The 72089-nt window shown below is 41.9% G+C and overlaps 2 protein-coding genes and 1 long non-coding RNA gene across 3 annotated transcripts in view; 2 read left to right on the forward strand and 1 right to left on the reverse strand.

Moving 5' to 3' along the window:
- Positions 1-1570: 1570 nt before the first annotated feature.
- Positions 1571-29148, forward strand: LOC116562381 (guanylate cyclase soluble subunit beta-2). The gene is made up of 12 exons (XM_032294573.1): positions 1571-1981; positions 6590-6689; positions 7562-7758; positions 9798-9909; positions 11175-11278; positions 12296-12512; positions 15881-16201; positions 18835-18983; positions 19538-19684; positions 25243-25397; positions 28309-28460; positions 28541-29148. The coding sequence occupies exons 1-12, from the start codon at positions 1748-1750 to the stop codon at positions 28636-28638; spliced, it is 1986 nt and encodes a 661-aa protein (XP_032150464.1). The 5' UTR covers positions 1571-1747; the 3' UTR covers positions 28639-29148.
- A 4752-nt stretch (positions 29149-33900) lies between these two features.
- Positions 33901-38561, forward strand: LOC116562382. The gene is made up of 2 exons (XR_004273905.1): positions 33901-35396; positions 38313-38561. It is a non-coding gene; the product is annotated as an uncharacterized LOC116562382 (long non-coding RNA).
- Positions 38562-60085: 21524 nt separating this feature from the next.
- The window catches only part of RNASEH2B (ribonuclease H2 subunit B), a 63638-nt gene continuing 51634 nt past the window's right edge, over positions 60086-72089 (reverse strand). Inside the window, exon 10 of the mRNA XM_032294577.1 lies at positions 60086-61041. Within this exon, the coding sequence (XP_032150468.1) occupies positions 61009-61041 (33 nt within the window). The 3' untranslated portion in view covers positions 60086-61008. The remainder of the gene's footprint in view (positions 61042-72089) is intronic.

A 72089-nucleotide genomic window follows, 5' to 3' on the forward strand; every position in this document is an offset into this window, starting at 1 on the left:
CTGCCCCATGGTCTGGCTGTGGACTATGAACTGTAGGGAATCTGCTCTTCAGACCATCCTAGGAAGCAAGCAGGGGCTGGAGAGTGCCCAGACTTCCTTGGTCTGTCCTCTGCAGGATTTAGCCCTTGGTAGCTCAGGAGACCTGGAATGTCCCTTGCTGTGAATTCCAGATCCAGCCAGAGCATCATAGAGGTTTTCAAGGATGCAACCACAGATACTGGAGATTGTGACTTCTTCAGGCCCTCCATAAACCTGGGCATTACGGACATTTGCCCCAGCCCCCAGGACTTTCATGTGTCACAGCCCCAATGTAAATAAGGAGGTTTTTCACAGGGGCTCCAGGCCAGCAGCATGGATGGATGCCCTGTCTCCTGTGTCAACGATGCCAACGCATAAGCAGCCCTTGCTTTGGGGAGATGCCTTGCTTCTTTCATTGCTGCTTCAGAGGCTGGGGGATGTGGTACACAAAGCGCTGAACTTAGAGCTGGAGCCTCTTCAACAAACTGGCCTCGGCAACTCTGTGACTGGAGTCAGTTCACAAAGATGACTCAGCCCCCATAGGCTCAGCTGTAAAAAGGACATGATAATAAGGTTAGCTACCTTATAAGAGCTTGGCAATCATTGAGTAAAAGAACCTTAATTAATGTGTGTTTTCAGAACTATAAAATATTCTTTAAAAATGTTTGCTGGCAGGCTGGCCGTGATGGCTCACACTTGTAATCCCAGTACTTTGGGAGTCTGAGGCAGGTGGATTACCTGAGGTCAGGAGTTCAAGACCAGCCTGACCAACATGGTGAAACCCCATTTCTACTAAAAATACAAAATTAGCCGGGTGTGGTGGCACATGCCTGTAATCCCACCTACTTGGGAGGTTGAGGCAGGAGACTAGCTTAAGCCCAGGAGGTGGAGCCAAGGTCATGCCATTGTACTCCAGCCTGGGCAACAAGAGTGAAATTCCGTTTCAAAAAAGAAGAAAAAAATTGTTTATAGTCTCTCCAATAAAGCGAACAATTGCTCACTGTCTATTCCAACAGCGCAGACCGGGGAGGATGGGAAGTGGGCAGCAGCCCCCGTAACACTGCAAATCTACCCCCAGGTGTTCATCAGGCACCTACTCTGTAATTAGCACAGAAAACATGTAGGACCAGGTTGCTTCTCTCCAGAATTACCATAAGTTAGGAAGAAACAAAATGCAACACTTAGGAAGAGAGAATTCAGTGTGACCTGGGCTATTGAGAGAAATCTTTATGGAGAATGGAATGTGAATGCCGGGCCTCACAGGGAGGCCAGGATCTGATGAGGTCAAGACAGAAAGGGAAAGTCACTGTAAGTATTTGGTATCATCTTTTTGGTAAATCAGGATCCTATAGCCTTGAAGGAATAGTTTTTTCATTGCGTATTAGTTATTTCGCAGAGGCAGCCTTGCATTCTTGTTAGAGACTGTTTGTATTTAAAGATGTGGGAGACGTTGGGAGTGATCCCCACCCAGAGTGAAGCTTGTTCTGGCCCTGGCTTCAGCAGCTAAGCAGGCACAGCATCTCCGCATCCCCTTCTTGACTTTGAGGAAATATTTGTCATGGAGACTCAGGTATCACAAGCACCTACCCAGTGCCGGGCTGCACTGAGCTCCTCACAAAGGCCCCATGACATCGAGGTGATTATTTGCATTTTATTGATGAAGAAACTGATGGCTTAGAGCGTAGCTCAATAGGTTCGCACAGCCAGGATGCGAAACCCCTGGAAGTAAATGAAGACCACACAAAGGACAGCACACACCTCCCAGGGGATTTTATTTAGTGAGTATGCTTTGGATGCTACAGGAGTCTCCATGGAAGCCATCCTGAAACTCTTTGGAGAATACTTCTTTCAATTCTGTAAGATGTCTGGCTATGACAGGATGCTTCGGACACTCGGAGGAAATCTCATGGAGTTTATGGAAAACCTGGATGCCCTCCACAGTTACCTGGCACTCTCCTATCAGGTAAGGCCACTTGAGTCTGGTCTTGGCTGCCCAAGAGGAAACAAATGCTGTGGCAGTCCCGCTAGGCCAGCTCCCCGCCTCCCCCAATAGATGCGCAGTTGCAGGAGAACCCTCCCATCTGCAGAATCCTTGGTCCCTAGTGTTGGTGGGCCCAGGAGTTCTTTTTGGAAGAGAATGAAAAAGAAACACCTGTTGGCCACTTTTACAAACTGGCCCACAAAAACTGAAGGGATGGCCTTTTCAGATAGGGGTCGGTATGGATTTGGAATTAAATCCTGGAGACTGATTGCAATTGGAACAAAGTCTGGAAAACAGTCAGGTTTCAGTGTATTTGCAAAAGCTCTCCTAAGGTTTCCTGGCTGGGATGGAGCTGATAAATTGCATATGCAGCCAGATTCATATTATTCATGTATCAGAAAGGAAGACTTGACAGGGCTCAGAGCCAGAATCGGAAACCATCCAACTCTGATTAACCCGTGGGTGACCGACTGAGGTGTTAAGAAACTAATTTCCCTACTGGGATATGTCCGTTGGAGTGCTTTCCATGGGTTTCTTGTTTGTAGAGATCATTGGAAATTCAAATGCCTAGACTCTCTTTTATTTTTTAGTCAAGAAAAGTTTAAGGAGCATTTATATATATAATAACCGTTTATTACTTTATAGAAAATAGTTTAATTTTAGGGCCTTTTATATTTCACCAAGATCTTTCTTCACCATTTCTTTTTTTTTTTTTTTGAGACGGAGTTTCGCTCTTGTTACCCAGGCTGGAGTGCAATGGCGCGATCTCGGCTCACCGCAACCTCCGTCTCCTGGGTTCAGGCAATTCTCCTGCCTCAGCCTCCTGAGTAGCTGGGATTACAGGCACGCGCCACCATGCCCAGCTAATGTTTTGTAGTTTTAGTAGAGATGGGGTTTCACCATGTTGACCAGGATGGTCTCGATCTCTTGACCTTGTGATCCACCCGCCTCGGCCTCCCAAAGTGCTGGGATTACAAGCGTGAGCCACCGTGCCCGGCCCACCATTTCTATATTGGTGTTCATATCCACCCTTTCAGGGTTGTCATGGGGACAAAACGGGGTTGCAGATGCTATAAAGTCTCAGCAACCATTATTCCCTTTTATAGACGATAAATGGGCAAAGTATTATTTTCTCCATTTTTCATATAAGGAATCAGAGGCTTGGAAACTTTAATTGACTTCTATTATGAGTCATGAATAGTTGGGCCTGTCCTATTGTTACCATGTGAACTACTCGAGGGTAGAGGGAATGGAAAGAGCCCTGCGTGTGGGGTCACGCGGGCCCACGCGGCTGTCCCACTGGCTCTACAACTTACCAGCTGTGTGATCCTGGGCAAATTGGTTGCCATCTCTGAATCTCAATTTATTTTATTTAATAAATACTTATTGAGTGACTAGTGTTTACTGAATGATACTATGTCTCAAGCACTTTTTAAGGCATTAGACACAAGCAGCTGTTAGGTATCATTAAAGAACAGAATAGAAAAGAAATAAGGAAGAAAATAACCTACCTCATAGCAATGTGTGGATTACAAGAGATAAGATGTAAATGTCTCTAACATTGTAATTAGCCCAGAAAATCAGCTTTCCATAAATAAATAATAACTCTATTCCTTCCCCTTTGTTTTCTCTCTGTTCAATATGGCCAGTTTAAGAATTACGATAATTTGCGGGACAACTTCCTTTCAATTTCTTAGCTAAAGCACAACAATTAGGATATAAAGAAATACAGTTAGGGCCCTTTAATATTTTTTGTAATACATATATTTCTTCTGTCATCTTTTTTTCTTTGCTTTTTTATAATTTCAGTTTATTTGTAAAGATTCAGAGGGTACATAAGCAGGTTTTTTACATGGGTATATTGCATGATGCTGAGGTTTGGGGTATGATTGAGCCTGACACCCAGGTAGTGAGCATAGCACCCAATTGTTTTTCAATCCTTGACCCCCATCCCCTTCTCCCTCCTCCAGTAGTCCCCGGTGTCTGTATTTGCCATCTTTATGTCCACGTGTATTCAATGTTTAGCTCCCACTTATCAGTGATGCTATAGAGAAGCGATAGAACAGAACTTCTCTGGTGGTATTTGAGGACATTTTGCATATAATAAGGTAAATAAAACATTTAAATCTTATAATATACAAGTTGGAAGAAAATACATGCAAGGATACCTAATGCTGTACAGTGCTTTATTCTGGCCAAAGTATTACAAGTTGTCTCTTTAGGCAAAAATAACAAAATAAGATAATGTTCACTTTTTTGTGTCTATCTAGTAATTTGGCAGTGCCTTTAAGACATTTATGGTTATAACTGAAAACCTTTAATCTTGTTATGCTTTAGCTAACTTTTATTGAGTGCTAATGAGGCAGGTGTTGGGCTAAGTAATGCGTCCACATTGACTTATTCTCTTAATGCCGTGAGAGTGGGCAGTCTTATTTTTCCTGCTATACAGAAGAGAAAACTGAGGTCTAGAAAGGTTAAGTAATTGTCTCCAAATCACCCAGGTGTGGTGGCTGAGCTGGACCCAAACTCACATATGTCTCCAAAGACCCTGGTCTGCGCTGGTCTCATTATTCTTTGGAATAATGAGAACTTTGTCAAAGATCACACGGCTTTAGGTGTATGGCTTTATTTCTGGGCTTTCTATTCTGTTCTGTAATGATACCTAACAGCTTTATAGTGCTTTCTTCTGGGCAAAGTATTATAAATTGTCTCTTTAGGCAAAAATATTTTTTAATTCTTTTATCCTTTGCCCTAATTCTCCACTTTAAAAAAACCCTATTTTAATCAAGAAATAAAAGTATAACTATATTGTTTAGAGACTTAGTGACGTTGACCAGAAGAACTAAAAGCAAAAACTTTTGGAAGTGTCTCTGGGCTGGGAGTAAGGAGTGAAGGGGTAAGATCCTGAAGCAGGATCTCGTGGATTTTCTTCCAGGCCTTCTGTGATCTCTTACTTTATTTTCACTATGTAGGATTTGGATATAATTTTTAAATTAACTTAATTTCCTGTTTTATCAATGCTTTTTATATGTGCTGCCTTGACTACTCTTTACATTTAGTCAAGATGTAAACACACATACATACAAATAAATATATGTACTTTCTCTAGGTACATACTTTTGGAATTATAAACAAAAAGGATTTGAGGTCTGGGTGGGGTGGCTCATGCCTGTAATCTCAGCGCTTTCAGAAGCCGAGGTGGGCAAGATCATTTGAGCCCAGGAGTTTGAGACCAGCCTGGGCAACACAACAAAGGCCCAACTCCACACACAAAAAAAAAATACAAAAAAACATTAGCTGGTCATGGTGGTGGCATGCCTGTAGTCTCAGCCACTTGAAAGCTTGAGGTGGGAGGATCACTTGAGCCTAGGAGGCAGAGGCTGCAGTGAGCTGTGATCGCGCCACTGCAATCCAGCCTGGGTAACAGAGCATGACCCTGTCTCAAAAGAAAAAAAAAGATAACAAAAGTGTTTGGGGAAAAAAAGAAACCCATTTTAACTATTAGCCTTTCACCATGGAAGATCTTGGAAGGAACCCATCTCCTTTACCTATTCCCTCACTTGGACCAAAACTGTGTGTCCAGGGTGCTGAGTTGCCTACTAACTAGATAGAGACCCCTCCAGGCAAAGTCTCTATCCTTCTTTCCTAGTATTCACCTCATTCACTGTGACATAATACGTACGTGAACGTCAACATTTGTTTCTGGAGAAAGGGGATCTCTTCTGATGTATCCTTGAAGCTTCTACTTTCTAAATGTCTAAATTGACATCACAGATGACATTATCCTTCTAGAACAAAAAATTAATTCTACTTGCAAATTCCTCTGATTCCTGATGTATTGGAGAGTGAAGATGCCCATGGTCACTTGGTCACAGATCAAGCATGGCAGAGACTCACTAAGGCTTCCTGTTACCAGCAGCCAGCTGCTCTTGGAATATGGGTCGAAACAGCATAGCATGGTGCAAAGGCTCATTTGGGGATCAAATGTCGTTCTACCATTGATCTAGGGTTACCTTCCCTGAGTCTTAGTTTCTTTCTCTCCTTTTTTTTTTTTTTTTTTGAGACAGAGTCTCGCTCTGTAGCCAGGCGCCAGGCTGGAGTACAGTGGTGCAATCTCGGCTCACTGCATCCTCCGCTTCCCAGGTTCAAGCAATTCTTCTGCCTCAGCCTCCCGAGTTCCTGGAACTACAGGCACGCACCACCATGCCCAGCTAATTTTTGTATTATTATTTTTTTTTTTTAGTAGAGACGGGTTTCACCATGTTGGCCAGGTTGGTCTCGATCTCTTGACCTTGTGATCTGCCCGCCTCGGCCTCCCAAAGTGCTGGGATTACAGGCATGAGCCATCGCACCCGGCCAGTTTCTTTCTCTTAAAATGGAACTAGTATTTGCCGTTTTAAGTGCAGGAGGTATAGTGTAAAATTCCTGACATACAGGAGCAGGAACCATGGGAGTTTTTATGTGATTGGAGAGAGGTTTGGGATATAGTTCTGTATGATGGAATGAATAAATACTATTGTTTCACAAAGCCTCAAAAGCATAATTTATACAATTTGTGTCCATTGGGAAAAATGTGTGTCTTTTAATTAGGAGATGAATGCACCATCGTTTCGTGTGGAGAGAGGAACAGACGGGAAAACGTTTCTCCATTACTACTCGGATAGAAGTGGTCTGTGCCACATTGTCCCAGGTATGGAAATGGCTTAGCTGGCCCCAGAGCTATGGGGCCTCTGAAATGAGGAAAATTTCCCCACAGATTGTCCAGGATAGCTAATAGCTGGCTATGGGTAAGAAGTTAAAACTCTCTTAGAATGCGTGACTTTATATCATCTTGACCACTGCTCCCAAAGTCCTTGAGCTTTTAAAGTAAGTTTCCAAAATTCCACAAAAAGGGATAATTTGTATTTTTCTTTCAACATTTTAAACTATACAGTTTTTAGATAGTTGTGATAATTCTGCATATATTGTGTCAGCTCTTTATTTGCATTTAGCATTGTAGAAAAAGCATGTTTCCACATTTTCACATAGTCTTTAAAACCACGTATTAAATGGCCGAATGATATTCCATATTGTCATTATGTTAACTAATCTCCTATTATTAAACTTTCCATTGATACTAATCTTTTGCTATTGTAAACAATGCTATCATGAACATCTTCAGCCACACTTTTCCTATATTTTGTATATAACCCTGGGATAGATTCCCAGAGGAACACTTTTTAAAACTTGATCCTTAATGCTTTTACAACTGAATTTTGCTTACATTACCTCTAGAGTTTGTTTGTTTAATCAGTTAAATGCCTACCTGAAATAACAAACAAATGAGTAGACGCAAACTAGAAACTAAAGTGGCATGATATATTTGGTATCCAAACATGTACAACTTCAGTCTCTGCATATATTTATTTAGTTGGCTGTCACTGATGCCTGACTTAAAGCAGGGCCTGGGCTTGGCAAATATCAGAATATTCATCAGAGGTTTTACAACTTGATTATTTTATGATTTTTGCTGATACAATTGCCTTTGACCATCCCTCGACAATAGGTGTCCTTCTGCTGCAGGTATCATTGAGGCTGTGGCCAAAGACTTCTTTGACACTGATGTAACCATGGACATTCTTGACATGAATGAAGAAGTGGAGAGGACAGGGAAGAAGGAGCATGTTGTGTTTCTGATTGTACAAAGGGCTCGTGGAAAGATGAGAAAGACAAAGACAGACAGGTTACAGGACAATCAGGTCATCGAGAGAGACCAAGAGGTACTGGGTTTGCTATGCCTTTAGAAAGCACAGTTGCCCTTAAGTTGAGCTACCAGTCTTGGAACAATCTTTGCAAATGACAGAATCAACTGGACTTTCTGTTTTTGGTTGTTTTTTTTTTTTTTTTTTTTGAGACGGAGTTTCGCTCTTGTTACCCAGGCTGGAGTGCAATGGCGCAATCTCCGCTCACCACAACCTCCTCCTCCTGGGTTCAGGCAATTCTCCTGCCTCAGCCTCCTGAGTAGCTGGGATTATAGGCACGTGCTACCATGCCCAGCTAATTTTTTGTATTTTTAGTAGAGATAGGGTTTCACCATGTTAACCAGGATGGTCTCGATCTCTTGACCTCGTGATCCACCCGCCTCGGCCTCCGAAAGTGCTGGGATTACAGGCGTGAGCCACCATGCCTGGCTTGTTTTTGTTTTTTAAATTTTACCTTAAGTTCTGGGATACATGTGTTGAACATGCAGGTTTTTGTTACATAGATATATATGTGCCATGTGGTTGGCTGTACCTATCAACCCATCATCTAGGTTTTAAGCCCTGCATGCATTAGGTATTTATCCTAATGCTCTCCCTCCCCTACCCTGCCACCCCCTGACAGGCCCTGGTGTGTGATGCTCTCCTCCCTGTGTCCATGTGTTCTCACTGTTCAACTCCCACTTATGAGTGTCTATGGCCATACCACTCTGAATGTGCCTGGTTTTGGAAGTTGAGCAGGGTTGATCCTGGTTAGTACCTGGATGGGAGACCAACTGGACTTTCTAATAATGCAATCAAGGCAGAGTTTTTCAATTTTGGCACTATGGACATTTTGAACCAGATAATTCTTTGTTGTTGATGGGCTGTCTTTTACATTATAGTATGTTTAGCAGCATTCCTGGTCTTTTCCTACTAGATGCTAGTAGAACCTCATCCCCTCATTTGTGGCAAAAAAAATACATATATGTATACACACACACACACACACACACACACACACACACATACAGACATATATGTCTCCTGGCATTGCCAAGTGTCTGCATAGTCGGGGTAATGGGTAAAATCATTCCCAGTTGAGAATTGCTGGGTTAAGCTTAGCTGGATATATACTGGGAAGCTTTCTGGGATGTACATGAGCCTGGAAAATTTTCACCTATAAGAATAACCGGCTGGTCGCAGTGGCTCATGCCTATAATCCCAGCACTTTGGGAGGCCAAGGCAGATGTATCATAAGGTCAGGAGTTCGAGACCAGCCTGGCCAACATGGTGAAACCCCATCGCTACTAAAAATACAAAAATTAGCTTGGCATTGTAGCATGTGCCTATAGTCCCAGCTACTCTGGAGGCTGAGGCAGGAGAATCACTTGAACCTAGGGGGCAGAGGTTGTGGTAAGTGGAGATCACACCACTGCACTCCAGCCTGGGCAACAGAGCTAAACTCCATCTCAAAAAAAAAAGGGGGGGATTTGAAATGTAAACTTGATGGCTTTGTTTTTTCAATCCTCCTCAAATAAATTGATCTTTCCCGCCTCCAGTGCCCGCAGCTGAAACCAGTCATAGGTCCAGAGTCAACTCAAGACCTTGTGGTTGGCCACCTCAGTTGCACCTGGTCGGGTGACCATTACCTGCTTATGTACCACGTATGTTAAGTGAACAGCTCTCCATGCACACAGCTTGTGGAAATATCCAGATTAGGATTAGTCTGAGATTCCTTAGAGTATTTTCAAAGCCCATCTCAGAGTCTTTTCACTGCAGAATCTTCCACCACAGGAAGAAATGTTCAAGCGTGATTTCTTGCCAGATACCATCCCAGTTCCCTCTTGAGATTTTCTAAAAAGTTATTGCTTTCTTTGATAGAGAAATAGCAGGAAGACTAATTTGATTAGAAAATATCGGGAACTCTAAAGTCTTGGTAGAATTGATCTTGTAAGCCCTCATGCTGTTCCTCTGGCCATGGATACATTTCCTTATCTGAAGGTGGACCCCATCACAGCAAATGGGGTTTGTGCTTCTCTAGTCATGTGACCAGGTGCTTGTCTCCCTGCCATCTGCAGGCCTTCCAGGCAGCTCTTCTCAGAATGAAGAAGAAATATTTGAATATTTCTGCTTGTCCTGTGAAAAAATCCCACTGGGATGTTGTGAGAAGCATAGTCACGTTTGGAAAAGGTAAGTGAGTGGTTCTCCCACGCTCAGCTCTGATCTCAGAATGATTGCTTGATTCTCAGGAGTACAGGCCAGTGTACACTGATGGGGCCAAACCCTCTGCGATTATGATGGCACTAGTTTTGGCAAAGCTAGGATTTGTCAGCCATGGTTTTTAACTTTAAAATGTCAGGCTCTAATTGTCCTTCCATCGCCCCTTGTTATTTGTGCTGGGTGACATGGAGACACCGTCTCCCCTGTCCTAGGAAAAAGTTTTTGGAGACACAATTGGAATCGGTCCCAGCTAGAGACAGATGGAGAGAAGGAAGCTGAGCACTGATGTACCATCAGGAACGATGAATTTTCCACAGCTCCTGTTCGGCAGTCAGGCCTTCTCCATTGGGGGACATTTCTGGACTGGAGATCTGTGGCTAACAGCCCTAATGCCCAGCAAAGGACACTAGATCAAGAGCCAAGAAAGCAAGTTTCTGGCTCTGTGCCTAAGGAAGTATGTGACCCTGGACAGAGTCTCTATCTTCTCACTTGCAAAATGAGTATTAGCATTAGTCTTGCTAAAGTACCCCTGTGGGCACTGAGCTGGTCTAACGATTAGCACCTGATGCCTGAGTCTGAATAAGGACTCTGATCAGCTGGGAGAAGGGAGTTAGGGTGCCCTGCGTCACGGCTCAGTGGGACAGGTGACACGCATCTGGGAGAAGGTCTGCAGGGCTCAAAGGGTTGCATTTTGCATCCTTCAAGCCATGGCAAGTGAGTCAAACAAGCAATTGACATCCTTTGTCTAGGAGATTTTCATATCAAAAAGGCTCCATTTCGAATCTCTAACCCCTGCCAAATAGGACTGTTGGTTAAATTTTCACGTGCCACCCAAAACTGTCAGTCTAAAAAGCTCCATGGCAAATGTCCCTGATGCTGGGCCTGGAGCACACGCTCTGCTCTGCTAGCTCATTGTCTGGCTGTCACCATTTCAAAGCCGACTCTGTGTTCATGGCGAGACGTACTCAATTGGCCCAGAAACTCTTCAGCAGCGGGCAGAAACTTGGCAGGGGGCAGGAGGGTTTCTCAACCTGGTAGCAAGTTTTCTGTTTGTTTTAATTTGGAAGAAGAATTGCCATGGCCATCTGGAGATGCTGAGGGAGCCTGTGCAAAGGAAGGGGGATTGTACTTCGCCTGTGAAACACTTAAGATACTATCCCTATCCCAAGCTCTGCTCTCTGCAAGGGTCGGGGAGGAAGCTGCTTCTCATCGGGACTTTCTTTTTCTCTCTCCAGGGCATGTCGCAAATGCCTTTGAGCCAGTTTATCCTGAGAAACTCTGGATTGAAGAGAAGACATTCTGCAATGCTTTTCCTTTCCACATCGTATTTGATGAATCAGTAAGAGATTCTTCCCTCTGTAGCTTAGAATTGGGGCTAAGCCAGGAAAGTGAGCATGATTTACAGTATTTTATAAATCTATGAAGATTTTCAAGTCCCTGAGAAATTCCCAGGGCTTCGGAGACTAGGGTTTACCCTGGCAGGACCATTGATTTCCTTGTCATGTTGTGATATCCTCCAGAAACCAGAATGTGGGATCTTTTTGATAGGGTAGAAAGGGAGGTTTGAACGAGTAAATGCATGGGAAAGTTTACCATTAGAAAAAAGGGGAAAAGGAAGTGATGCTAAAATTCACTACATAAAGAGACAGCAGAACACAGTCAGTAGCAACCAAAGGGTGGAATGCTACCCATGATCTCTTCCCATCCTCGTGACCACCATGTGTGTCACCATCCCACTGAGCTTCACATTCTGCACCTTGAACATGGGGGAGAGGTCCATGTCAGCTCATGCCACTGCTCTGTGAGAGTTGTGAGCATAACCATTTAAGTTGGATTGTTAATCCATTCCCATGGATAAAATATATGTCAACTGAATTGATTCAGAACTCATTTAAAAGACACCATTTTACTTCTTCCTTCTGTGTGTTCACTGGAGATAGCGGTGAAAGGCATCTCCCCACCCCTTTGATGGATTTCTTCACCTAGGCCTGGGCGTTACATCCAATGCTGCAGAATTTTCTAGTTTCTTCATTAGTAATTGAGACAGAGTGAGAGACAGAGTTGTCTCAGAGAGCTACAGAGGAACTATTAGTCCAATAGAGAGCTGGAACCTCATTTCTCTTTAGTCAGAAATAAGCCTCTGAGCACTCTTGTACTATTCTTTCCTCTTTCAAACATTAGCACAGATTTGATTGATTCAAAAAATTTATTACTTCCATGTTGTTGATTCCATTACTGACCCCCTTTCCCCATAGTGAGACACAGAACATGGCTAGAATGTTATTTCCAAGGGAAAGTTTATGGGGAGGGAGGGTTGCTTTCTATTTCTCTGTCTTAACCTGTCCTCTGTGGATAGCTACAGGTCAAGCAAGCTGGAGTGAACATTCAGAAGTATGTACCAGGACTCCAAACCCAGAAGATTCAACTGAATGAGTATTTCTCCATCATTCATCCTCAAATTGCCTTCAACATTTTCAGCATCCGCGAATTTATCAACAGTCAATTTGTCCTGAAGACGCGAAGAGAAATGATGCCTGTAGCACGGCAAAGTCAGCCCACGCTCAAACTTCGAGGTAATCACTCACTCCTTTCCTGTTGCTCCATGCCTGCTTGAAAGATTGATCAGAAAGGCAAGAGGCAGTTTTCCAGTTTCCCAAAAAGTGGGGTAGGGACTATGTTGAGAGCACATTTTCTTTTTTCAGACATTTCCACTTGACCTATAAAAAATATATTTTATTTCCTCAACTATCTCTGGTTTAGACATAAACTATATGTGTAATATAGTTGCATGTATATATAACTATAAAATTATATGTTATATAATTATAAAATTCTGATCTGTTACCAACATTTTCAGAATGCATGAGGTACTATTGGTTTTAATTTAATTTAATTAATTTAATTTATATAGCAGCATGATCATCTAACTCATTATTAGTAGCACACACATTTCGTTTTTAATTGTAGTAAAATTTACACAACATAAAACTTACCATTTTAATCGTTTTTAAATGTACAGCTCATTGGTATTAAGCACATTCACAGGCTGTATTACCTTTACTAGCATCCATCTCCAGAACTTTTTCATGTTGTGCAAAACCGAAACTCTGTACCTATTAAACAATCACTCCTTTTTTGTCCTTCCTCTAGTCCCTGGCAACCAGCATTCTGCCTTCCGTTCCCATGAATTTGACTACTCTAGATACCTCATATAAGTGGAATCATACAGTACCTGTCCTTTTGTGACTGGCCTATTTCAATTAGCGTAATGTCTTTAAAGTTCATCCAGACTGTAGCATGTGTCAGAATTTCCTTCCTTTTTAAGGCTGAATAATATTCAATTGTATGAATAGACAATATTTTCTGTATCCATTCACCCATCATTGGACACTGGGTTTCTTCTAACACTTGGCTATTGTGAATAATATTACTATAAATATTTTTGCCTCCCTGAGTCCCTGCCATCATTTCTTTTGATTGTGTATCCAGAAGTGTCATTGCTGGATCATATGGATTTATTAAAATTAGGAACTGCCATACTTATTTTCATAGTGGTTGCTCTATTTTACATTCCCATCAAAAGTGCACAGGTGTTCCAGTTTCTCCACATCCTCATGAACACTTATTATTGTCTGCTTTTAAAAAAAATTGTAGCCATCTTAATGGGTGTGAGGTGCTATCTTATTGTGGTTTTGATTTGTATTTCCCTAATGATGAGTGATATTGAATATCTTTTCATGTGCTTATTGGCCATTTTTACTTACTCTTCAGAAAAATGCCTATTCAAGTCTTCTGTTCATTTTAAATTGGGTTGTTTGCTTTTGTGGTTGAGTTGTAGAATTTCTAATATATTGTATATTAACCTCTTCTCAGATATATAATCTGCAACTATATTCTCCCATTCTTTGTGTTACCTTTTCACTGTTGGTTGTGTCCTTTGATGCACAAAAGACTCTAATTTTTATGAAATCCAATTTATCTATTTTCTCTTTTGTTGCCAGTGATTTTGGTGTCATATCCAGGAAATTGTTGCCAAATCTGATGTCATGAAACTTTTCCGCTGTGTTTTCTTTTAGGAGTTTTATAGTTTTAGGTCTTACATTTAGGTCTTTGATTCATTCTGAGCAAATTTTTGTTTATGGCATGAAAGGGCACACATTTTGAGCTGTCTTTCTATTAGAGGTATGATTAGGTATTCCAGGGATAAGCACAGGCAGAGCTGGGGGGACGTCCAAGAAGGGAATGACATGTTCTGGGAACTCAGGTGAGGTGTAGAGTGGAGTGATGGGAGGGCAGGCTGGCAAGATGAGGACTTGAACTCTGTTGTACAGCTGGAAACATGCTGAAGTGTTTATCATGATCAGATTCGACATTTAGAATGATCACTCTGGAGATGTGCGAAGGATCAATCAGAGTGTAGAGAAAATGGATCCCGGGAGGCCAGATGGAGGCCACTTCTGGAGTACAGGAGAGAAGCTCTAAGCTGCTAAACTCCAGTCACAGCACTGGGGTGGCAATTGGAGGATAGACTCATAAGATAATTAAGGCAGGACTTGGTGACTGCATGTGGGGAATCGTTAGGCTAACTATTAGCTTCCTTGCTTGGGTACCTGGGTGATGAAGGTGCAATTAACTGGAAAAAGGATATGATATAACATCCTTGAGGCAGGGATTTTTATAAGTTTGAGTCACTGCTGTATACTCAATGCTGAAAACAGTGTGTCTGGCTAATTGTAGGGACTAAATACATATGAAATGAAAGAACTAATAGAAAGAGAGATTTGTAGAGAGGGTTGAAGATGAGTTCAGTGCAGATACCCATGAACAGATACCTAATAGGAAGCACAGAAGAAAAAAAACATTGTTCATGGAGGTATTGCCACAATCACCCTAGAGGGGATTTTGGCATATGTATCGAGAGCCTTAAAAATGAGCATATTCTTTGTCTAAGTAACCCTAAGTGCCTAAGAATATATCTTTTAACTAACTAACCGTGACCATACACAAAGATTGCCTCAAGCTTATTCATCACAATGTTGTTCATACAATGATAAACTAGATATAAGATAATCAATACTAGCTTATTATGTATTAACATACAGTATGAGCAAGGCAAAAATTAAGATGCATCTCTATGTTTAATACTACGAAAGAATATGTTATATATTTTAAGTGAAAAATTCAGATTATGAAAAGAAGATGCCATGTAATCCCTCTTTTTTTTTTTGTAAAACAAAGATATACTCCAAAATATTAACAGTAATTATCTGTGAGGTGTGATTGTGGGTGATTTTTACTATTTTCTTTCACTTTTTTTTGTTTTCTGCAATGAATATGTACTGCTTTTACAATAAGATAACAAACATCTATTTTTAAAGAAATACACATCTCGAGTTCAGGAAGCAAGTTTTCTCTGGAAATTCAGATTCATAGTCAGCATGTGTAGGATGCAGTTATGTGATGCTCACCAATAATACCAAGACAGAACCCTCAAGAACACTAATGCTTAAGGAATGAGATTAAAATAATGTAAATAAAAATTCAAAGCATTAGGGGAAATCTCATAGAGAAAGCAGTGTCGGAGAAGTCCTAGGAAGTGAGATTTCAGGAAGGAGGATCTGGTTAACATCATCAAACAGCAGAAGGACTAAGTAAAAAGAAGGCCAAGAAACTTGTGTTGGCATCAGTAGCATGGAGGCCATTGATAGATGGGAGCCACCTCAAAGTAGACAATAGACAGAGCTGCTGGGGAAAGAGGAGAGATGAGCAAGTGGAGACAGAAAATGCACGTAACTCTCAGGGACCCTGAGTAAAAGAGAAGGAGCTTGATTGTGCAGAAGCTAGAAGTACAGTGTGGGAGATGATTGGTGGTCCAGTGAGCTCATCTCAGCCCCTGCTGGTGACATAATCTTATTGTTGCATTTCTCTCCATGATGGCAAGGCCAGATGATCTGGATGGAGTCCATGCAGTGCATGGTATACCTCTGTTCTCCGAAGCTCCACAGCCTGCAAGAGCTGGAAGAATGCAATATGCATCTTTCTGACATCGCCCTCCATGACACCACCAGGGATCTCATCCTCCTGAACCAGCAGCGGCTGGCTGAGATGGAGCTGTCCAACCAGCTGGAGAGGAAGAAGGAGGAGCTGCGGGTCCTCTCCAAGCACTTGGCCATCGAAAAGGAGAAAACAGAGACTTTGCTTTATGCCATGCTGCCCAAACACGTGGCCAACCAGCTGAGGGAGGGCAAAAGGGTGGCTGCAGGTAAGGCGCCATTTCCTGCACAGGGACCTCTGAGCAGAGGGTGGTATGTCTTAGTGGTCAGGGGCACAGGTTTGAAACCAGACAGAAGTGGTTTTGAATTCTGGCTCTGTCACTTGTAAGTGACATGATCTTGGGCTAATTACTCCACCTGCCTATCCTCAGCTTTGTTCTCTCTACATTGATAATAATAAAAATATTACAGGAGTGAAACATGAATTATATAAAAATGGTTGTCAACTACACATACATTATGTTCTCTCAGAATTTAAGGATGTGTCCTGAGATTGGCCTCATTACTCAGTGACAATGAATAGGGTTCTTAATTATAACTAGAAATAATACACTCTCACACTAGTGAAATCATAGGGTTCCTCTGAGGACCGTTCTGGGGCAGTACACTATTTACAGAGGCAGGAATTTTGTGTTTACCCTGAACTCACTTTTCATTTGTCACGGGACTGTGTTCATTCACCAGAGACACCTGGTGAGCTTACTCTGTGTCAGGGTACTCTTCCAGATCTGGGCACACAGAGGAGTTCACAGCCTTGTGATTTTATTACATATATGCAGAATAAGTTAATGGGGGTGGGAATGACCAAAGGAAAAGAAATTCATTTGCATTAAAAAGCAATTATTGTGCTGGGATCCGTGTTAGACATTTAACATGTGCTGTTTCATTAATTTTTCTCAAAATTAATGAGGGAGGTGTTGTCCATATAATATTGCTAAGCAAACTGACGTTCAGCACAGCTGACAAATGAAAGAGCTGGAAACTAACTGCTTTAAGGCCATCTAACTCCAAAATCCACACTCTTTCCATCACATAAGGTGCTATGGTGACATAGGGACAAGGAAAGTAATAAGAAATAGGTGTCAGGAGAGAAAGAGACAGGGGCAGGTTTGAGTGGTGAAGGCGCCTCTCAAAAGTGTGAGCCACTTGAGTTGGGCCTTGAGGCTGAATCTCAGCAAGCAAAGAGGAAAAAAGAATCAGCAGGATTTCCTCACTGACCAGGTGGGGAAGGTAAGACAGAGGAGGCAGGCATGGGTCTGAGGCTTCTTGCACGGAAAAATGGGCTGCTTTATCCTTAAGACAGGGCCAGAAACAAGAGCAGGGTTGGGGGAGAATGACAAGATCCGTTTTAGAACCATTGAGTTTGAGATGTCTGTGCTACATAGCATGATCAGAGGTAGGAATCTTAGCGAGAGCTCACGGGAACATTGCGGCATGGAGCTACACACCTGGGGGTTATTGCAATGTGGGCGGGGTTAATCAGAGACTCTGTGAATAGGGGATAAGATCACCTAGAGGGCAGGGAGTGAGAAGAGCATGGAGTATTACTCCTTAGGGAACATCTACTACTTAAGAAGGTTGAGAAGCCAAGGAAAGATGTAAAACGAGGGGATCAGAAAGGCAGGAGGAATATGAAGAGAGAATGATAGCCAGAAGCCAAGGAGAAGAGAAAGTTCCACGAAGGGGAAATTACCCCCAGAGGCGTAATTGACATAGAAGGCACCCAGTTGCATTCAAGGAGTCATCAATTTATTCATTCAATATTTATTGAATATCTACTGTGTGCCAGGCCTTGCTTTAGGTGCTTGGAATACAGCAGAGATCTAAACTGAGAGTCTCCCATCTCATGGAGCTTTGTATTCCAGTGGGAAGGCCAATGATAACCAAATAAACCATTCCATACAAAATATCATGCCACATGTCTATGGAGTGGGTGCAAGGCAACCAGGCTAAGAGGACAGCCAGTCTAGGGGCTATTTTATATAGGGTGGTGAAGAGAGTTCTCACTGAGTTGGTTACATTTGAAATGTGAGTGACAGGCCCTGTAGATATTTGAGAAAAATGTCAGGCAGAGAAAACACCTCTTTCCTTAGGTGCAGAAGCCCGAAGGCAGGAGGTACTTGGCATGCTGGAGAAACCCCATGAGGCCAGTGTGGCCAGAGTGGAGGGAGCCAGAGGGGCATGGGGTCAGAGACGTGGCAGGGACAGAGGTGGGGGATCCCTTCTGTAGGCCATGGCAAGGACTTGGGATTGCATTCTAAGAATAATGGAAGTCATGCAAGATTTGGGGTTGAAGCGTGGGAGATCTGACTTAAACAGGGCAGCTGGCTGCTGTGTGGAAGGTGGCATGAATGGGAGCCAAGGTGGAATCAGGGGCATGATTTAGGAGCAAGTGTTGAGGACAAGATAGCTTCCCTGCCATACAAAGACAGGGACCCACCGTTTCACAGTGACCAGTCTCTGTCAGCCCTGTCCCCAGGTCTCCTGCAGCTCAGGCTCTGCTTGGCCCACTTGCTAGCGGCCCTTTCTGTCCTTCCACAGCACTGGTCACTTCTTACTAGAAGCATTTGTTCACCCGTGTGTCTCCTTCATTAGACTGGGGGCTCCTTAGGGGCGAGGGCCTGGTCTGCTTGCCCCCTGTGATATGATTCTCCTAGCATGACTAGCTTGCAGTGGGCACTCAGTAAACGTGTGTTGAGTGATGCCGAATTGGGAACGGCATCCAGCTCCTTTTTCTTCAAGGCACAGGCAGGTTTGATTCTCAAAGGGCCTCTGAATCCAGAATTCATGGACTAATTAGTCTGTCTCCTTGATTCTCACTGATGCCTGGTTTCTGTTGTAGGAGAGTTTAAAAGCTGCACAATCCTTTTCAGCGATGTGGTGACATTTACCAACATCTGTGCTGCCTGTGAACCTATACAGATAGTGAACATGCTGAACTCCATGTACTCCAAGTTTGACAGATTAACCAGTGTGCACGCGGTCTATAAAGTAAGAGTCTGTGCAGTGTCGGGTGTTCACAGTGTGCTCACGCAGGGCAAATGCTTGATTCTAAGACTCCCTTTGCCTCTGTCTGGCCCTGGTCTGGGGTTCGGTGTGGATGAGTATAGGGTCAGAAAATAAGAGCTGAAAGGGAATTGGACGTATTTTAGGAATTCTCTTACAATACTCGGTGCTAAGATAGTACTCTGGTGCCCTTGAGGGGCAAGCACTGTTTTCCTAGAGCTTAATGGTTCTCCTACTCCTAAATTCCACAGAAAGTCGAATCCAAAGCATGTGTTATCCCTTATGCAGCATCACATGACTACCCCAGGAGCTTCCTCTTCTCTGGGATTCGTTTCCACCAAAAGCAGACAGGCTGTCTCATGGATGTTTCCTGAGTCCTTTTCCTTCTCACTTCCTCCCTGATGCTCCTCATACCCTTAGCAAAGAATCGCCAACTTTAATATAGTCCCTTTGTCAATATATGGAAAATGGAAAAAAGCACAGCGACATGTTTAGTACATTAAGGAAACCCTCTGAATATCTATTTTTTTACCTGACAGGTAGAAACAATTGGAGATGCTTATATGGTGGTAGGAGGTGTACCAGTGCCTGTTGGAAGCCATGCTCAAAGAGTGGCTAATTTTGCCTTGGGGATGAGGATTTCTGCAAAGGAGGTGATGAATCCTGTTACTGGAGAACCCATCCAGGTAGAGAGCAACTGTGTACTTGGCTTAATGCCACACATCTCACACATAAGAGTAGAATTCTACTTATATGCTTAGGTGATTACTGGGTACGTTGCCGTCATTAAAATGGGTAATTTATCCTGTCCCTTTTCTTCTCTTGCATATGTTCCTAATAGAGATATTCCTAAGGCTTCTATAGTCTAAACTTTTCTCAAATTTCAGAGGAGCTGTGGTGCTCAAGGTTTTCCTATGGTTGACTGCAAGCTTCCTTTGTTGGTGATTTAGGACAGTGCTGAGCAGTCCTTCCTATTTACCTAGGAGGGTTCATTCCATCTTAAAACCCAGCTCATTTATAATTCCTGCTTTTTTGTTCAAGAATTTCAACAAGTGGTTCAGGTTTACTTAGCAGCCAACTTTTCCTGCTTAGGAAACTGTGTCTCCAACATGCCATCTGACAGGTTCAGAACTCAGGCTGAGGTGTGAAGCTGCCTGCAGTCCGCAGGCCAGGCACTGTGCTGCCGTAAGCTATTCAGAATGGCTTTCCTTCCACCACGTGGCCACTAGCGAGACATCTGCTCGCCTTTCTCACAGGAAGGTGCACTTCCAAGTCTGGAAGTTTGTTCACACTCTAAAAGTTGAACAGTTTTGGAGATAAAAAATGAATGTCCTCTTCTGCTAGCTCAGCAGATCCTAATGCTCCCGGGATGGCTGAGAACCACATCTCTCTGCCTTTTATCTCTAGATCCTTTCCCTGCTATTATCAGTCAGAAACTCAAAATAAACTGGTCAACTCGGAATTAAAAAAAGCCAATTATAAGATGGAATATAATTTTTCCACATTATAACATTTTTACAGGAGATTCTGAAAATATGCTCCTTTCACCCTGACCATGGTGAGTTAGAAGCTGAGAAGCAGTGTAGATCATGGCTACAGCGTTCACTGTAGTCTTCTAAGTAAAAGCTGGTCTTAGTCACAAGAACAAGAGAGCTGCCATAATGACTCATTGCAAACACACAGTGTGCATCAGTGAAATAAAAATCCAATATAATAAATAAAAAATCAGGATGGGAGGTAATGAGGGAAGATATAAAGAAGGTTAGATAAGAGATGAATGCTTCAGTTAAGGCACCCTCATGTAAGCCACTGGTGAAAAAATTAAAATATGTGGTTGTGTAAATGGAAAGTGTAGTGTGTGTGTGTGTGTGTGTGTGTGTGTGTGTGTGTGTGAAAGGGGCGTAGCACCAGAGATGAAAATAATGCTATACCAATAAGAATGAAATGAGACAATTAATTCTGGGAAACTCTGAAGGTGGATTTACCATGAAAAAGAAAAGGAAAGGATGTTAGCAATTCCAAAGTAAGACTATGGACATAATTAGAAGCATCATTAAATACTCACTAGAAACAGCATATCACACGGGTTTATTCAAGGATATAGGGAAAAGAACTGGAAACATTTTCTCTTTTACAGAATTATGCTGCCATTTCTACACTTTAAAAATTATTATGCACTGAGATATTCTATTCTTTTATTCATACAGCTTTAATATACATTTACTGAGGTCCATCCATGCATGAGACAGTATTACTAGGTGCTTTGAAGAGTTCAGATAATCCTCTATTCCTAGAGGAATTTATAATTTTTTTCAAGGAGAAGAAAATCTAGCTAGTAAACACAACAAGTAATCTGATTAGGATGTAGAAATCTGCAATAGACTGTTGTTCCCATGCTGGTAGTTTTTTTTTTTCCCCACCAGAAAACAAAGGAATCAAAAACTTAACTCCAGGAAGTGGCAAGTCCTTTCAAAGAGAAGACATCCATAATTGCATTCAATCCTGGCTGGGCAGCAGGAGAAGTAATCCACCAGAGGTGAGGGTAGGGATAAGCCCATTTAAATTTTAGTGAATTTTTAATGGTCACAGGGCTGAAACAACATGTTAGAATCCCAAAGAGCCCCAGCCGCAGAGTCTGTACCCATCTACCACTCTTTCTCATAGGCCAAGTGCAGAGGTTTAGTGAGCCAAAGACTAGGACAGGAGAGGAGAGCTGAGAGAGCGCCCCAGTCCCTGAGGTGTTTGGGGCCTTTCCCAAATGCAAAGCAGTAGCCCATTAAAGGCTAGTGTTGAGTAAGAGAACTGAGAGAAATTCACCTGAAGTACTTTTGGTCTCCACCAAGTACACTACGATGACCTTTTGAAGTCTGCGGGCAAGGACAAATGGCAGGGAAAAATTTCCCAAGGTGCAGAGAGCCAGGGTAGGACTGAAGAGCAAAGAGACTTCTGAAAATCTCACTGTTGGATTATAATGCAGAAGGAGATCTCCCAAAACTCCAAGAGCTGGTGGATTGGCTTTACAGCTTCAGGGTCCTCAGAGCCTTGCTGGTGCTCAGATTCTAAGCTCTGCTGTACTGAAAGTTCTGATTCAGACTTCATAATATTTGAAACCAGTGGTTAATGGAATATACCAATATTTCTGGAAAAGCCCAGATCCAACTCAAATATAGATTAGATTTAATTACTCTCCATTCCAGCAGCCTGATTCTGAAGGGATGTAACATTTTCTGTGGGATAAATGTCATCTACTTCAGTCTCTACTGTATTTTCACACACAACATGGATCATTCAATTAAATAATGAAAAATATGAGATGTAAGAAGAAACAAGAAAACGGTAATATAGTGGATAGCCAATAGAGAAAATAGTCAATAGAAGCAGGCCCAGAGATAGCCTAGATGTTGGAATTATCAAATAGGATCTTTAAAATAAGTCTGATAAATACTTTAAAGGGTCTATAAGAAAAGGGCAAAGCAAGTGTGAAGATATAGGAAATACATGCACACTGCCTGTATTTACATCTATCTCTATATCTATATCCAATAGAAAATGATGATATCAGAAATCAGAAGTGAGAAACTCATTTTATGGGCTTAACAAAGACTAGACACAATAGAGGGAAACAATCAGGGAATTTGAAGACAAAGAAATAGAAATCATCCAAGCTAAAATGCAAAGAAGAAAACAGGGTGAAAAAGGGAAGAAGACACACTAGAGCTAAGGACAATGTCAAATGGACTCTCATATATATAACTGAAATGCTAGAAGGAGAACAGAGTGAGAATGGGTAAGAAGAAGTATTTGAAGAAATAATAGTTGAGAATTTTTAGACATGGATAAAGGATATCAATGCACATATCCAGAGCTCAGCAAATCCAAGCAGAATACATACAAAGATAACCACTTCTAGTTGAAGTATACGAAAAACCATACCCAATGCACTAAGTCAAGAAGAAGAAATATGAGACATTAAGCCTGGAAATGAATGAAGAAATAAAATTATCATTATTCGCAGAACAAATAATGGTGCACTTAGAAAACCTTATACAAACTACAAGAAATACAATAAAACATTATATGAACTGCAAGATCTAATAAATGAGTTTAGCAAGGTCATAGGATAAATACAGGAAAATTAATTAAATTTTTACATACTAAGGACAAAAAATTGAAAAATGAAATAAAAAGGAAATAAAATTACTTAAATTTCTAGGAATAAATCTAACAAAAGATATATATGACTTCTATGCTTAAACCTACAAGGTATTGCTTAGGGAAATTAAAGAAGACCTAATTAAATAGAGAGATATATTGTGTTCATTATCAGAAAACTCAGTATATTTGTTTATTTTTCCCAAATTGATGTATAGATTCAGTAGAATGCCAATCAAAATCCCTGCAGGCTTCTTAGGAAATATTCACAAGTTGATTTTAAAATATATATGGAAATGTAAAGAATCTAGAGTAACCTGAACAATCATAAAAAACAACAAAATTGGAGGATGTACACAACTAATTTTAAGACTTAACTAAGCGACAGTAAAAAAATACAGAGTGAGACTGGGAGGAGAGCAGACAGACCACTGGAGTAGCCCAAAGTGTCCAGACATAGACTTCACATTTAGCCCACTGATTTTTGACCAAGCACCAAACCATTGAGTGGAGAAGGCAGCCTCTTTTTAAAAAATGATTATGTTACCATCAAATACCATATGGAAAGAAAAAATGTACCTCAATTCTACCTTACCTCATATACAAAAAATTATTTGATATATATCACAAACCTAAACATAAAATCTAGAATCATAAAGCTTCTTGATGGAAGTAAAGAATAGTGTCATGACTTTGGGGCAAACAATGATTTTTTTTTTAGATAGGACATAAAAAGAACAGATCATGAAAGGCAAAAAAATTGTAAACTTCACTGTTATGGGCTGAATTGTGTCCTGCCCAAAATTCTTACTTTGAAACTCTTCTTACTCAGTACCTCAGAACATGACTGTCTTTGGAGCTAGAGCCTTTACTGAGTAAAATGAGGCCTTAAGAGTGAGCCCTCATCCAATGTGACTGATGTCCTGATGTGACTGAAACCCACCCTGCCCACAGCTAGATCTTGGCCTTCCAGCCTCCAGAGCTGTGAGAACTGCTTTCCATTGTTTAAGCTGCACAGTCCGTGGTATTTTGCTATGGCAGCCTAAGCAGATGAATACATTCATCAAAATTAAAAAATTCTGCTTATTAAAGAAAATAAATACACAAACCCACAGACTGATAAAAATATTTATAATACATACATATTACATATCCAAATATGTATACAACTCATACACACTAACAATAAATGTCAGACAGCTCAATTTTTAAAACAGGCAAAAAATTGAATAGATTTTTTACGAAAGAAAATATACGAACGGCCAACGTGTGTATGACAGTGTGCTTAACATCATTAGTTATCAATTTAACACAAATTAAAACCACAGTGAGATATCATTTCACATCCACGAGAAGACCAAATGATGGTGAAAATGGTGAGCCACTGGAAATGTCACATTACTGATAGAAATATGAAATAGTAAAACAACTTTGGAGGATTGTTGGGAAGGATTTTTACTTTTTTTTTTTTAAATAAAATTAAATATGCTTCTACCTTGTGACTCAGAAATTCCACTTCTAGGTATTTACTTAAGAGAAAGGAAAATATGTCTACAAAAATATCTGTATAGAAATGTTTATAGCAGCCTTAATTTTAATAGATTCAAACTGAAAAATAAATGTGCGTGAAAAGGAGACTGGATAAATGAATGTGGCGTATTCTTACAATAGAATACTATTCAGTGATAAAAATCATGAACTACTGATATGTAATACAATATAGATGAATCTCAAAAATCTTATGCTGAGTAAATGAAACCAGATATAAAACAGTATATATTATATAATTGTACGTATGAGTTGTTCTAGAATAGGCAAATCATTCTTTGGTAAAAGAAATGAGAATGTAGTTATCTCTGCTGGAGAAGATGGGGAGACAGCTCAACTGGAGGGGGCACAAGATAATTTTGTGAAGTAATGGAACTAGTTTACATTTTATTTCGGTTGGTGGTTACAGGGATATACACATGTGTCAAAACTCATGGAGCTAAACATTTTATCTGTTTTTTATTTTATGTAAATTATACCTTAACTTAGAAATAAAAGCAAGAGTATTAGATGGTCTCTTTTCAGTGATGCTCTCTCTGTACAGATCAGAGTGGGTGTCCATACTGGACCAGTCTTAGCAGGTGTTGTGGGAGACAAGATGCCACGGTACTGCTTGTTTGGTGACACTGTGAACACAGCTTCTAGAATGGAAAGTCATGGGCTTCCCAACAAAGTACACCTCAGCCCCACAACCTACAGGTAAGCTTCCATTTATTCATGCCTTTGTCTCTCCCTCCTCTCAGAACTTACAGAGTGCCTAGCAGCCATGGCATAGGGTAGGGAAGGAAACTAATGCTTTTTCTTCCATGCCTCAATGGCTTACAGAAGATATTGTGGCAGATAACAAATATAGTTGAGCTTCTACTGCAACATAGTTTTTACTCTCAGGGGGGATTGTAGTTTAGTCTAGAGAACAGCAAATTATAACCCCATGGACCAAATCTAGTCTGCTGCTCATTTTTGTAAATAAAGTTTTATTGGAACACAGCCACGCACTTTCATTTACATATTGTCTATGGCTGATGTCTATGGCTGATGTTATGCTACAAAGGCAGAGTTGAATGACTGCGACAGAGACCATATAATACACAAAGTCTAAAATATTTATTCTCTGTTCTTTTATATAAACAGTGTGCTGACTTTCGGTCTAGCAGAAGAAAAAAGAAAAGTTGCAGTTAATTATTTTTAAAATGAGATAAATACAATGATAAATGTGTGTATAAAACAATATTTGTAGTTTCTTGAGCACTTACAATAGGCCACATTCTATTCTAAATTTTCACATGTTAATTCACTTACAGTTGCAACAGCTCTGTAAAGATGCATTATTATTATTTACAGATGAAAGAAAAGGCAGAAAAAGGTTAATCATTTGCCTCAGGAACAGGCAGGCTAGGAAGGAGAATAGCCCAGATGCAGCCCACAGAGTCAGGGTTCACAGTCCCCCCTTTAACTGTGGCACTCTTATCCCCAAGGGAATCACAGGGGGTGTCATGGGAGCCCAGGGCTAGTGAGCTTGACCCAGTAAAAATGGGCTTCATGGAGATTCCTGAGCTAAATCTTCAACAAAGAGTTCCAGAGTAAAATTTAGACAAAATTGGGGTATTGGGGGTAAAAAGCAGGTACAGGTTCACATGTAGGATAGGTGCAGAGAACTATAAACACGTAAGCTTTTTTGTATTGGAAAATATGAGGCAGGAGTGATGAGAGCCACATGTGCCTTACTGAAGGGCAAGGACCCTATGCTGCAGGTTAGGAAAAGCCCCCAAGGAACGTGAGGTTGAAGTCAGTGACAGGGCCAGGTCCTATTTGACACTGAGCACTCTAGAGACCCTAAAAGGACATATTTGAGAATCAGAAAATGAGATAGACAAGACCTGTTAGGAGTTTAGTCTGAATCAGAACATTAGTGGCGGGAATATGGGGGAAGTAAAACCAGCTAAACTAGTTAGAAATGGGAGAGGAGAAGGAGGGAGAAGCCCAGGTCTCCATTCTGGGTGACTAGGGCTTGAATGATGGCCTCGCCACCTGCAATAGGACAAATAAGTATCCCAGCTCATAGGGGCAGGCAATGAGTTTAGGTTGGACACACTGGGTTCAAAGAAACTGTGGAACATTCAGCTAGAGGTCGCACAAAATGCATGCATGAAGTTTGGAGTTCAGTTTTTGAAGATCCAGACTTAGAGTAAGCAACATATAGGTGGTAAAGTCATGAGAGTTGATGAGATCACCCAGGGAAGGATGCAGTGTGCAAAGAACAGTGGGAAAAGAATGGAATCCTACACAGAACCAGCATTTAAGTGGCACGGGAGGAAGAGGAGCCCATGGGAGAGGCAGGAGAAGAAATAGGACCAGGGGCGTTTAGGGTGAGAAGCATTCTCATGGATGACTTAGGAAGGAGGAATTGAACAGCAATGTCAAATGTGGTAATAAGGACTGAAAAATACCCACTAGAGGTTCTGGGGGTTATCAAAAGTGGTTGTAGTAAAATGGTGGGATAGACCTTGGGCTGAAGAATAAAAAGAAGAGAAAACTCGTATGGGGTTAAAGCAGGTGAGAAGCTGTTGGTTTGCTTCTGTTTAGGATGAAAGAGACATAAGCACACTGACAAGCAGAAGGAGAGAGGCAAATGGAGAGGGAGCTGAAGATAAGGGTGGGGTGGCCGATGGAGCAAGGCCCAGAAGTGGTGGGAACAGGGCATGGATGAGGAGCCCCTGAGCAAGAAAGACACCTCATTCTCACAGACTGGGGAGAAGGGTGATGTAGTCAAGGGGTGAGAAGTCACAGGCTCTCATCTGTAATTACTGTAATGTTGTAGATGAATCAGATCAGAAAGTGGGAGGCACAGTCACCAGCCTGTGAGTGAGGGGAGCAGATGCCAAATGGGGGCACAAAAGGAGTGTGGTGAAGGTCTGAACTCTCCACCAACCTGGCCAACGACAAGGGAGGCCTCGATGGAGTGCCGAGGCAGGTGGTCGTGAATTTGAATCCTCACTGGTCAGAGGGTTCTTTGCCTTTTCTCCATCACTTGGTGGACAGTAAATAAATCAACGGGGAAACACCTTGTAATTACCCCATAGCTCTGTCTCTTTTCATGGTCCCTACCCTACAGTCGTCCTCTTCAGTTGGTTGGCAGACAGAAATTATGGTGGAGCAAGTTTGGGTAGTTAGGATGAGCACGGTAGCAGGTGTGGGGTATGTGATGCACTTGGGGAAGATGGAAAGAAGAGTGTTGATACCCAAGAGCCTTACGTGGCAGAACCACGAAGGGTGGTGTCCACAGGGGCACTGACAGCATGGTGTGTAGAAACGTGAGAGATGCCATATGAGGAGTGAGCTGTAGAGAGGGAAATTAGTGGCAATGTTGGCAGGGTTTTGGTGAGTCCCTGTGCTCACTTTTGGCCTTTGGCATCTTGTTGAGAATCTCACCCTGACTTTGTACGTGGCCTATGTTCCTCTTCAGCAGGCTGGTGTCTGGGATCCTCCCTGCTCTGCTGTTGTTTGTCCTGCATCCTGCACGTCTCTTGAGTTGCCTGTGCATCGTAGACAACTCTTGAGTTACAGACCCACAGTCTTTGATATCTCATGCACTTTTTTTTTCTCTGTGCAGAGCCTTGAAAAATCAAGGGTTTCAAATCATTGAGAGGGGTGAAATCGAAGTGAAAGGTAAAGGGAAAATGACCACATACTTTTTGATCCAGAACTTGAATGCCACAGAGGATGAGATCATGGGGAGACCTAAAACCGCACGTGATCACAAGGGTAAGCGAAAAAGAGAAGCCTTGTCATTAGTGTTGAGAAGTTTTTCCACTAATTACTTTAGATATGTTCAGTGTCTGCAGGGTCAACACAGGAAGTGTCCCTGCCCACCACCATGCTCCAAGGCTCAGTTCAACCATCTTGCCCTGAACACGCTTCTCTTGCATCCTGGTTATTATGATGTTCTTTGAGCTGGGCCGATAGATCCAGCTAAAGAGTTCTACATACATTAGTCTTCGAGGTTCTTCTCTGGGCATTTCCCATGCAGCTCTTATTTGTGAGTGCTTTCTCTGCTCCCCAGCTTCAGAGGCTCCAACACAGTCTTCCTCACATGCTGGAAACTTTTGCCTTCCACATTTTGTTCTAGCTTCCAAAACTGGGACGAGGGACAAAATTCGTGACTCACCCAGCTCCAGGACTGACAAGAGGGTGGGAGTTTAGGGTAAAACAACCCAGTGCTAATCTAGACCGATTACCATTTGGCTCATGGTGTCTCCCAAAGAAGCTAGAATCCAACAGTGAGGTCTCCATCACAAGGCTGATCCATCCCACACACTCAGGATCTCTTAGCTGCAGCCTAAGATGGAAGTGCTGACCTGAAGGGGAAACCCAGTAGTAGGAGGCAAGCCTTTCTGAACCTCCAAGAAGGGAATGAATTCCTTCTGACAGGAGCTAATCTTTAGCCACTCCAGAGGCCCACAGGGGAATCTCAAAGTCCAGAGGTTGCTTATTTACACAGCTATTACATGCAGAATGTGTCTTTAGGGCATGTGGATTATAATGACTATTTTAAAAAGTGAGGCTATCCCAAAGAAAAGATAGATGATTTGAAGAACGTTTAAAATCGTTGTAATGATGCTTTCATTCTAATATCAGCTCACCTTAGCATCCCTGTAAGCCATAGTTGGTTTATTGTTTTTTATTTAGATCCACATTTTACTGATGTGGACACTGAGATACAAAGATCTAAATAAAAAACAGGAAATAACTTTGGCAATAAGGACCAGGTGCAGTCCTCATTAGAACTTTTAGCCCCAGAATTTCCAGGCTCTGGGCAGCTCATCCTCTGATATCTCCCCCTCCCTCCTACCCTCATGCCAGCCTCACAGCACAGAGGGTTTCTAGAGAGAAAGCAAACAAACTTTTCCCCCTTTTCTCTTCTTCGATATCAGAAATGGACAGAGTAAAGTGGGAGGGGCATCATGCCACATGGTCATTGGAGAGGAGAAGGCCGGGCTGGAGGCTTTGGCACAGGACAGGGTGGATGGGTCTCAGCTGTGCCTGGCTCTGACCCCATACTGCTCTCTCCCACTTGCCCACTGAGGGTTCCCACACTTCTTAGAGAAACAGTATTCTGGAACAAGGTTGGAACCAGTAGAATCGAACCCACTTTCAGTTCTGAGCTAGGGAAAAGCAACTCGGAGTAGAAAGTGAGGAAGGGTGCCTGACTGGGAGCCCTCAGAATGGAGCCTGAGAAAGGGGAGGGAGGGAGGGCGAGGGATAGCAGCACTCCCCCACCCCGTCCCCCGAGGCCCCAAACAGTGCCTCTGTACAAATTAACAACAAGGACCCCTTTGTGGGCTATGGGGTCGACAACCCCCCAGACATGGCTTCTTCTAGAAGAAAACGACCACCCTCTGTCTGGGCTGACGTCAGTCCTCACCCTGAACCCCTTGGCCAGGTGCCTCCATGTAGAGAAAACTGCACAAACATACATGTGGTCCCAGGAAGGAAGGAAAGATCCAGCCCTTTCTTTTCATGCTTCTGCACATTTCCCAGCCCCCTGTCCCTTTCCCCAGCAGCCCTGGATATCCCGCTGTGAGCCTCAGCCACCAGGCTCTGGGGGAGGGTGAGTCTGTCTCTCCCTGTCCGCCTTCATCTACCCTGGAGCGCAGCATGTGGAGGGGCTCCAGCAGGAAGGCCAGGAACTCTCAGGGGAGACCTCATGCAGATACCACTTCCTAAGGGACTCCATTAAACTTCTGGGGGCCAGGATGTTTTCTCCCAGTGACAATTGACATCTCGACGTGGCAAGATAGAGTCTCTCAAAGCCATTGTGGGGCGGGGCGGGGGACATGGAAACACCATTGTGTCCACTGATGCTCTCTCCACATTGGTCTGTTTCCTTAGATTATCTCCCATGGGACACACATTATTTCTGGGGGATTCTTAGGGAGGGGCAGGAGCGAGGGTCTTCAGTGATTCTTACGTGCAGTCAGCATTCAGAACTATGTCTAAGGCCAAAGCAATGCAGAAGAAAGGGCCCTACAGGGTCTTTCTTGTGCTCCACCCTACCCTGGCACGCAGGGACCCAGAGGTAGCAGGAGCAAGAAAGGATAGCACCCAGGAGAGCACTTCCTCAAATGAGCCTCCACTCCTCCACTCTGCCCTCAGACAGTGCATTTCCTTGTTTTAGGCAATGAGTCCATGAAACACATTAAATGTCCTTCAGCCTCCGTAGCACGACATCCAACAGCTGGAGGTTCCGTCCAGTCCTGCACATGATGGACACCTGTGGGAAACCTCCCAGGACAGCCGATGTTCAGAGGCATCAAAAAAAAAATCTCCTAGTTTGGCTGCCATGAAGCCTGCTCATGCAACCGTCCTCACTTTTCCTTCCTCTCATGGTTTTTTAGCAGAAGCAAGTGCTCAGGGAAATCAAGACAGGAGAACAGTTGCCATCATGAGGTATGCTGACGGTCAGCAGCTGCTCCCCGACAGAGGCGCAGCAGACGCAGACGGTGAGTGCAGCAGGCCCAGTCTAAAATACTTCCAGCCCTGCCTTGCTCATAAAGAGAATTGGACACTTCAGAGGTCACTGCATGGGTGGTGAGAAAGAGCCGGAAAGGGATAGCGTAGGTAGAGTTTGGGGTCCTGGGGCAGGACACTACTGACTTGCTCGCTGTATTTTGAATAAACTTTTGTTTTGAGCTCCCCCATTGCAGGTGCCCCAGGGGCTCTCATGCTGGCAGGCCTTCTATACTCACTTCTAAAAGAATCTGTAATACCAGAAAAACTTGTTGCTTTCTGCGCATCCACAAAACAAAGTTTCTCTGGACAGTGTGGCCCCGAGTAGCTTGCCTCATCTTACTAAGGAAAGCTGAGACTTCCTGTTCCTGCACCATCTGGTGCTTTACGGGGACCTCAGGGCGCTGACATTTCCAATAGCCCAGTTACCCTCTTCTCTACTTTGTCCTGAGGGTCGTAAGGACAGGAGAGTTTGCTTCGTTTGTGCTTATTCTGGGCTGCCTTGGTAGTCACTCGTCTACCTCAGAGCCAGAGCCATTCTCAGGACTGACAAGGCTTGGTTTTGAGTATGGAGTCACGAAGGAATCATGAGGAACCAGGGATGGGTGGACAAAATGAACCCCTGCAGCAGCAGCTCCCCCATCCCTTTCTAGAACCCCCATGCTAGGTGATCCGTGTGGAGTTAAACAAGGCATAGCCACAGTGTATGTTTGTTAGAGAGGATCACAGCTCATGCATTTTCTAAAAACCATCTCTGGTCACTGAGACAATTTCTTAAGACAAATGAAAGATCCATGTGATGAGTTAGAACAGCCTAAAAATCCATATGAAAAGTCCAGCTCTCGTTATCTTTATTAGACAATGTCTCTAAAGTTGAGCGTTGCTTGAGTGCTTGGTGTTGGCACTGCCCTGATGCCCGAAGGCTTCCCTCTAGCTTGATCCTAGAACCTGAGATTGAGGCAATGAATAGCAGCCTCCTGTTGATTTCAGGTGGGAGAAGACAGAGCAAAACTTCTCTCACTCTGATCCTGCGGTCAGATGGACGTTTGGATTCTGGGACATGAGAAGCTCAAAGCAAAGTTTTTGCCTTTGCCTAGAGGCATATCCCTCCTCTCCCCACTCCTCTCCCTCCCGGAGTTGCATATTTCTGGCAAAGCCCAAAACCCTGAATAGTCGTCTAACCTATTGCATCATAGAATTATAACACTCATAGATCCACTTGATAGCGTTCCTTGGAAAAGTGTTGCTGTTGCAGGAATGGGCAAAGCATCCAGTCACTGTCCTGGGATCCGCGATGCTTATTAACTAAACATATGAGGTCCCTGCCTTTGGGCAGCTTGCGGCTTAGTAGAGGGAGACAGACAATTAACAGGTAACTAAACAAATAAGATGGTTGGGGTAGTGATGAATGTTAAGAAGAAAATAAAACTGAGTAGTGGAGAAGAGGGCCAGTGAAGCCTTCTGAGAGGGAGCAGCATTTCAGCCGGGACTTGAATGAAGGAAGAGCCCCCGCGTGGCTACCTGGGTGGGGGCTTCCATGCAGTGCTGTGCCCAAAGCAGGAACAGCCTTGGCAAGTTCACAGGAGACAAGAAGACCAGTGTGCCTGGAAAGGGCTGGAGGAGGAAGGGAGCCACAGGGGGGAAGTCAGACAGGTGGGTGGGGGCCTGGTACAGTCTTGGCCTTGAGACTGCTTATTGATGTGCAAAAAAGCATCAGCATGAAACGAGGGTTAGGTGAGGACTTGCTGGGCTTCCTGGGGACCTTCAGAGGGAGAATGGCTCTGCCATTTGATTCATAAACAGCTCAGAAGGGAAGCTCTAAAAACTCCATATGCTCCAGGAAGATGAACAAATTCATTTTTCAAACTTCTGCTGCATGGGAGATGGGGAGATCCCTCCGCAGGGACCAGCAGGACTGGGCAGGGCTGGGTGTCTTGCTTAGAGGTGAGAGACAGAAATTCCTCAGCACCTCTTCTAACTGTGGCTTTCCAGGACATAAAGCAACACCAAGTAGAGAGAGAAATTCAGGCCACCTCAGTTTTGGGGGGTGAACTGGCATTTTTTGGCAGCTACTTTGTGACAGGCATTTTACCCACAATATCTTATTTACACAACAGTTACATAAGGTCCCACAACTAGTAAATGGAAGAAATAGCATTTGATCTTCATTTCACACTTGTTTGTCTTAGGCAGATCATGTCCCTGTGAGTTCGTTTTGAGCATCAGACCGAGACAATTCCATAGTTTCCCTAAGTGGTGGCCACTGAACTTGAAATTCTTGGATTGACAATGGCACAGCCATGTGTCTCTCAGATTCTCGGGGCCCCATCTGAGCAGATCTCTGTTCGGTGTGATTAGCAGGGGTATTCATGAGGAATCCCTCTCACACTGTGGGTGCATGACAGACTGGTGTGCACCAAGAGTGCCACTGGACCCAAAGCCACCCACACTCAGACGTACGGAACCAGAAACTACCTTTTCACGATGTGCCCCAGTAATTTGGGTTTGGGTTTACCAATGACATGGACTTCTTCCTTATCTCTGACAGTTGGCAGCAGATGTAGAATTTAGCTGTGGCAGACTCATGCCACCTGCTCATGGGACCTGCCTCTTCACTGTGGTTCGGGTCCCAGTTCTCATGGGTTTTCAGGTCCAGCTAGGTCTCCTATATCATGCTTAGCTCTGAAGTCAGTGAAGGCTGCCAGAGGGTCACGGTGGGAGCCCCCGCCTTCGCCACTACCCCTGGGCCATCCTGCCCCGCCCCTATGTGGGCATCACAATGAGGAGGTGTCTCCATCAGTAGCCATGGCCTGTCAGGACTCTTCAGAGACCGCCTGCTTCCCAGGCTCCAGGCAGCTGGGCGGACATTCAAGACTTGCTTCATTCATCATCTCTGCCACCAACCTCGCCAGGTGGTCACCTGGCTGCCAAATGTGATGGCTTTCCAGTTGCACACCCTTCCATCTGACTTAGCTCTCTTGGGTGGGAAACAGGCACTCCTGCCCCTTCTCCCTGGAGAGGACCATGGATCCTGAAACAGTATCTCAGAGCCTTGGCGGCCGGTGCAACTGCAGTGCACCTAGACCTCTCTCTGCAGGCCAGCTGAGGCCTGGGGCTCACCCCTCTCTCTCAACCCTCTTTAAAAAGGGGGGCACATGGAGTCCCTGCAAGGCTTAGCCACCTTATGCCAGGGCAGTAGGGAGTGCTCAGCGGGACCCAGGCCTGCAGGCTCCACGAAGGACCTCATTTGCACTTCAATGAAGCGCTTTTCTTTCACTCAACTATGTATCTTGGTGTTAGATGTGTCAGTGGGGAGACTCCCCAGTGCAATTAAACAGGAGTATTGAGCCGGAGAGAAATCAGTGTGTGTTGACTCAGATATTTAAGCAACCACCTTTCAGTATTGACTCAGAAATTGGCCTTCCAGCTGTCCCTGCTGGCAGACTCTTCTGGCATCTCGTCAAGCCCGTGTTAATGTGTTTTTCAAATTTCAACTTGCTTCAACTTGTCTCCTGACTGATCCTCCTGATGATGATAATTATGGTTTCCAGGCTGACCTGCACACAGCACTTAGGCAAGTAGCCCAGGCCCCTCTCTGGAGGTGACCTCCTCCTTATAAATCACAGTCAGAGGACGTTTGCTTGCTGGGTTCGCGGCAGGTTAAGTCAGCTTGGGGGACTTCTCAAGCAACCTCTAATTGTTCCTCTGGAGAACCTGAGTGGTGTGGGTCTCTCTCCTGATGGGGTTAGACTTCAGTGGTCTGCTGCTGGAGGGGGCCGGGTTGCTGATTCCCTCCAAATTTTACTCACTCTTCCAAACAGGAAGAGCTTTCCCACCATGTGCAGTCCCCCTGATGAGTAATTCTTGGATGGGTTTGTGGTCACTTAATTGCCAGGGAGCTTGCCCCTTGCTTTACAGAGTCGTGACTATACAAGCACCTTTCCCAGCCGTGGCCAATTAGTGGGGCCCCAGCTGGTTTGGAGCCAGGCTTCTAAGGAAGGCTGGGTCCCTGTTAGCCTCTCTGAGGCCTTCCTAAGTGCGGCTGTCAAACTTTGCTGAACTTTCCCCCTTGCGGCTAATGAGTGTCACAGCTATTTTTAACCTCGGGTTTTCTAGAATTTGAGCTGTTAACCCAGCTCCCACAGAAGAAGGATCCTGGGAGGTGGAAATGGACTCTTCACACACAAGGAGGTGACTAATGGAGGAACATAGGATTTTCAGTGTCAGGGCTAGCCTTGAAGTTTTGTGTTGTCACCCTGGATAACATCGACCAAATGTTAAATCAGAGCTGGTGGACACAGGCGGCATAGTGGGGAGGGCAGCCGGACCATCTGTGGAAAAACCTGTTGACAGTAGAGACAGCTGAGCCTCACCTGAGTGGGATTTGGCAGGTCTGCAGTAGGGCTGTGATGCTGGTTCGTTAACCAACTTTATAGGGGATTCTGATGAGCCAGCCGCCTTGGGGATCACCATCGTGATGGAAAGCGCATTAGACTGAAATCAGAATTCCAGGTCCTGGCATTCAGTGACCTGTGTGTCACTTCGGGCAATCCTCTTCACATCATTTTTCTCATCCTGAAGGCAGGATTCACAGGGTTGCTTTGAGAAATAGATGAGATCTGAAAACAGCAGAGTGTTGGGTGTGCGAACACTGAGTCACTTGGTCATTCATTCACTTAACAAATATATGGGTCTTAACACAAAACTGTAAGAGGTACTGAGGTACGGCAGAGGTGCTTTTTTTTCCTTAAAGTATAGTCTGTTGCAAAGAGCTTTAGACAAATGGGGCAGAGGAATCTACATGGGAAGTCAGGCTCCCAGCCTTGTGCAGGCGCTCCAGAGTGACGGTGTGCACAAGTGATGCTGAAACACACACTGGGACTTGGAAAACCTCTTAGACAAGGTGCACATGACAGCAGAAATGAGAATAGGCAAGTATCTGCTCTGGTCTCTTGAAAATGTGGGGACTCCTGGAAGCTGGGAATTTATTTCCTTCATGGCTTGGCCTCTTTTGCCCATGGATGGAAAGAGGCAGGATGATCCTAGAATACCACTCCTCCTTCATCCTGGAAATGCCATTGCATTCTTTGTATCACTAGGGTAGAAGTCTACACTTGCTGGTAGAGTTTCCCCTAAAATTTCATTTTTGGAATTTGTGTCTCTTTTCCGTGTTCACACTTCCCCTGTCCTTTTTCTAGGATGGGGGTGAATGCTGGGAAAACTGACATGGAAGTAAGCGGGAGGGGTACAGGGCTCTGCACAAGTGGAGACCACACAGGACCAGGTTGGGGTGGGGAAAGGGGGATGGTGGCACAAGCCCTGTGCTGCCAAGGACCAGGATGGGTTGAAGCCATGGGTGGGGTGAAGCCATCGGGGTGCAGGGCCTTGGAGACGACTGAGTGTCTGATTTCAGGCTCAGGCCAAACCCACCACCCTAGTCATGGAAAATCAGTGTTGAAACCAAGATGTGGTCTTCCATATCTTATTCTGTTTAGAAGGTTAGAAATAGATGCAGAAATGCCACGAAGGGATTATCTAAATGGCAAATGTAAAAATCCTTCTTGTTACCCCATTTCCTATTGTGTAGGACTCACAGAGCCTGCCTGTGGTAACAGGCGGTGACCTGCACCCCACCTCTATTCCCCAAGGCAACAGCATTTCCTCACATTCCATGTGGCTGTCGCTGCAGCCACTGCCACCCCCAGCTCCCCAGCCTCCAAGTTTGTGTTTGACAATCTCACGTGATAGGTGTTTTCCAAATGGGAAGATGCCTTCTGCAACCATTTTTTTCATTTAATCTGTTCTTGATCTATATTGAGATAGATTTCTGTGCTGATTTTAATACTGGACTATGTGATTTGTCCAATTAAAGACTATTTTTATTTATTTGTATTATAGAAGAAATATTTAATTTTTAAAAAGTACAGATGAACCAAAAGAAGAAAACAAAAGCACCTATAATTACATCACCCAGAGAGACTATTATTAAAATGTGGGTCATATCTTCCCTGACTTGTGTATGGGAGGCTGTGTGTATGTGTAGATACAAAAATGGAATTATCATGCATATAGTTTTGTAATTTGGCAGGTCATGAATTTCTTTCCTTTGAACACTTAAACACATATTAATACAGAGGAGTGAATTTTTTTAAGACAGAGTCTTACTCTGTTGCCCAGGCTGGAGTGCAGTGGCACAATTTCAGCTCACTGCAACCTCCATATCCCAGGTTCAAGTGATTCTTCTGCCTCAGCCTCCTGAGTAGCTGGGACTACAGGTGCATGCCACCATGGCTGGCTAATTTTTTGTATTTTTAGTAGAGGTGTAGTTTCACCATGTTAGCCAGGATGGTCTCGATCTCCTGACCTCATGATCCCCCTACCTCAGCCCTCGGCCCCCCAAAGCGGAAAATTTTAAACAGATATAATGCATTTCACATGGTACCCTTGTTTCCCATGTGACTTGTGCTATTACACACCCTCAAACCAATTTTACATGGTATCAGATGAAAATCCCAGTTATGCTAATACTCTCCACCTCTACAACACATCTTTGGGACCCCTGAGGTCTCATGAGTCCTGAAGTTTCCTCTGAATTTTCCAAGAAAGACTAAACTCGTTCAAGTTAGCTTTGGTGTTTAGAGTATCCTAGGTGTCTAGATGTCAGCAATTCATGGAAGATGTACCTTGTCATTTCTACTAACCAGAAAATGTTATTAACCAGAAGGCTACATTTCCCAACTGTGCACAACAATGAGCATTAACTGTAACAAAATGATGGTACTCTGAGGCAGTCCCTGGGGCTTGTGAGCAATGGTCATGTGGGAGCAAAAGATGATGGATGAGAATTCGTCTCAAGTAAACAAAATTCCTCCAGCATCTGGATTGTGGAACTGAATTGGAGTAGAATGTCAAATATATATGTGTGAAAATTCCAAGACAGCCTTGCAATTCTGTGCTGACCAAGTCTTGTTTGAATTGTCAGAGGCATCAACTCAAATTGATGGAGTCAGGTTTGGCCTGTCCAACTTTCGATGCGCTGTGCGGTTCATTTTCTCAGCACGATCCTAGCTGGTTGTCCTTTCTGTCTGTCATCTGTTCTCTCTTTAGGGAGAGAAAAGGGAAAGAGGAAAATGAATTTAAAGGAAATAGGAGTAGCAATGGAGGAGATGGAAGATCCGGCTAAGACACAAGTGAGAAAAATGAAAAATGGCTAGGCTACAAGAGAGGAAAAATCTGCTATGAGGCAGCAGAGATGAATCGATGCTGAAAAGCTGTATTTTTGAGAGGAGAAATTGCAAGGGGAGGGGGAAATTAAAGAGTGTTGAATAAAGAGGAGACTAAGAGACCTGTAAAATATTATTTCCTAATGTTGAGCTTATTTCCAAAATACCTTATGAGAGGTTAAGCCAGAAAATAGATTATTTATCTTGGTTACAAAGAAATCATGGTGCTCTCAGGAAACGAGAGCAGATCATGAACACAGCCTGACAGCCGCTGGGTACAGGGGATGGTTTCCTTTACCGTATTCCTGCTCATTTTAGCAATTGCAGCCCTTTCCAGCTCAGTTTTCACTTTTACTAGAGTAACCTCCACTTTTCATACAATCACAAAGACAGAAAACAAGTGAGTTCTGGGATCACAACACTGTTTTGTGGAGATTTTTTTCTTTCAAAGATTCTTATGACATTTCTGTGAGTTGAGGGGGAGACAGATGTGTAGTGTTGTTTTACATCTGGAGAAACTGGGGCACAGAGGAGTGTTAGAGGGGAGAGTTCAGCTGCCCTTTGCAGTGCTGATGAGTGGCGATGGATGTGGAGGCAGACAACCAGGTCTTCTCATTCTCTATTTGCTATGATGGCAAAACAAAATGGAACCCAAATTTCACAAACACGCTATCCTTATAATTTAACCTGCAGGTTTCCATTTTTGAAAAATTTCGTTCTAATTGTAATAGTTTTTACATCTCAAAAAACTATAATACTGCAATAACTCTATAATTCAAAATGAAAGAGCTGAGGGTATTGGGAATAATAAAAATAGTAGAGAATCAGCAAAAAGCAAAAACAAAACACTCTATATCTGAATAAGTAACAATTTCCAAAGAGCATAAAATACTGCTGAATATAATTCAGTCGTGTGTGTGTGTATGTCAGAGAGCAAGAGAGAGAATATATAATAGGAATCAGATGAACCGGTAGCTAGCTAATGGCATCTGCACTTAGCTAACTCTGGTGGGCCATACCCTATAAAATGTTGCAATTGTGAGTTTCATGAACCTTGATTCTTTTTCAGATTGGTCCCAATCTATGCGTGAACTAAACCCTTCCTGTACATCCTTGCTGGAAGTTGCCTCAGTGACATGGCCCTACATGTCCCAGGAACCCCCCATTTCTTTGTTCCAGGGCCCTCTCTCCAACTGTCACCTCATCCTGGGCCTGAGACTGAGATGAGACTGGGGAGAGGTCTCATATCTCCAAAGTTTCCACATGTATGTTATCACTTAACGTTCCTCAATGAGCAGCACATTAGTGAATGGAGCCTGTTTCAGTCTAACCGTTTGTGCTCTTAGGATCTTAAAACCGATCACTAACCCAGGTTCAGGAAGAAGTCTGAGGTGCTAACAGCCCATAATAGTGAAAAAAAAAGCCATCCATTATTTTGGGAAGAGAAGGCTGAAGACAGGAGCCTCTCTTAACGTCCCGCTTTCTAGAACACCAGGCATACATGAGCCTCAGACCTAACACATGCACCTCTCTGAACTTGAATGTTTCTGGGACAATGATTCATATTTTTAAAAAAGGAAGTGGGAATGATATATGACTTTAAAATCTCAGACGCTGCCTTTCCAAAGGAAACCGCAGGGAATGCGGTAGGAGATGGATTCAGTGTCCTCTACCTGGCCTCTATCTCATTCCGTCTCTGATTCTATTCTCTCCCTCCCGCCTCGGCTCACAGTCGAGGCGGGAGGGAGAGAATAGACTTCTCCAGGGCCTTCTCCCTGGGCTTCCTCCCATGCTTAGAAATACTAATTGGCATCTTTGGGTTTGTGCTCTGTGGGGCATTGTGTGAATCACTTGGTATAAATCATCTAGTTTAATGATCATAACAACCCTGGGAGGTAGATGTTATTTCTCCATTTGTCAGGTGAGGAAAACTGAGGCCCAGAGAGCTTCAGTAACTCGTCTAGGGTTACAGGCAAGCAGTGGCAATGCTGGCTCTGACCTTCAGCCTCCGTGACACTGCTTCTCAGAATTCACAGACAGTCACGGGCCAGAAGACAAGGAGACTTGGTGTTATTGTGTGAGTTATACAGAGGCAAAGATTTGGATGTGACCAAAAAGATGGCACAGGGCAGTTCAAAGAAGTCACACAGCCACAAGGCAGTGGCCTGTCTGGGCTGTGAAGACCTCCTCATGTCCAGGATCATGCTGAGTAGAAAAGGAGGCCCATAGTGTCTTCACATGTTCCCCGGGGTCTGGCCCAGATGGAACCCCATTGCCTGACAGACAGTCTGAGGCTTGATCACTTGCTCACCCCTCTGTCTTCTTTCAGCTCCTGATGAAAACACACCTGCAGGGAGTGCAGGGGCAGATGGGGACTCCGTGAGGGCAGCCGACCGGCGACAGCCTTCAGTTCCGACAAAGACACATCACATTGCAAATGACACTATGCCGTCTGGTTTTTGTGTTTTGTTATAACAGGTTAAATGAACCCTTGGGCTTAATTTTTCCCTTACTTAGTTATATGGCAGCAGAGAAAAGTGACTTCATTTCTCAGCTCAAAACTGCCTAAGCTGTGTCTCTTCCTCAACATCCCTTTGAGAATAAAAGTCTAGAAATAAAACATAATCCTGACAAGTTTGGAAAATATGCTTTTATATTCTTAGTTCAAAGCCAACCCTAAACTTAGAGATTTTGGGTCAAATTTGTTCTCAGAGACATAAATTCGGCCTTGAGGCCTATTTCTGTCTTCTTCTAACAGGAATGAATGGCTTCATGCTCTCATCACTATGGAGATCTACTGAACCTTTGACTGAACAAGAGTCCCAGTGGCGGACACCCTGACTCTGGAGGCTCACCTTGTTTTAAGAAGGAGAAAGGAAGGAGGAAGAAGAGGAGAAGGAAGAGAGGAGGAAGAGGAGGAGGAGGAGGAGGAGGAGGAGGAGGAAAAAGACCCGGACCCTGCAGTTTATAAATCACCCCAGAACACAGCTGGGCTGTGAAAGGCACTCAGCCAGAAGTTGTGAAAGGAAATAATTTTCATTCCCAGCCCTGGGAATTACGTGAAGCAACAGAACAAAAGCTGCAGTCCCCAGAGATTTTCTGAAAGTAAAATGGAAGGGAAAATGTGAAAATCACCGGAAAGGCAGAGCTAGGAAGGCTACGGAAAGAAGGCAGAGGTCCAAGACACCCAGGACCTTTGGCCCCTTCCTCTCCTGCTTCCAGCTATAGGTGCAGAATGCCTTCTGCGAACAAGAGTGTTGGATATGTTCTCAGAGGTCACCCCAACTGGGGGAAGTGAGGCATGAGGTGGGGCTATGCATTTGCATTTGGTGATGATGAGAAAATAAGTATTTTTTTGACCTCAACAATAAAGAAAATCTTAAGGGCACACATGAGCTCGTGATTCATTTAAGCTAGTACTTTACTTGTTCCAAGAGGCATTAACTGTCTCAGCAATTCCCAGGAGGGCACAGGCAGGGCCTGGCTCCGTCCTCAGCCAAGCCCCGGGCCTGGAAACAAAGGGAAAGTGACAAGAATTGAATTCCTTGCTCCAATCTTTCTAGACAGCAACCGTGTTTGGTGTCTAGAAATGGATAGGTGTGGCCTGCAGTCCCACAGGAAACAGCAAGTCAGATTAGACAGCGCACAAAGTGCAGTCAAGAGATGGGGGTTCTTGCCCAAGCTTCATCACCTGATACACCAGCTATAAAACGGGGTTAGTGACAGCTGCCCCACCTACCTCACAGTTTTATGTGCGTATGCGAGTGTGTGAGAATTCAGTGAAATACAAGAGTGCAAAGATAACAGCAATGCTCACAGTAGTAGTAACCACAGAGGCTCCTCGACTTATGGTGAGGGTTATGTCCAGATAAACCCGCAGCAAGCTGAAAATACCAAGATGCATCAGGTTTATATCCTGATAAAATATTCATATCCTGGTAAACCCATGGTGAAATTGAAATTGTAAATCAAGCTATCTTAACTCAGATGTTCCTTGACACACTACAGGATTACCTCCCAACAAACCCACTGTAGAGTGGAAAAAGCCTGTTAAATCAAACCATCAAGGGATCATTTGTACTTACACTTATGGATCATCAACCATGTGCCGGGCACTGGCCCTGCCTGGGCACATGTTACTCGTTACTTCTGCTCCTGGCAGCAACCCTCTACGACCACTATTCCAGTCCCTACTTGACAGATGAGGAAATGGGAGCTCAGCGAGACTTAGTAGCCCAAGATGGCACCACTGGTGAGAAGCCAAAACAGGAAATCTAAAGCTCACAGTTATTACCTATATTTATCAAAAGAAGCAGGAAAACCTGTGGTATGGACCCGGGGCCAGCTGTGTGATTTTGGCAAAGTTGCTTAACATCTCTGGGACTTGGCATCCTATTTGTAAAATAAGGATAATCGCTATGGTTCCACTGAGCCTTTAGGAACCTTCCCACCACCCTTTAAAACGAGGTGAGCCTCCAGAGTCAGGGTGTCAGCCACCGGGGCTCTTGTTCAGTCAAGGGTTCAGTGGAACCATAGTGATGCCGCATAGGGTTGTCATGAAGGTTACAGGAAATGTACGCAAAACACTTAGAGGCAGGGCCGACAAAGTGGAGGCAAGGAACGATGATGGAGCCCACACTCTTGTTACGTTAGTGATACGATTTCCTTTGAAATCCTTAGCTCTGCTGTGAGTGAGAATCCCACACAGAACGAGGAACCCTGTAAGGCGGTAGCATTGCCTGGGAGCTGAAGAGCAAAGCAGTTGTCTGGTGGCGTGGTGGCTTTCTGTTTCACTTTTAGAAGGAAGAAGAGCCAAAGCCTGTGGTTTTAGCCCCCAGCCGACAGCTTGCTTTACTTCCTCGGCCCCGATAGCATACGCCAGCTTAATGTTCAGTTGTACCGACAACTGCCAGGAATTGTGAAGCAGGTGCCCTCATCCTGGGCTGAAAATGAAGAGAAGTTTGCTCAATATTTATTATGAGTTAAATAATAGTTTCCAGCTGTAAATGAATGACTACATCTCCCTGCCTTTGCATGTCACCCTGGAAACTACTATTTATTCTTTTGAGTAAACACTGCTGGAGACAAACTTCAGGTGCCCAGGCAACCTAGCCAGGCTGACGAAGTGCTCTGTGAGCCCCCAGCACTCACTCCCAGGGGCACCTTCATTCTCTCTTGGATCTGCTTCTCTGGGTTGGAGGCCTCAGGGGCCCTAGGACCAGGCTGGGCGTGTGAACACTCACTCAGAGGAAGATTCGCGTGAAGGAGGCCGGCACCTCTGCACACATCTGCAAGTGTTAGACTCTACCACCAGCATCTGGTGGTGGTCTGTCTGATGTCCACCAGCCCCACGTGTGGCTGTCACTCCAGACAACAGACTTGTTTATGAGCAATGGACGCTTTGCTTAGCAGGGCAGGAAGAATGACCCCAGAACAAGCTCCCCCTAGCCTCAGAATCTTCGAGGACAGGAGCCCTCCCACACCTACAACCTGTCAGTTTCATTTGACTGCCCCTCCACGCCAGCTGCCTCCACCTCTGGCACCTGTTCAGGAGCATGGCAGACCAGGATCCCAGCAGATGGCTGGTCCTGCAGGCTGAGGACTGACAGTCTCAGTGGCCTGTGGCCCACACAGACAGGCAGACATTGTCATTAGGAAGAACTGAAAACACCGCCCACCGCCCCTTTCCAGTGGGGCCCAGAGCATCCCTGCCCTCTACAGCAGCCCGCGCCCTCCTCCCAGCCCCTTTACACACCAAGCCTTCCAGGCAACATTGGATCACGGAGGTGCAGTTCAGGGATGTGGGTGGAGGAGGTAAGAATATGCCTGGTGCCCCCTCCGTCTCCCTGCCTTCTCCTTCGTGGACATCTGGAGGCAGTTCTGGAACGCTCGGGGCTGGCCAGAGCCTGGCGTCTCACAATTCCTCTGGGCTACGAGTACCTGCTTTCTCTTGACACCCACCCATTCTTCCCCGCACCTTCCTTTTCACCCTTTCTGTCTTTTCCAATTTTCCTTCAGCTCGAGTTGTATGTGAGAGAAAGAAGGCGGCTCACGTGCCAGGCTGAGGAATGAGATCATTTCTCTCCCTGTGTAGCGGGCTTGCTGTCTGCTGGTCGGGGTTACTGGGAGAAAGCGGGACAGCTCGCTCTCCACAGAGAGCCATCTGGCTCCAACAGACTCACGCGGATGCTAATCTATTGGTTTCTTTTTCTTGTATTCTTTCATTCTTTCTTTTTGTTTGTTCCCGAGGAACACTTCATCTGCAGCTGTAAATTCAGACCTGGTCCCTGTGAAGGCGAGCGTTCATTCGTGAGCTTATTTATTCCTGCATTATGCCCCCTCACCCCCTCTCCTCTGGTAGGTGTCAGGAAGCCATTGTTATCATTGGTGGGTGTATGTTGTTTTAATGTCAGGGCTGTACTTTCAAATGGAAATCAGGCAATTATGCTCCACATGGAGAAATCTGACAGATGCAGAGGTTTTACACCACTGGCTGTGTGGCAGGGACAAAGACGACCAGGGCTCCCAGGGGATGGTTAAATAAATAGAATATGTTTCAAGAGTGCAGAAAAATTCAAGAATAATTAACTGCATGATGAGAGTTCATAGATCCTGTGGCTGTTTATCTTCAGAATGTGATAATGATATGTCAACGAACTGCTTAATTCATCCTTGTAAAGGCTGCGTTAGAAAACCGATTACAATGTGCATTTACACAGAGGCAGACTGCTCTGTGCATCTGTTTTCCGGTTTCTAAATGCAAAGCTTCACAGTATTTTAACTTGCTCTGTTTCCCCGTCACAGGGGTTCTGGTTGGAGAAAGGGGATGCGGGCATGTTCGAAGCCTGAAGTCTACCCGATGAAGCACTTTCGTGTCTACATTCACTGTTAGCTAATCGCAGTGGTGTCTACAGAAACCAGTGGTGTCTACTATCAGTGTTATCTAATATCAGTGGTATCCACCTGGGAACCCAAGCTGAAAAACGTTGTGACAATATCATCGTGGCTACTGTTGGCTGATGCTCGTTGTACATCAAGCACCCGGCTAAGTACTCTCCATATGTGGCCTCCTATAGTCCTGTGAGTGTGACGTACATAGTATTATTAGCCACGTTTCATGGGGGAAAACTGAGGCATGGGGCTAAGTGGAAGAATTGGCCTTCAGACCCAGCTCTGCCCAACTCTGACCTTAGCTCTCAGCCACTGGGCTCCAGTCCTCTCTTTTGCAACAGGAAGAAAGGTAACTACTCACTCACACATTCTGTATAAAGCACTCTCAGCTCAGACACATATAGTTGGAGTGAACTAAACAGAAGAGACCTCATAAAAGTTAAACTTGATTTTTTTCCCTGGCTTATCAGCTGTTTAAACAGATAGTTCATTGGAGCCTTAAACATGCAGTAAGAGTCATCATTCAATGTGTCCAAAGCTGGGTTAACATTAATTTATTTTGTAAAAAAGTAAAGTGCCGGCCAGGGGCCGTGGCTCATGCCTGTAATCCCAGCACTTTGGGAGGCTGAGGCAGGCAGATCACCTGAGGTCAAGAGCTCGAGACCAGTCTGGCCAACATGACAAACATCGTCTCTAACAAAAATACAAAAAGTTAGCCGGGCATGGTAGAGGGCGCCTGTAGTCCCAGATACTCAGAGGCTGAGGCAGGAGAATTGCTTGAACTTGGGAGGGAGAGGTTGCAGTGAGCCAAGATCGTGCCATTGTACTCCAGCCAGGGCGACAAGAGTGAGACTCTGTCTCAAAAAAAAAAAAAAAGTAAAGTGCCTCCAACTACTGGTCATGGGTCTCTTCTGTCATGGGGGAAAGAGGCAGGGAGCGGAAGAGGGTTTGTTTGAACCTCAGCACCCCCTGTGTTTCCCCACTAAGCAGCTGCCTTGAACTACATGGAAGCTAATGCCAATTAGTACTCACAAAAAAGGGGGAATGTTTTATCTCTCAGGAAAAGTATATTTTAAACTAAACAGATGATAAAATAAATACAGCAGGTTTATGTAAGAATCTCTAATGCTTTATCAGAGGAACAAGTGCTTTCTTGAAAGTCCACATGGTCCTTCTGTAACGAGAAACCATTAATCGAAGCCAGAGGTCTCAGGAGACAAAATGTCTACAAATTTGGTAGGGACTAATAAACATCAGTCACACCCACAACATCCTCCATTATAACTTGTTTTACCTTGTCCAAGGGTAAAGATACATGTAAGGAGACTTACAACCTTTTAGACCATTAGCTTTGTCTTAAGTTAGGAAAAAATAAATAAACTTGTGCTTATGGAGGAATTAGTTTTCTTTTTTTCATATTTACTGAACACGTTGGTTTGAAAACATTAGCATAATAAGCTTGCATTACAAAAACAAAAAGTACTATTAAAGTATCCTTTCCAATAAACACCTTAATTTAAAAAGATTCAAACCCTAGGGAAAAGCAAGAAAGAGACAACGTCATAACTCATTCAAGAATGGATCACTCGAAGGCTCAGAAAACAACAGGAACATGGTGCCCTGGGAGGGCTGGTGCAAGGTGTGGGGTAGCCAGAATGAACAACTCTCATTCCACAGAGACCAAACGCTAAAGGATGAAGGGAATCAAAACAGAGAGAAGAAAATGGGAAAACCAATTCAAAGCCAGCATTAAAAATTTTGAAGAATGAAAATTAAGGTCAACAGCCCTCAAAATATATGTCATAGGTGATGTCATTTAATTGGTTAATGTCCATAATCAATTATTTTCATAGAATAGCTTTCCACAAATAAATTTGGTAAACGTCTTCATGACAAGTTTTTACATATCAAAAAGTATTTTAACTTAAGTATCCAACAAAAAGTAAGGTTAATTTATAGAGGAAACTTGAACACTTCCCTAGGTTCAACAAGTGCCATTTTGAAGTTCAAATGGCTTATGAGAGATGGTTTATTAGCTAAACGGAACCTGAGGTGTCTGCTAATCGGCCTGTGATTAGTGAACATCAGAAACAGACACACAATCATTACTTTAACTTCCCAAGCAGAGAAAATCATTTAGGAAGCTGTTCAAAAGCTTTTGGCCATCCACTTATTTTAGGAAACAAAAATTTAAAGATTTTCTCTGATGAAAACAATCTTGAGATTATGACCTTTTTAAAAATGATTGTGATTGGCAAAATCAAAATTGATTTTGACCCAGCTCTTCCAAAAAGAAAACATGTATATGTATGTGCATGTGTGTGTGTTTATGTGTGTGTGTATTTTAATACTGACCCACCTCTCAGGTGACATGTGCACTGTGACAATATAGGTGACTGTGTATACCTATCACCATAATAGCTAAGCATCTTAAAAGTGGATGGCCAGAGAAGGTACAGGTAATCAGTAGGGTTGCAGCAGTACGGGAAGGCTTCCCATTAGTAATAAACACAAATTGAACTCTTCACACCTGATCATGGAGAATGTGCACTCTGAAAAACCATGTCATTTATTAGAAGGAGACTAAAATAGCACAATGGACAGACCACATGAAAAACATGTGGAACTTTCCAGATGACACCTTCATACCCCTGAGAAACATCATTTCAGAGTGAGCCCCAGTTCTTCAGGAAAAAAGAGTCACAGAACTCAGATGGACTGGGGTGGAGAAATGGTAGAAAGCTGCTGATTTAGATGAAAATGTTAACCTGGCTTCTTTTCCCACCAAATGGTAGAGTCTAGTTGCCCTCCCCTTGAGTCTAAGGCCTTTAGTGACTTGTTCAATCAACAGAATATGGTGCGGCTGTGCCAATTTGTAGGCCAGGCATGAGGAGTGACTGCCTCTGCCTCCTGCCACCAGAAACATTTACACTTGGAGCAGCCAGATGTTTGGAAAGAAATCTGACCGCCCTGACACCATAAGGCTGTGAAGAAGCCCAAGCTAGCCATGTAGAGAGACCGTGTAGAGAAGGATACTGGACCAGTCCCTAGTAATTTCAGCCATCACAGCCCACACACCAGACATGGGAATGAAGACAATTGAGCCTTCAGATGATTCTGGCCCTGCCAACATCTGAATGCAACTACATGAGAAGCCCTAAGTGAGAACTGCCCAGCTGAGCCCAGTCAACCCCTAGCACAATGAGAGAGAAGAATTGTTCTAAGCACTGCATTTTGAGATAAGAGAACAATAGATAATACAAACACATACAGATACATCATAATTTATTTAATTAGACCCTTATAGGTGAATATTCAAGTTCACTTCCAATCCTTTGTTGTTTTAATCAATAATATAATGAATCTTGCTTATATATTGTTTTGTATAATTGCAGGTATAAAAATTATCAGAACTGAAATTAGTGAGTCAAAAGACAAATGCATTTGCAATTGGGTATGTTTCCTTCTATTCAAATTATCCATCTATTTGCTCATTTTTCTATTGGTTTTTTCTTTTCCCTCCTGATATTAGAAAATTAGTTCTTTGTGACATGAGGTGCAAATATATTTTTTTCCAGTTAACTTGTCTTTGAGCTTTGCTTAAGTTTTTGCCATCAACTTATTGTTAAGTCTCCCATATTTCTTCTGTTACTTTTATGTTTTAAGTTTAATCTTTGATTCACTTGGAATTTATCCTGATGTATGAAGTATGAATTTAACTTAATTTTTTTGGTGTCTACTTAACTGTCCCAAAATCATTTATTGAATTAATCCGTCTTTTTGCTACTGATTTGAAATGCTACTTTTATCATATACTAAATTTTAGTATGCATTCGAGTCCATCTGTCGTCTTTCTATTTTGATTATGTTTATTCATTTAATATCACATTCATTTAATGTTTATAATTTAAAGAAATATTTTAATATGTGATATGACTAGGGTATTCCCAGTTATTCTTGTTTTAAAGAATTTTTCTGAATGTTCTTCCCAATTTATTTTCTCACATGAACTTTAGTATCAAGTTGTTGGGTCACAAAAATATCCGGAAGTGTATTATTAGAATTACAAACGGATTAATTTAAGGAGATATGGAATCTTTCTGATATTCATTTCTTTTATCCAAGAATATGATATGTCTTTGCATTTGTTCAAAGGTGCTTTGTGTCTTTCAGAATGAAAGTTTCCTGTTATAGATACGGAACATTTCTTAGATTTATTTCTGGTTATTTTAGCTTTTATTGTTGTTCTTGAAAGTGTAAAAGGGTCTTTTCTTCCAACACATCCTCTATCCAGCAGTTGCTTAAATGTATAAAAACTTTTGATATTTATATATTGATTTTCTATTAAGCTACCTTACTGAATTCTAATTTTTATACTCTTTTTCAGATGATCCTCTTGTGTTATTCAAATATAAAATCTGAAAATAATGATAATTTCCCTTCTTTTTAATTTTTATATGTTTATTTTCTCTCTCTTATATAACTGTTTAGAACATTCTATATTCCTGACTTTAATGATAATGCTACTGATATTTCTCCACTAAACATAACATTGACTTTTATTTTGTATATATTAGGGAAGTATATATATTCCTATTTCACTGAATTATCTTGAGATCAATAATGGAAGCTGAATTTTACCAGGTATCTTTTTTTTTTTTTTAATACAGGAAAGGGGTTTAATTGACTCATAGTTCCACGGGCTGGGGAGGCCTCAGGAGGCTTACAATCATGGTGGAAGGGGAAGCAAACACGTCCTTCTTCACATGGTGACAAAGAGAGTGCTACCAAGTATCTTTTAGGTATCTAAGGAGATTAATACCTTATTTCTTTCTTAGAAAACTAATATGGTAAGACTCCCTAATATTGAACCATCTTTATATTATGAATAAATCCTACTTTGTCACATTGTATTATTCTTTTAATGAGTTATTTGAGTCTATTTGGTCATATTTATTTAATATTTTTGCATTAATATTAATGAGTTTGTTTTTTGAATTGTACAATCACCAAGTTTTTAAAAAATCAGTATTTTGCTCACTTTTTCTGTCCTGTTTAAAAAATCTTTCCTATACCCATATCGACTTCATTTTGCTGGGTTTTCATATTTTTAACCTCTACGCTCTTGTGCCATTGTTATTGTCTGTCTTCCTTCAAATGCATCTTTGTTCCTTTGATGGTTTATTTTCCCCCCATGCCTACCCTGCAGTGTGCCGGCTCAAACAATGCCACTTGTCTTTCTGTCTCTTCCATGATTCTTACCTCTCTGCTTTGTGCCCAAACTTCATAGAGGTAATTGTCTCATTAAGTATTTTATGTTTGTAGTAAAACACTTCTTACTATTTTTATCTGCTCTTTGGCAACATTTTAGCTGCCATTTAGTTTTTCTGGTCTTTTTTCTTGTTTTATACTTTGCATCTTTGAAATAACTTGGGTTCTTTCTCGTTTCTCATCTTTAAGGCACAAGAGTTTTTCTTGGGCCAAATTTTACGGGGCCACATCCCAGCCTAGTAGGAATTTTCTTTATAAACCAGGGTTTTGCATGCACGTTTTAGATCTATTTCTCCCTGATCAATAAATACAGGGAGCTATGGGGTTTTTCAAAAAGCAGTGTCTCTCTTCTTTCCTGCTGCCACTGAAACAGTCCCTGAAAATGTGGTGTGTATGTGTGATTTTTTTTTTTTTTTTTTGAGACAAAGTTTTGCTCTTTTTGCCCAGGCTAGAGTGCAATGGCATCATCTCAGCTCACCGCAACCTCCACCTCCCAGGTTCAAGCGATTCTCCTGCCTCAGCCTCCTGAGTAGCTGAGATTACAGGCATATGCCACCATGCCTGGCTATTTTTGTATTTTTTACTAGAGATGGGGTTTCTCCATGTTGGTCAGGCTGGTCTCGAACTCCCGATGTCAGGTGATCTGCCCGCCTTGGCCTCTCAAAGTGCTGGGATTACAGGCGTGAGCCACCGTGCCTGGCCTAAATGTGATTTTTTTTTTTAACCCCATCACCTCTTCATTTCACAACTACTTTGGGTCTTGGAGAGTTCTTGCTGCTCTGGTGTGTATACTGTTCCTTTTGTCATAAACCTGTGACTTAGACTTTATTCCTCACCTCTGCCCTCCCTGTTTCCGAACGTATTTTTGCTGACTTGGTCTCATTTCCACAACCATGAACTCTTCCTTCCTCTTTCTCTTGGAAGCTCCCCAGTTTTTTGCAGCCCTTGCATCTAATTGTTGTTCACAGTTTAAACTACCTCCTAGTTTTGCTGAAAATTGATGTTTTGGTTTCCATTTCTCATTTTCCTTCTGCTTTTGATGATTTCAAAGAAGAGATTGGGGGTGGGAGGTGGGAACAGGGGAAGAATGTCCCACCTCCATCTTCAAATCAGAAACATTACTATTTCAAAACTTCAGTGTGAGTAATCTAAGGGGCAAAAGGCAGCTATTTCTGAAAATCTTTTAAAGAAAAACAATATGGGATTCACTTTGTAGAGCACATAGATATTGAAGCCTCAAGGTGGATTTAAAGCATTTGGGGTATTTTCTTAGCTTATTACTTGGGAAAGTCATCTAATCTCTCTAAGCCTCATTTTTCCAATAAAGGGGTTTGACAAGAAGATTCCTAAAGCCTGAAGACAGGGCAGAAAAAACCCAAGGTTTAATTCCAAGAAATGAATAACTGGTGGTAGAACATAGGCTCAGGCATACTTGGATTGGGGAGAAATTTGGGGCCTTGGAATAGAGAGAGAACTAACTTGTATTGAGGCATGATTATGTGCCTGGCTCTGTGCTAGAAACTTAATATATGTGAATATTTTGGGGGCAATGAGAAACTGGAAAGCACAATATTTTGGGGAGATATTATCACCTCTATTTTAATGACATAGAAAATGACGTTCTAAGAAGTTAAAGGACCTATTCAAGATGGCAGAACCAGGATGGAAATCCTGGCCTTTCTAGCCTTGAAGCCCAGTGTTTTCGCCCAGAGAAATACACAGAGGCATGCAGGCCTGTCCTGCCTGAGATCCATGGGCTGGTCAGGCTCCAGCCACCGCTGCCTCTGTTTCTCTGCCTTCTACTCTAGTTCCATGGCAAATATTTCAAAACCAGACCTTTTTGTACTCATCATAGTGATTTAGTCTCTAATCATGAATCCAACCAAAATATCTGGATCTCCTCTGCCATCAGTCCATAATGACCAGATTCAGGCTGTTAGGGGTTACTGCATTCCGCCTGCACTTTGGAAATTACACTCCAAACAAGAGAGTATTCATTTACTAAAGCTTTAACAAAATTATTCAGGCAAGCTACCCATTTAAAAAGTAGACTGAGTAGGGATATCTTTGAAGACCCAAGGAATCTTTACCCAAGATTAACAAGAAACAACAACAGCAACAACAAAAAACACCATTGGTAATTTTGTTCACATTAAAAAAAAGATGCTGCATGTGGACCATCTGTCCTGGTTTGCTAATTAAATCACTATAACTAATCTTGTATTAATGTTTTTTAAAAGTTAAACACGAGTTTCCTGAAAATGCTTAGAATTTCTGTGGAATTGCTTAGAAACTCTTTTTACTGTTTGAACTTCCTTAGCCTTATAAAACTGTCAGCGGAGCAAAGTAAGGGTCAGTTTTCTGCAGCCATAACTTACCCCTCTCTTTTACAAGTCTTTATTCTTGGGAAATATAAAGGCTTGTGTTGAAAAGCATTAACTGGGAAAATAAATGAGCAGCAAAACGATCAGTTTCCATTTACTGATTATGCTTGTAAACAATGGAAAGCCTTTGAAGGCTGATGCCTTTCTTTGCACCTGGGTAAATTAAGTATCCTAACTTTGCCTTCACCCTGCCTGGGCCTGTCCAACCCTAGGGTCCCCAGATAGCTGCTGGTCCTCCAGGTTGTGTCCCCACTGGCTTGTTAGCCAGCCCTATGGTTCTAAGCACAACTTATCTTGTAATCTCCACTGCCAGCTTTAGACTACAGCACAGGGCAGAGAAAAAGTGAAATTATATCCCAAACAGATTCTTCAAACTCAAAGAGCTGAGACTGCCTCCCTAAATTCTCACTGCTTCTGATTCTGAAGACAGGGAAGCTGGGACTATGTCCGTGTTGTCAATTCCTGTCTCTCCCTTGGGCCTTGCCTTGGGCTGCACCTGCCTGAATCCCATTCATTCCAGCTCAGTTCCACCTTCTCCACAGAGTCTCCCATCTACATCTGGCAACACTGTAGCTCCCTTTTTATGGCTCTTCTATTCTGTTTGAGAACATACATTTTCAGCTCTTCAAAGACAAACTTCTCTGTCTGACTTCAAGACATGAATAGCCTTATCTCAACCCAATGTATTACCCATTGCTCCCAGACACAGATTCCATTCCCTGAGCAATCTCCCTGGGTGTTACAAAGGAGAGATAAATCACAGCTCTGCCTATTAATAGCTCATGCATCTCATGGTCTGCTGTCTTGCCCAGAGAAGGGTTAAAAAATGGCAAATCGATTGACATTTAGTGGAGGAAGGAGCTTCCCAATATAGGAAATAACATATGCCTCCTCATCACTGATGATGAACTGTTACAAAATATTCAAAATAAAGTTAATTCACATCATCTTTTATGTAAAGTGAGACATATTTTCTAGTGGGCAACTAGTAGTGTAGACTACTGGTCATTATTATTATTTTTTGAGATGGAGTCTCACTCTGTTGCCCAGGCTGGAGTGCAGTGAAACCATCTCGGCTCACTGCAACCTCCGCCTCCCAGGTTCAAGTGATTCTCCTGCCTCAGCCTCCTGAGTAGCTGGGGTTACAGGCACCTGCTACCATGTCCAGCCAATTTTTGTATTTTTAGTTGAGATGGGGTTTCCCCATGTTGGCCAGGATGGTCTCGAACTCCTGACCTCAAGTGATCCACCCGCCTTGGCTTCCCAAAGTGCTGTGAATACAGGCATGAGCCACCGTGCCCAGCCGACTACTGGTCATTATTAAAAACCACACTCTTCTGAACGATTGATTCTGTTCTGCACCCCAGCCACGTTCTTCGGAGCGACCCAATCTGCCATAGTCCTGATTTGTATAGTTTCGAGTTCTACCTGCTTATTTTAGTTGCTCCAATCTTCTCTTGTGGTTGAAGGAAAAGGTCTTATTTCTTTTTCTTACTGGTGTGCCTGCTAATTGGCTGTGAGTCAGAAAACCAGAAACCAAAAAATTTAAAAGCATTTACAAAATAAGAATTCGCTTTGGTGAAGGATGGACCTTGTAAAATCTGATTGTCAAAGGGGATGTGTGAGGAAGGAGGGAAAGGAGTGTGTGGTGTCAGAGGAGGCTGCATATTAAAATCCCAATGCCCGGACCACACCTCAGGCTGATTATTTGAAGCATCTGTAGGAGTGGGGCCCGGCATCAGTATTTCTTGAAGCTTCCCAGGTGATTCCAATGCAGCCAACACTGAGAAGCTCTTGCTTCCCTGATGCTAAGGTGTCACTCTCTGTGATGAGCTGGCTCACTATGCAAACACACAGTAAAGAGGGCAGAGATGGGGAAGCCGGCAGAACAATATCAGGGCCCGAGAGAAGCTGTGGGCTCATCTCTACCCGGCTGCCACTTGAGATACATGAGAAAATTCATCTTCATGAGAAAACAATTTGACCATGCTAAATCTCCTGAATTATTTTTTATTCTGCCTTTTCCAGAAAGATGTGCCTTCTCTATTTGGGTCACTAGGATATAGTTGATAAATTGTAAAATTCCTGAGTTCTGTTGAGAATTTCCACAGGATAGACTTAGTCCTAGCCCTCTGAGGTCATTTTCATTTTCATTAAAGAAAATACGTATTAAGCAATTCATTAAATGTCAAATACTGAGCAAGATTCTGGGGATTCCATGGTGAGTTGAGAGTCCCCAAGACACCCCCACGTTTAAGTATTGGCAATGAGGACTCACAGGAGTTGGCATATAGCCGTGTTCACCGCTAAGACTTACGACAGTGGTGCGGTGAGGGTAAATAGCCACGCCGGGAAAAAGGACATGGCAGTCTGCAGAAATCCACGTACAGGCTTCCTTATGCTCTCTCCCTCCCATGTGGGGTCACAGGGGGTGCACCCCAGCAATGGAAAAGCAGCACCATGCCTGCAGCAATTCTGCCAGGGAAGCTTATTACCGACTCCATGCCTAATATTAGGGTTGGTCACATGGGCTCTCTCTGCTTGGCGTGTACCAAAATCCCAGGCTCCCAGAAAGAAAGTTCCACGTTCAACATAAAGCACATTGCTTCTACCCAAAGTTAAGTCACAGCTAGCTCCTCTGATCCTGTCAGTGTTTCATACCAGTGTAAGGAACCAGTTACCACTCAAGCTCTCAGATCCCAGCCAAAGGCCAACCAAATAAGCAGGCCATTCTAAGGATAGCAGTCTCAGGCCCGCCATGTTAACTCTTTGCATGAGTGGTTAGTTAAATGGTCTCTGCCTTTACAAAGCTCTGTGTAATCCAAGAGATAAACATTAATATAATTATTAGGCCTAAAAACATAAAAATGTCTCTGTGATAGTTCCAATGAAGGGGAGGTCGGGGCACCGTGACAGCTGTGATGGGAAGATCTGACCTGCTCTGGAGGGTCAGGAGAGCCTTCCCAAGGCTTGCCTATGGCAGACCACAGTAGATCAGATCTCAGGGAAGATCAGGACTTAGGTAATCAGAGGAAGCTGGCAGAACATTTCAGTTGAGGAGACAGCACAACTAAAAGCCACATAGCCAGAGTAAGCATGGCATGACTGAGGGTCTGCAGAGGAAGTGTGGCTGCAGAGGAAAGGGCTTCAGCTCTGGCATGCAAGGCCTTGCAGGTCATCATGTGGGGCTTCATCCAAAGAGCAATGAAAGCTTTAGAGTGGAGCGGGGTAGGTGCGAGGGTGTGGGAGTGGCAGGGGATGATGGTGGAGAGTGCACAGGAGGGTTCTAGAGTTGGATGCTGGTCCTTCAGGAAGGGAGGGCACAGTTGCGCTCTAGGAGATGACAGTGGTTTGTTTGAACCAGAAGGATGGTGATAGGAATGGAGCCAAATATCTGGCTTTGTGAGATTTTTACAGGATAAACTGAAAAGCCATGTATGGGTGACAGGGTTAAAATAGCAAGGGGGGTCAAGGGTGACTCTCAAGATTTGTGGTTTGTCTCAACAGGTAAAGTTAGAAAAAACTTTGTTTGCCCACCATGTTTAGTTTTAAACACTTTCCTTCTCTACTTCCTTTTCTGTTTCTTCTCTCCTTCCTTCCTTTCCTTTTTTTCCCCCTTTCTTGCATTTCCTTTTTCCTTTCTTCCTTCCTTCCCTCTTCCTTCCTTCCCTACATCCCTCCCTCCCTCCTTTTTTCCTTCCCTTTATTCCTTCTTCATTTTTAATCAACGAGAAGATCATGAGTTGAGACAGATACTCAAGTATGACTGTGATAGCAAAGGACCCCTAGACATTCAAGCTTGGAGCTCAAATGAAGTCTGGGTGGAGGTCCACATTTGTGGAGTAGTTGAGTCTTGAGACTTTGAAATAATAATGAAAAGGTGGTATTCAGCCTGGCTAACCTCCTAGAAAAAATATTTAATACCTTCATAGATAACATTTAATCAAATAGAACTGGGTTTTCCAAAGTCTGGTGATATTAATTCTTAACAGCTGTATCGTGATGGATGGAATGATGTAAGCACACACAAGTGAATGAACAAATGTAAAACAACACAAACCCAAACAATAAACACACACCAAGGGTTCCAAATCGATGGGATTCTGGAACAGGATTCATCTGGAAGGTTTTCCTGCCTTAATTTTTAGGTTAAAGCTGGGGTGATATGCAGTTGGAGGGCATCAGTACCACTAGACTGGCAGTCTGGCCAGACTGTTCTGTGGTCTGTGCTGTGCTATTTTATTTATGTTAAATATTGTGGATATCACTGTTGCTATAAAGTGACTAAAGAAGGTGCAAGGAAAAGTCCCAAAGGAGTTTTATGGAACAGCAGTTTATTGAGATGCTATATGGGAAGAACAGTTAGAGTAGTAAAATATATCTGGGAATACTGAAAACTGAATGCATCTCTAGGAGTTTTACAAGGCACATGAAGATACGTGCTCCAAAATCGGTCAGGACAGAAGTCTGTCAAATTCGGTATAACCTACTTATTTCGCACAAAATGCTCTTCTTTCTCCTAGGTATTACGTATCAATATCTAACCTCTTTTGGCAACAACGATACAAAGAAAAGTGTATGTCAGTTTTCTGAAAAGGCCTCAACAATATCAAATTTTTATAGTTCCCTTTATTATATTATCAAATCATGTAATAACTGAGGGAGAAATGAAACATTAAGTTAGGATCACACAATTTTACATATTTCTAGAAGTGGTCTAAGTAACTTTAAAGCCACTAAAAGTATAGTAGCAATTAATTTATCCCTATAAAGTTCTTTTGAAAAGCCAATTAGTAGCACTTCGGAATTGAGTCCCTGGAGTTCTTGCTGTGAAGTTGAGCAATTTGGTTACAATCTGCTAGGGAAAAAAAACCAGCAAAAACTACATGCCAGCAAGTGTGAAATATTCACTGGCTTCTGTGCTCTGCTCATTCAGTAGTATGCTTTTCTCTCTCCCCTTAGTTTTGTAGACAGAAACAGTAATTCTCAGTCCTGGTTGTGATATGCTCCAGAGCATTTGCAATTATTTCCAGGGCTCTTAGGAAACCTTCAAAGCAAAATTAATTAATTTCAGCATGTGTGCACATGCCCCAAACATACAATTTCAAGCAAATCATATATCTTTGACTGAGTTGGGAAGTCAAGGAATCAAACAGTAGAGATCTGAAACTCTAAAGGTGGGGGGGATAGAAGAGCAATTATTTGATTACTGGTAGGATTTGCCATGATCTACTTGAGTGAGTGCTAAGCAAAGAATGGTGAAACATATATAGCATGATTCTTCCTCCAAGAAACTTACTAAATGAGACACGAAAATTTAAAAGAGATAATCTGGAGAGGAAAGCTATGAGGAACTAATGGTATAAACTAACCAACTAAGTATTTTTATTTTTGTATTAGCATAATAGTAACATGTTTATCTAGAAAATTTCTAAAAAAGGGAGACAAACACAAAAAGAAAGGAGAGAAAAGAAGAGGGGAAAGAGAAAAAGAGTTATTACTTATACTTGCAGTACAACTTTTTTTTTTTTTTTTTTGAGACAGAGTCTCGCCATCACCCAGGCTGGAGTGCAGGGGCATGATCAACAGCTCACTGCAGCTTCAACCTCCCAGCCTCAAACCATTCTCTCACCTCAGCCTCCCGAGTACCTGAGACTATAAGCACATACCACCATGACCAGCTAATTTTTCTTTTCATTTTTCTTGTTTCTAGAGATGGGGGTCTCACTGTGTTGCCTAGGCTGGCTTCAAACTCCTAGGCACAAGTGAACCTCTCACTTTGGGCTCTCGAAGTGCTGGGATTACTGGTATAAGCCACCATACACAGCCCAGTACAAAAGTTTGAAAAATAATTTCAGCCTTCCAATTTAGTTTTTTTCCAGTTACTTACTATTTAAACGGAACCACAGTGAATATTCTTGTAGTTAAATCTTTGCACGCATTCCTGATTATTTCCTAAGACTGTGTTTCTAACAATGGATGTGGCTGAAACAAAGGAAATGCAACACATTTGGGCTTTTAATATTTATTTAATATTTTATTTTAATATTTATTTCCAAGTCGGCCTCCAGAAGTTGTCCCATTTTCTATTCTTACCGGCAAGGCCCACTTCCCACATCCTCTCCAGCTCTGAGCATGGCTGTTTTCTGAAAGTCCTGACAACTTGATATGGAAGGAGTATGTCACCTTATCTGTGCGTCAGTGACTCACGCGCTGAGTGGGGGCACACATGGCATGTTCAGTGCTATCTTGGTGTTTTTAGCACTGAGAGTGTGTCTCCATTTGAGACATGGGCCATATGGTCTCTGCCCTCAAGAACAGCCGGATGCTTGGTGACAGTGGGCATGAAGAGGAAAGGGCTGGCTGGGCGCGGTGGCTCACACCTGTAATCCCAGCACTTTGGGAGACTGAGGCGGGTGGATCACTTGAGGTCAGGAGTTCAAGACTAGCCTAGCCAACATGGTGAAATCCTGTCTCTATTAAAAATAATTAAAGAAAAAACTTAGCTGGTGTGGTGGTGTGTGCCTGTAATCCCAGCTACTCAGGAGGCTGAGGCAGAAGAATCACTTGAACCTGGGAGGCAGAGGTTGCAGTGAGCCAAGATTGTGTCACTGCACTCCAGCCTGGGCAACAGGAAAGGGCTTATTCCAGTGCTGGAGTTTTTTATTTCTTGATCTGTCTTCATTTTAATTTCCCATGAGGTATTTCTGAAGGAGAGCTCCACAGGATTGGATTCTCAGATAAAACAATGAAATGGATTACATCAACGGTGACTGGAGGGCTGCTCAGGCTGCTAGGAAAAAGACAGAAACTGGAAGTGGGAAACTGGATAACTAAGAAAGAGACCTGATTCAGGGCCAAGGATGCAGTCACCCAGGAGAATCTGGGTAGTGCTGGCAGTGCGAGGTGGAGATCACTTTTGCCTTCTCTTTTTGTGAGAATGATCATGAATTACTTGAGAAAAGAAAAAACACAGTCGAATGAAATCTTGTAATATTAGGTGTCTGAATCTGAAGTGTCAGAACATAAACTTAAGGCACAGCTAAGAGAGCAGGGTTTCTGGTGACAAACTTGGACATCATCAGTATCCTATGGCTTTGGTTTTCGTAGAAGAAGATTCACCTGTCCACTGCAGAAAGGCAGGAATTTTAAAAGTCCTCGAGGTTAACAACAATTTCTACATGTGAAGGAAGGTGTGGAAAAATGATAAGACTGCTTTCCAGAACTAGGGTCTAATTATTAATAATCTTTGGAGTCAAGAGATTCGGAAACAAAGTTATTGCCGGAAGAAGCAGATTGGGGTCCCGTGTGAATGAGGGAAGATCAGCTGAGCAGCACCCACACATTCCTCTTGCACGTCAAGTGGACGAGCCAGCTCAAATCCAGACATTTTTGCACAAAACCTCCCACTGCCTGCTAAAACATACTCACTACGCACCAGATTCCTCACCAAATCGGTTTTTGGCATCTACTTCCAACCTTCCCTCATCTCTTACGTCCTTACTCTGAAAAATGAAATAATACACATACTGGAAAATCCTTTAAAAAGGAAGAAATGGAGAGATAATAACTCCTGGAGAGATAAAATACCAATGTTTACATACATTTAGAATCAGAAGCTGCCAAATGGATAAGCAGTAAAGAAGTGTCAGGTTTTTGGTAAGTATTTAAAGTAAGGGTTGAAAACTTGGTTTGCCAAAGCTTTCAGGGTGAAATCAAGAGTCACCACATCGGTACCTAAAACATGCTGGCCTGACCCAAGCTTGAGATCCTCAGATTATGAACAGGTACACAGCTGGGATGCTTTCAAGCTCCCAGATGGAACTGCCTAGCTGAGTGCTCCAGGTAGGAATGCCACTGCCCACACAGACTAGTAGTACTGATCAAAGAAATAAAGCATTTACAGTCAGAGCTTTAAAATACACCTTTTGGCACTTGGCGATTTTCTAGCAAGTGCAGAAGAAAAAGTCCGAGCCCTCTGGGAGTGTCTGAAGTTGCAGGGGAACCGCCAAGCCTCGCGTGGAGCCACCACCATCACTTGCCCCTTTTCTGTCTTTGTGCTGCCATCTAGAGAGGAAAGGAAAACATGTGTGTGTCCTGGTGAGGAGAAACAGTCACCTGAAATCCCAAGCACCATCTGCAGCTCCTAGAACAGAAACACAGGGCTGGCTGGTTTAGTCCTGAGGGCAGCTGAGCATTTTCACTTCTAGAAGATGGACTCAGATGCAGGAAGGGGTTCTCATCATGGCCGGCCTCTGAGATCTCATTCTGGGGTTAATGTCAGGCTCCTGGAGAGCGCACCAAGCAGCATAGTTTTCTTTAAATGTTCAAAGGGAGTGAAATATAATATTAAGGTGGCCCAAACTAATGGAATGAGCATCATCATATAGGAAAAAAAAAATACAAGAAATGCATGACAATAAGGTTGACATGAGTAATTATTAAACAATTTTTTTTTAAAGAGGCAGTTCCTTTCATAAAAAGCAGGAAGCCTTATGTAGACGCCAATGTCTAAAAAATAGATAAGCATATACTTGTTGCTGATAGAACTAGTAGCACTTCATAGCCTTGTGAAGAATGTACTGAACAAGTTTAATTACTACAAGTTGGTTTTTATTGAGTGCAAAGTTAAAAATAACTTATTTTGGAGCTGTATGTTACAAAAAGCATGTACATGGAAATCAAATTTCTATGGCAGAATGTGAACAAGAAGGAAGCAAGGCCTTCCCTGACCACCGCCTCCCCAGAACTTGGCACCCTGCGTGCTCAGCTTTTTCCATAGGCCCTGGCACTATCTGACATGCCATCTGTCTACCCACTCTAGAATGGAAATTCTTGAGGGTATTTTTGCTTGCCATGTTGATATCTGCATTTCCACTATCTAGAACATCTCTAGCACACAGCAGGTGCTCAGTACATGCCCTTAAAGGAACAAATAAATCTAAGTTGATTCCTTGGCTTCTTTTGCTTGTTTATGCAAGAACAACATGACTAACTTTAATTTTATGTATTCCGATTCAAACACATATGTAAAGTAACAATTCTTTTGAAGTCCATGAAGAAGCTCTGATTTCCCTGTAAATTTCATTTGGTGCTGTCCCCTCTCTCAAATAGTCTTGATTAGCCTGAGACCATCAAAATAACATTTATTAATGAAAGTACAGTAAATGCTAAAACATTGACAGCTGAATTAAAGATTTGACATGCAAATGTACCAGCTAAGTAGAAGCTTTACTTAAATTCTGGCTTGCCACTGTTGAGGATAAATTGACCTGCTGAATTCATTGTGAATAAAGCAAGAAAATGCAGCAGAACAAATGTGATCTTTCCCTTTGTTAAAATAAAGTTTGTAATTAAAACAGATTACTTAAGGCTAAATGGTCATAAGTTACGCAGACAATGGTCTGAATAAGAACCTTGGGTAAGCAAAAGAAATAAGGCCTGGGCTCGAGGGTGGAGGGCAGGCATCTGGGCTTGGCCACCTACCGTCTGCATGAACTTACACTGACCATCAATAAAACAGGGATACCACCCCCTTTCTGGTCTACCTTGGAAGGTTGTTGTAAAGATTAATTTATTTTATTTTACTTTTTAAAGAGACAGGGTCTTGCTCTGTCACCTGAACTGGAGTGGTACAATCATAGCTCACTGTAACCTTGAATTCCTGGGCTCAAGCAATCCTCCCTCCTTCCTCAGTCTCCTAAGTAGCTAGAATTACAGGTGCGTGCCACCACACCTGGCTATTTTTTTATTTTATTTTTATTTGATTTTATTTTGTAGAGACAAGTCTTGCTATGCTGTACAGGCTGGACTTGAACTTCTGGCCTCAGCTTCCTAAAGTGCTGGGATTCAGGATTGAGTGAATGTGCCCAGCAAAGGTTAATTTAAATACTGATATGTAATTGCTGTGAGAACTGTAAAAATACTATGAAACATGGGGAGGAAACCTTTTGGTCAGTCTAATGGCTCTGAGGACTATATAAACCTCAGGACTGTGTAATCTCAGAGTGTATACAAAGGTAAAAACCAAATCATTTCTGATTCTTCAGATGAGGACAAAGCCCATAAACATTTTCTAAGCACACTTGGAAAACACTCTCCCACCTGCTTCTCTAGACCTGGAGCTCTTCCAGGAAGAGGTCTCACTATGATGTAGCTAACTCCCAAGATTTTCAAATTTTGCATTAGTCCTAGAGAAAAGGGTGTTTGGGAAAAAATATGTAATGCAAGGCAGCTAGTCAAGGTAGATCAGCTTTAAGAACAGAGAAAGTCAACTCCTAAACTATGTGAAGAGGCTGTGTTTCAAATCTGGTGAAGAGGTGATGTTCTAGGATATAACAGAGTCAAAGTTAGGGTCCCTGGGGAAAGGGAATTTGATGTGGTGAAGTCTGGATGTGAGAGGTCCTGAGTTCAAGTTCTGGCTCAGTTATTCATTAGCTGTGTGACGTTGGGCAAATGAGGTGAGCTTCCCTTTTTCAACCGCAAAATGGGAGAAATAATACCCCTTGTACCATATGGCTTCTGGAAAGATTAAACACATAAATTCATGTTAAAGGTGCTTTAAAAATTGCAAAGCACTTTGCCAGTCTTTGTTATTAGTTTCCAACAATTGTGTTCTTTGTATTTCTTTCCATTGCAAAGTGAAGTCATCTTTGGAAAATGAAGAAAAGAAATATACATATACACATATCATGGACACCACAAAACCCAGCTTGAGCATTTTATTGTATTTTCTTCCAGACTTTCTTCGGGCAAAACACATGAGCTAGTTCATCTAAAGAGTTTAGAGGAGTCCCTAGTGCACGGTAAGTACTGCATGAAAGTGAACTCTAAAAGCGCTTTCCTCCCAGGTGGAAGGGAGACGTGGCTCCCGAAGCACCAGTGACTGGAGGGAAAGGCATAAAAAAATCTCAATGATGTAGTTCCATCTCCTGCTGAGAGGTGATTGGGGGCCAGCAATGCCAGTGACTTCCTCCACGGCTCACAGAATTAAGGCGGAACTAAGACGACAACCAGGAACAATCCTGTCATATTCTATTAATTAGTCTGTTTAGTACTGAAACATGGTTGATCATGTGGAGTCCTTTTTTCACTTTATATTTTTAAAGACTGAGAAATCTGTTTACTGTTGTCAGAAGTTTGCATATACTATAAACAACACTGTACATTTAGTAAGTAAATGGGTACACTTTAGGGTACACAGCTTGCCTTTGTGTCTTGCTAAGACCCCACATAAGAGAAATATAATTTTGGGAATGGACAGCAGCACATATGAAATAGACTTGAACAAACAAAAGACAATTCCACATGACATCCAGTTTAAGCCCTACAGAGGAGAGTCTCTTTGGCAGTGCAGAACCGAGAAGCATAAATCTTGAAAGACGACAGGGTAGAGTACAAGGAAAATTTAAATTGAAGATAAATTAGACATAAATAGAAAAGAATGTTGGTAACCTGGGATCAGTTTCAAAAAAATATATGTATAGTTTGATGAAAAAGATGGAGGCTCTTGTCTGTGTACCCAAGTGGTTTTGCAGTTTGTAGAAATGTTTTTGAAGCTTTCCCAAACTCGGCACACTAATCAAAATGAAAAATAATGTAAGTAAGAGAAGCAAAGGGCCAAAAGATTCGAGTAGGCTAGTGTATCCTAATGTTTAGTACAATGAAGTCTAAAAAGGCTCAGGTTTGATATTCCTTAAAGAATTTTAAAGAAGGATAGGATATGCATATGTAAGTCTGTGTCTGTGCTATGTGGGTATGCATTTATGTTTGTGTGTACTTATGTGTATAGACGTGTTTATGAACATTTTATGTGTAAGTGTAAACCCACATAGGTTTGTTCTTAATGTTATTCCTCCAAATAGCACTTTGTATGTGTAACAACTTTTGTTTTTCACTTTTCAATTATTTTTCAACTCAGTTAATGTTGTACATTGCAAGCGAGATCTTCAACTTGGCATCAAAGGTAAAGTCAAATAGGCAAGAAAACAAAATTGCCAATTTCCCAAATTCCCAAATACTTTGTAGCTAAATCATAACGTGAGCTCCTATTCAAGCTCCTGTGAATATAAGGAGTTTATAAAGACCACATATATTCTCAAGCTGCAATAATTTAGGTTGAAGGCTTAATATAAATACTCTAAATGGCATGTAAAACGACTCCAGTAATTGTGTAGTACAATCAACTGACAAAAGACAATTCACAGCCCTTTATCCAGAGAGATTAAAGACTGTTCATTTAACAACTTTAACACAACATTAGCAACATTAACACACAAATTTAAGGCCCACACAAGTTTATGAATAAGTTTATGACTAAGTCCTTGGACTTCAAATACTAATGCATCACAGGAAACTCATTCTCAGAGACGTTCAAAGTTTAGCCACAGGGCTGTCAAGGACTCCAACACTGTACTGCTGCTGAACACCTGTCTAGGGTGTCCAGTGCAGACTGATGGATTGGTTGGTTAATTCTCTCATGCAACAATCATCTGTTGAAGGTCTACTGTATGCAACCCCAAGTTACATGCTGTGTGTGTACAGTCACGTGTTGCTTAAGGATGGGATACGTTATGGGAAAAGTGTTGTAAGCAATTTTGTTGTTATGTGAACATCACAGAGCGTACTTATACAACTTATACAGACCTATGGTGTAGCCTGCTACACACCTAGGCTATATGGTACAGCCTGTTGCTCCTGGGCTACAAACCTGTGCAGCATGCTAGTGTACTGAATACTATAGGCAGTTGTAACACAATAGTAAATACTTGTATATCTAAACTTATTTAATCATAGAAAAGGCAATGCACTGTGTTACAATCTTATGTTATGATGGCTACAACTCACTAGGTGATAGGAATTTTTCAGCTTTGTTATAATCTTATGGGGCCACCATCGCATACGCAGTCTGCTATCAACCAAAGCATTGTTGTGCCGGACATGACCAGTCAGGGAAGGTCCCATGCAGAGGGTAGGGCAGGAAAATGGGGTGGAGTGTACTGAGTAGGAGCTGGGTGGGGTCAGGGGAGGAAGGTCAAGGATTGGGTCTCTGGAAAAGTCATCCTAAAGATAAGATAATAGCAAGATGGAGCCAGTCATGTGAAGATTCAGAAAAAGGCACATAGAGACAAACCAGTCATGCAAAGGCAACAGTGTGGGAACAGCTTGGCATATTCAAAGATCCAAAAGAAAGCTAGAAAACAGCTTAGGCACTTTAGAGGTAGATAAAGATCTTGACTTTGCTGGAAAAAACTATCAAGTCTCAACTAGTGAGAATATTGCTGAGATTATTCAACCTATCTGACTATCATGCACGTACCCTTTACTAATCGCATACTGTGTGCTCAGCACCGTGCAAGACACAACCTTGAAAAGCACAGAGTTCCTGTTAAGAAGCTAACTTCTAACAGGGATAATTATGCAAGTGTTTAAGCAGCCTCTCATCTCATCTTTTGCCCTGTGGGTGGGTGTCGCTATTCTGGCACCTATGGCACTGTACGATTATAGTTGGCGTAGATATTAAATGAGTTATTATATGTAAAGTGCTTAGATCACTGCCAAGCACATAAATGCTATACAGTGTTTGTTACTATTAGTATTACTAGTTAGTAGTATAGTGAAATTATCATACAACAAATAAGATATTAACGTAGTTTCAAAAAATTGAGGGTCATTTACAAAGTAATTGGGTAGTACTTTCAAAAGTGTCAAGGTCATTGAAAGACAAAGGAATACTGAGGGATTCCTACAAATCAGAAAACACTGAAGAGATGTGGCACCTAAATGCAATGTAGAATCACAGATTGGATTCTGAAATTAAAAAAGTATTAGTGGAAAGATAGGTGAAAGTACAATAAGGTTGTAAATTTTCTGGTTTTGATCCTTGTAGTATGGTTATGTAGGTACTAATATTGAGGGAAGCTGGGTGAATGTTATTATCTAACCTCTCTTTACGATTTTTGTGACTTTTCGGTAAGTATAAAATTATTTCAAAATAAAAAAGTAAAGAGAGAGAAATAGACCTGGAAGATAGAAAATAACAAAGATAACAGAACTAGCAGATGAGGATATTTAAGCAGCTATTTTAACCATATTGAAGTATTTAAAGAAAACTGCAAGCATAATAAGAAGAGATATGGGAAGGCACAAAGAAGAACCAAATGGAACATCTAGGACTAAAAATGACAATATTTAAAATAATAATTAAATAACTGCAGTTAACAGAAGATGAAATACTACATATCAAAGTAAACTTGAAAATACAGCAAGAGAAACTGTTTAAAAATTGAACATAAAAAAAAAAAACCCAACCAAACAGAAACTCAGTGACAGGACCTGGAGGACAATACCCAGTGTTCCAGCATACATGAAACTGGAATCCCAGAGGCTGAGGGGGTGGGAAGAAAAGGGAGGAAAAAATGGAAAAAAGTATTTAAAGAAATACTGGCCAGAAATTTTCCATATTTGATGAAAATTATAAACTCAAAAGTTCAAGAAGCTTAATAGACTCCCAAATGAGATAAATAAAACTATATCAATACATCATAATAAGCTTGCTGAAAAGTAATAATAAAGAAGAAAATCTTAAAAGAAGCCATGAGGAGGAGACACATTATGTAAAGGAGAAGAAATATAAGAAATATCAGAGATGTCTCATCAGAGATTATGCAAGCCAGAAGACAATGGTTCTTTGAAAGGATCAATGAAATTGCCAAAACTTTAGCTATACTAATAGAGAAAACAAAAGAAGACACAGATGACCAATATCAGGTATGAAAGAGGGAATATCACTACAGATCCGCAGACTTTAAAAGGATAATAAAAATAGGATGAACAACTTATGCCAATAAATTTGACAACCTAGATGAAATGGATACATTTCTTGGAAGATATAAATTGCCAAAACTGGCACAAGAAAAAAAAAAGAAAATCAGAATAGCTCTTCATCTATTATAGAAATTGAATTAGTAATTTAAAAGTTTCTCCAAAAGAAAATTCTAGGCCCAAATGGCTTCACTGGTGAATTCTGTCCAACATATAAGGAACCAACAATGGCAACCTCACACAAACGCTTTCAGGAAATAGGTGATAAGAGTACTTCCCAACTCATTTTATAAGGCCAGTTTTGCTCTGACATCAAAATCAGACAAAATCATTACAAGTAAAGAAGACCACAGACCAATATCCCTCATGAACAGAGACACAAAAAATACTTAACAAAATACCAGAAAACAAACAACCATAATATATATGAAAAGAACATACTGTGACCAAGTAAGGATTATCTCAAGATTATCAGATGGATACTGATAGATACATGGATAGATTTAGAAATGTTGATATGAGTATGTAGTATACATATGTGTGTGTACACGTACACACACACACACACACACACACACACACACAAACACACACACACGCATTTCTTAACTTTGGCTCCCAAGCAATGACATACCAATGGCAATGAGCATTCCTACTGCCCAGATCTTGGTTTCTAAATACCATTCTTCACTGAAAGGAACCAGCGTTGCTTGAAAGAAAGATGCATTCAGGGCTTACACAGGGAAATTACAAGAGCCTGAAACATCCAGTCGCAGAAGTAGGAATATATTAAAGAATGATAGAAACGTACCCAAAAGATGTAGAAGTCAGCTTGAAGGGTTTCCCACTAGCTCTTCTGAAACAATATGACCATTAAAATTAATAATAATAATAATGTAATATAGTCCACTGGATAAAATAAAAATCTATAAATCCATACTGTTAAGAATTCATAAATGAAGCAAAGAAAAAGGAAAGTTCTTCCTTACAGAAGAATGCCAACTGATAAATACAAAAGAAATGAAAGAAAGTCATCCGATCCTAAATTTAGTAGGCAAACATCTGATAAGAAATAGGATACTTACAAAGTCCCAGAATACTTACTCACAAATTACTTATTAATTATAAAAATAATCAATAATAATTCACAGTGGAAAAACTTGTAGGCAGAACCTTCATCAAGTGATCAAAGTCAACATCACTGATATTGAGACAAACTGTGATTCCTGCCATGGTGTACTGAGACATATCATTACTTCTATAGGTGCCCTAAGAGTATGACTTGAATTAAATAAAAAACAAACATTAGAATGAGGAATATTTCAGCAAATATCTACCCTGTACTCCTCAAAAATGTCAAATAAGACAAAGAGCAGATAATAAATTCTTGCAGATTAAAGAAAACTATAACAACAAAAAGCCTCCTGTGCTAGATAGCTTAATCTCTAATATTCTTAAAATTTTTCCAGGAATAGAACATCATAATGCAAAATTAATCCTTCCAGAACATTGGAAAAAATGGAAAGCAGCCTAATCCTAACACTAAAGCCAAACAGCAGCATTGCTTATGAATATGCCTGCAAAATTCCTTAATAAAAGCATAGAAAGTAATTGAAAACTATATTTTACAAAAGCCAAGAGAGATAGGATCCATCCACTATGCTACTGACTCTTTATCTACTGCCAGGGAGGGTTTATTACAGACACCTCAACAGATGCCAAAAAGATATCTGATAATAACCAACAGCAATTACTAATTTAAACCTATGGAAACTAAGTATAAAAGGATGGATATTCTTTATCATATTAGCAGCAACTAGTGTCAGAATTAATGGTAAAGCACATCAATAAAATCACCAGTTAGACAAAGATGAGTATTATTACTCTTTAACACTGTTCTGGATACTCTAGCCCATGTAATATAATATAAAAGATATAAAAGAGGTGTAACTATTAGAAAGAATTGCACACAATTTTTAAAAACTAAATTATATACTTTATTATGTACTGAAACCCAAAATAAATAAAGTGGAAAAATTTTCCATTAATAGTTTAGTAAACTGGTTATTTAAAAGATAAATATATAAAAGTGTAAATCTTTACCACAAAATGACCAGTTGGTAGACCTAGCTGGAAAAAAACAGACTTCATTAATAGCAATGAAAATATCTAGACATACTCCTACAAAGATGTATCTAGAACCTATTGAAGATGAAGAACCAAATATTAGTGAAAGGTGTGCTTAGGATTTGAGTTAATAACAAGAAATACTACATTCCCAAATAAGAATATTTAAATTTGTAAAAATGTTTGTTTTCTCAAAGTAAGTTATGCATTTAACAAAATCTCAATAAAAATGCCATTGGAACTTACTCTTAGAACTTGACAAAATAATCCTACAGATTAAATGAAAAACTAAACTGGTGAGAAAATAATTAAATTACAGCTTTATCTCACAGCATATTTAAACATAATTATACATTCTCCAGATGATTTAAGTAATTAAATATAAAACAAGAATATAACTATTAAAAAATTGGAAGAAAATGAAAGTGTCTAGTTAAGTTTCCTGTAAAAAGAAACATCTTTCTAAGTAGAATATCTACGTGAAGGAAAAGTTTATGTATATATGTCTAAATAAAAACTAAAAACACCTGAAAATTCTAAGCAAAATTAAAGGCAAAGTATAAACCAAGAAAAGAAATTTTACAACAAACACAGCAGACAAAATTAATGTCCTTAAGTTATAGAATACTTTTCGTCAATAAAATATTGATACCCTAATAACTTAACAAAAAATATAAACAGACAATTCTCTATGACAGTTGATTAGTAAGTATGAAAAAATATTCAAAATCATTACTAACCAGGGAAATACAAACTAAAACCACAATAAAATATCTTTTTTTCCACTTATTTCCAAAGATAACAACCAATTACAAGGTGGCATTAAGATTTCTCACTCATTGTTTGTCAGACTGTAAAAGTCTATACGTTCTTCCATGAAATATATTCTCATAATTGAAAATCCAATAAGCCCACATCCAAAGATCCATTATAAGGAAATAATAAAAGATGTGGACAAATATTTACTTATAATCTGATTCTTCGAACAGTGAACATTTGTGGGTAATCCAAATGTCCAAACAGGATCATGGTTATTAAATAATCAAATATCCAAATAATCAAAAATTATACTGGCATTTAAAAAAGCATATTTTTGAAGGACAGTTAGTTGTCTGGGAAAATGGTCACAAAATAATGTTTATAAAAAGGTAACTAAGGTGATTTTTCATGCAATTAGAAAATAACTATTCTAAAATTAATATGGAACCAAAAAAGAGCTTGGATAACCAAAGCAATCCTAAGCAAAAAGAACAAAGCCAGAATCATCACATTATCCAACTGTAAACTGTAACACAAGGCTACAGCAATCAAGACAATATAGTACTGATACAAAAACAGACACATAGGCCAAAGGAAGAGAAAGAGAACCCAGAAATAAAGCCACACACCTATAGCTATCTGATCTTCAACAAAGTCAATAAAAATAAGCAATGGGGAAAAGACTCCCTGTTCAATAACTGGTGTGGGGAGAACTGACCAGCCATATGCAGAGGAATAAAACTGGACTCCTACCTATCACCATATACAAAAAATTAACTCGAAACAAATTAAAGACTTAACTGTAAGACCTCAAGCTATAAAAATCCTAGAAGAAAACCTAGGAAATACCGTTCTCAACATCAGCCTTGGCAAAGAATTTGATTAAGTGCTCAAAAGCAATTGCAACAAAAATAAAAATTGACAAGTGGTGGCCTAATTATACTAAGGAGTTTCTGCATAGCAAAAGAAACTATCAACAGAGTAAACAGACAACCTACAGAATGAGAGAAACTATGCATCTGACAAAGGACTAACATCAAGAATCTATATGGAACTTACCCAAATCAGTAAGTAAAATACAAATAACACCATTAAAAAGTAGGCAAAAGACATAAACAGACACTTCTCAAAACAAGGCATACAAGTGACCACAAACATTATTTAAAAATGCCCATCATCACTAATCATCAGAGCAATGCAAATGAAAACCACAATGAGGTAGACCATCTTCCACCAGTCAGAGCAGTTATTATTTAAAAGTAAAAAAGTAACATGATGTTGGCAGGGCTGCAGAGAAAAGGCAACACTTAAACACACTGTTGGTGAGAATGTAAATTAGTTCAGCACTGTGAAAAGCAGTTTGGAGATTTCTCAAAGAACTAAAAACAGAACTACCAATCAACTCA

This window comes from Sapajus apella, unplaced genomic scaffold, assembly GCF_009761245.1.
Source record: "Sapajus apella isolate SASKATOON/1434 unplaced genomic scaffold, GSC_monkey_1.0 scaffold32, whole genome shotgun sequence".
In the NCBI taxonomy this organism is placed as follows: domain Eukaryota; kingdom Metazoa; phylum Chordata; class Mammalia; order Primates; family Cebidae; genus Sapajus; species Sapajus apella.

What these genes read in the sequence shown, in the direction of transcription:
- LOC116562381 (XM_032294573.1), top strand. Translation starts at nt 1,748, where the DNA reads ATGAAGACCACACAAAGGACAGCACACACCTCCCAGGGGATTTTATTT. An exon ending in ACCTGGCACTCTCCTATCAG is followed by an intron (nt 1,982 to 6,589) that starts GTAAGGCCACTT and finishes TCTTTTAATTAG; the next exon opens with GAGATGAATGCACCATCGTT. An exon ending in GCCCACGCTCAAACTTCGAG is followed by an intron (nt 12,513 to 15,880) that starts GTAATCACTCAC and finishes CATGATGGCAAG; the next exon opens with GCCAGATGATCTGGATGGAG.